Source organism: Papaver somniferum, chromosome 7 (assembly GCF_003573695.1).
Source record: "Papaver somniferum cultivar HN1 chromosome 7, ASM357369v1, whole genome shotgun sequence".
Lineage (NCBI taxonomy): Eukaryota > Viridiplantae > Streptophyta > Magnoliopsida > Ranunculales > Papaveraceae > Papaver > Papaver somniferum.
Genome location: NC_039364.1, coordinates 186358802 through 186430890, shown reverse-complemented (window position 1 = coordinate 186430890; position 72089 = coordinate 186358802). Strand labels below are relative to the sequence as shown.

Sequence of the window (72089 nt, the reverse complement as noted above, 5' to 3'; positions counted from 1 at the left end):
TGAATCGTCTATAGTAACCCGCTAAGCCTAGAAAGCTACGAATCTCAAACACGTTCTTTGGCCTTTCCCATTTGGTAACCGCTTCAACCTTAGCTGGGTCCACTTTGATTCCTTCTCTACATACCACGTGTCCCAAAAACTGAACTTCAGAAAGCCAGAAGTCGCATTTACTCAACTTAGCGTATAACTGATGAGATCTCAACAACTGCAATGTTAATCTCAAGTGTTCCTCGTGCTCTTCTCGTGACCGTGAATAGATAAGAATGTCATCTACAAATACCACTACAAATTTATCTAAGTACGGTCGAAAAATTCGATGCATAAGATCCATGAATGCCGCTGGAGCATTTGTAAGTCCAAATGGCATCACCACAAACTCGAAATGTCCAAATCGAGTTCGGAAAGCGGTTTTTGGAATATCTTCTTCCTTGATTCGGAGTTGATGATAAGCTGATCGCATATCAATTTTTGAGAAAAACTGAGAATCCTTCAACTGATCAAACAAATCCTCGATCCTAGGTAAGGGATACTTATTTTTCACTGTAACTTCGTTGAGTTTTCTATAATCGATGCACAATCTCAGCGAGTTATCCTTCTTCTTCACAAAAAGGACTGGTGCACCCCAAGGTGACGTACTACCTCGAATAAAACCCTTAGCTTCCAACTCGAGTAGTTGCTTATCTAGTTCTTTTAACTCCATAGGTGCCATTCGATAAGGAGCCATCGAAATTGGCGAAGTACCAGGTTGAACTTCAATAGTGAAGTCCATTTCTTCTTGGGGGTAAACCTGGTAATTCCTCAGGGAAAACATCTTCAAACTCCTCTACCACTGGAATACCCATAGTAGAGACAGAATCTTGTTGCTCATCTCCTATCATCACTAAGTGATAAAGAAAACCTCTAGAATGAGTCTGTCGGAAATGTCTTTCCGACAAGATAAGGGGAGACGCAAAACTACGAGTTCCGGTAAAGTGGACAACTGACCCTTCGTCCGAGTGAAGAGTCACACGTTTTTGAAAACAATCAAAAACAGCATGATGAGCAGATAACCAATCCATACCCAGGATTACATCATAACCAGACATATTCATCACAAAAAGGTCAATCAAAAACTCATGCTTAGCTATACGTACTACACACATTCGTGCCACGCGGTCAATACGTGCACTACTGCCTATCGCACTAGCTACGCCTAAGTACCCATCAAGTAATTCAGTTTTCAAACCCAATTACAAAACAAACGAAGAAGCAATAAAAGAATGAGTAGCACTAGTATCAAACAATATCTTAGCCCAAGAATTGTAAACTAAGAATGTACCTTCAACAACTGAGTTATCCGGATCCTGACCAACATGAGCAATGTTGAACGCCTTAGGTTGTTGAGGGGGCTGTCGAGCTTGGTATTGTGGTGGATTGTTCTGAGGACGGTTCTGCTGATAACCTTGACGTTGGTTCTGAGGTATAAAGGGTTGTTGGTTCCTCTGAGAAATAAGTGCAGGACAGTTCCTCTTAAAATGTCCAGGTTGCTTGCAATGATAACACGAAGGTGCAGGAAGCTCCATATTCGGTCCATTTCCTTTCTTATGGTATGGGTGGTTGTTATTTTTATTCTTGTTCTTATCCCCATTGTGACGTTCTCTAATTCGATTTGCCTCCTCAATGTCTCTCTCAGCAATCATCGCTCTTTCCACTATCTCATTATAAGAGGTAATCTTCAAAATAGACAACCTACCCTTAATTGAAGGTCTAAGTCCCTCCTGAAACTTAAAAGCCTTCAGCTCTTCATTCTCCACCAGATGAATAGCAAAACGAGAAAGTTCTTCAAACTTGGCTTGGTACTGTGCTACGGTCATATTTCTCTGAGTCAACTGCATAAACTCGATCATGCGTTGGTTTCGTGCAGTTTGTGGAAAGTACTTATTTAGGAAGGCGAGTCGAAATTCTACCCAGGTAAACAGACCGTCATTCCTAGAACGACGAGTCAAGTCCCACCAGCGAGTGGACTCACCCTCAAGCTTAAAAACAGCAAGATCCAACTTATCCTCGTCATTCACGCCTAAAAGGGTGAATATTTTCTCAATCTTATTTATCCAATCTTCAGCGACCAGTGGATCAGGACTACCTTTAAAGGAATCGGGCTTTTGTTCACTAAACTTCTAACTAACAAAGCTCGTTGATTAGGTGGTGGAGGGGGAGGAGGTGCATTCTGATTAAGATTCACTTGTTGTTGCATTGCTTGAGCAACAGCATTCAAAGCACGAACAACCTCACCGAAACCCTCATCATGTGGGACGGCTAAACCATTCGTACGACGAGACATGTCCTGATTGAAGGACATTAAATTATAAGTAACACCGAGAGAATTATCTATGCAAAAGAAGTGTAACCTATTACGCATTCAAACAACAACAATCAACAGATACACGAACAATTTCACATTCAAGCATATAGACGTACCGACTTATTCAGAAACTAGCCTGCCCAAAGGATCAGACTAGCTCTGATACCAAACTGTAACACCCCGATTTTCGTGCGTGGATCCCATGTCCGAAAACCCGAAGTGCTACTTCGATACCATAGACGAAGCCCGGCTACTAAGCCCAAGATCATTTAATAATTTATCCGGGCTTAGTTAAATTATGTTCAGTTTCGAAATTCTTTCGCAGCGGATATATAAAAATTCTTTTCGGAACATCTAACCGTTAATTTGACGTGATTTTCAATTTACATGAACCCTAAAGAAATATACTTTATCAGAAAAATTAATTTCACCGTTAAAAGTTCCAGATTAAATCCAAAATAATTACGTTTTTAAGAAAGATTCATAAAACAGAAACTGACCCCAGGTCACTCAAATAATTTTACTGAGTCCAATACGAATCCATAAATTATTATAATTATATATTCTGAAACCAAACTTATCGCCTATCCAGTAATAAAATTTCTAGGATTTTTAGTTTATCTTAAATACCTTTTGACCATAGTCAAACGAGTAGTTGACCAGTACTGCAGAAACGTACAACAGTGACGATTCGTTTTAGAAAAATCATATCAATTCACTCACAACTTCAAATCTTCTTTGGTCGATCATTATGAAAATATAAAAGAACCATATTTGAGTTTTCAGTATACTCTAAAGGCTAAAACATGACATAGAATATTTTTAAAAAATAGACAACTTCAGTAAAATTGAATCTGACAGAAAACGTCTGATCCTTGTACAGTGAAAACAATTGATTTAAAAATACTTCTGGAACTCAAAAAATTATGAAATTTTTATATGTACATATTGAGAGATTTTTACATGTAACATAAAAAAAATGAGACAAAAACGTATTATATAATAATTATGATAGACAGTCAAACTGACATGATCCAGAAATTTCCATTATTCAATCAAATAGAGTAGTCTAAACAAAGCATTGTTTTCTTTGGTTATACATTAACCCAATAATATTTAAAGCTTTAATAACCAATAAATAACTAATTAAATCATCTAAAAGAGTTGATGATATTTTATTACAATCCCAATCATAAATCCTATGCAAACTACTAATAATAGCACCAAAACCGATCTCTATGCTTTTCCGCCATTAACTCCTTGTGGTGCCATAAAATCTGGAATTTTTTGTCATTAAACGACGTGAGTTGTGACACCCAGTAGGAAAAGAAGCAACAAAACATTTTATCAAACATTTTCAATTCTTTTTTAAAACAACTAGTATGGTTAATAGCATCACAAATACATGGAAACACCACATCCATAAGAACAATCAAATCAATCACATCAAATACGCTCGCCCCAGGGAGCCCCACGTGGGTTTAGGGAACAAAACCGTTCCCAAGGATATCTCGTATCCCATCATAGTTGTTTTTAAGAATCACAATCTATGGACCGCAGCCCAACATACATAATCATACTCACAACATCGATTATCATTCATATATGAATCAAAACTCACAAAATAAAATTAATTAAAAGAAACTTAAATAAAAGAAGGTTTTGATTGTGTTGTGCCTACCTCAATCGCTAGCAAATAATCCTATAGAGAACAATAGCCAACAAACTAGCAACTCCTCTTGCAAGAACCAAAACCAAAAGCTAAACAGTCACCAAGTTCACAGGTCCTGTTCTCTCCTAAAGAAGACGAGAACCACTCTTCTTCTACCTCTTTGTTTCTTTTTTCTTCTGTTTTTTTTTTCTCTTGGAGGCTAATATTTTCTAGGTTTCGTTTCACCTTTTTTTTTTTTTTTTTTTGATGATACGGTCTCAAAAGCATTATATACTAAAAACCTAGAGGAAACGGGTCTTCTGGTCGACTAACTATATAGATACCACTTGGTAGGCCCATGTAGATCAAATATTAGTTCATTATATGATAGGCCCATTAAAGAAAGAAGTGATGAATACTTATTAGGCCCGTCAGAAAAATCTAAAGTTTTACTAGCTACTCCAACGAATTATCAAAGTAATTAAAACGATATGTTACTACAAACCTGAAATGACTATACTACCCTTATTTCTTGAAATGACAAAACTACCCTTATATACTAAATGACAAAAATGCCCTAGAAATTTGGGACGGGCTTTACAGATTTCTCCCGCCATTTTCAAATTCAAATCGTGAAAAGGTGTCCCCTTAGCAAACAGTGGTGTCCCCTTAGGAATTTGGGCTGAAATAATAATTTTTCTGGTTTCCTCCGGGACATTTCTGGGACGTTTCCGGTACATTTCTTGGACGTTTCCGGTACATTTCTTGGGTGCCTTTAGTACTTTTCTCCGGGGTGTAAATCATCACTTTTTGAGCAACTCTTTCCATACAAGGGTATTTTCTCCAAAAACACCTAAACAAACATAAATACACAATATTAGTACAAAAATAGAGTTCCAACAATACAGGCATTGAGGACAAATTAGACACAAAAATGTGTCTATCAAATACCCCCAAACTTATTATTTGCTAGTCCTCGAGCAAATTTATTCTTGAAAAGTGACCGAGTTAATCTCGTGTGGGTTTATCAGAGGTGTACCGACAAAAACCAATACTCTAGACCCTAACTATCTACGCAAAATCTTGGAAAGCACTAAAGAACCTCCTTCGTTGGCATACTTATTAATTATAGGAGGAAGTACCCTGATGCGAAATTCCAATTACTGTACACGAGTTTTCACTCAAGCATACTAAAATTCATATAAGTGACATAGCTCTACTAAGATAGTTTCACGATGGACATCATACTCGGAGTCAGACTAATCACATGAAAAGATTAAGAAGATGGAAAAAGAAAAATGTAGATGGTTGAAAAGTGAACGATGTTTCCCATATCTGTCTGAAGGACACTGCCAGAATGAACCTATCCTAATGGACTGAGATACCGGTCTGACTAATATCAACACAACTGGCATATACAAGGGAACCAGTGGTCAATAACTTAAATCTAGATCAACAAACTGGCAAATACAAGGGAACCAACAGTTGACTACACATAACAATAACCATTTTTTTTAACGGCATGAATAGATATTTTTGATCCAAGCGCATGCTTCTTGTCAGGAGATTACACGATAGTTCCCACGGGTCCTGCATTCCACGCTTGCTTAGGCGACGGAAACAGGGAGAACACACGCATATTGCTATCCAAGTGTTAATACTTATTCCGATTGGTCTAACTGGTCCAGTCTTTTTTTTTTTTTTTAGTAATCTCAGTCACTCTAATTCACCCTAGCAGTGGTAACAACTTGAATCGTGTGCCACACCAAATCACTTGAAATAAAAGAAAACTGAAAATAGAAAGTGAAAAGGACTCGACGAGATATGGCGAAACTATCATGTTATTTCTAACACCTGAGCTCTGTGCTTTTATGAATAGACTCTATAGATGTTTCCATCTAGTCAGATTGGTTCCTCAACTCCTAAAACAAAAATGTTTCCATCCACTTAGATTGGTTAGTGCTATCCTTAATAGGCGTAAATTTCTAGGCTCTGGAGTTTATTATTGCAACTAAAAGATTTTCCCATACCCCCAAACTTAAATCTAACATTGTCCTCAATGTTCTAAAGATGAAATTAAAAGCATGAAAAAGGAGAAACGGTTACTATTTGAAGCAAAAGAGTTAAGGAAGGATATTACCGTGTTGCATGAGATTGGGTTACCTCCCAAAAAGTGCTAAGTTTAAAGTCTTCAGCCAGACTTAGAAAAGGTTTAGTCAACTCGAACCGTATAACAGTAGCCGGAATAACTGCGGGTCTTTAAAACCAAAAAGAGATGACAACAGGAAATTGCAGTGAACCAAGAAAATGAACAAGACTAGCGTGCCCTTACCTAGTTTCCTGATTAAGATATTTATATCTAATTGTGGTTCAGGTTCAGGTTCTATGAAAGGGTCTAAATAAAATATTTTTCTTGGATGCATTTCCTCATAGATTGAATCTAAATTACTAGGTCCTAGAGTCTGGAAAAACTCAAATACGAACTTAGAATCACGAAGTAATAACCTAAATAATTGCGGATCCTCTAAGTCAATCAGATATGACTTACATAATTGACCACAATGAGAGTAGTGTTCATCCTTAAGCAAATGTGTCGATTCTAATTTCCTAAAGCATTTAGGTTTAGTCTCACAACTTAATATTCGACACATTTGAAATCTATATGTTCCCACATTTGGAAGAAAACTATTTGGTAGGAAAACAAAATCAATCTTGGTATTATTTCCTGGGTTAACCACATCAACCAGAGGATGGGTTTCTAACAGTTGAGACTCTTGTTGGATATCATTAGGTTCTGGAAAACGAGTACGAAGATAGTCTCGTAAGATGGGTGAGGCATTGATGTCAAGTCCCAAGTGAGGGATATTTTTAAGAGTTAAAGAACATGGAGAATGATAATCACCCCCAAACTTAGATTTTTCGGCGTCTCTAGGTAGACTGGTCATAATATCCCTAATTTCTAGGTCATCAGATTCCTGAAAGTGGGCGATTGATTTTTCTAAGTCAGGTTCATCCCCGCTAATCTCTACGAGTTCTTCTAAGACTATTGTTTCTAAATCGTTTGACTCGAAAACAGTACTCTCAAGATAAACTGGTTCCTCTAAACCATCATCGGTTTCGTAATCATCGTCTAAAACGGGGGTATTTCTAGTCAAATCCTCGTCCTTTTGAATAGGTAAATAATTATTAAAATTATTTGGATTTGAACTAGAAATATCATTATAATCATCATCACCATCCTCCTCATCATCATCATCACAATATAATTTTTGATATTCACGAATTCTCAAGCTTTGTTCCCAACTACATGGTCTATGTTTATAATATTTCTCATATATCGTTAGAGGTGATTCCTCAATAAAAGTTGGAGTATCCATATATCGCTTCCCACGCATATATTCACCAAGAGTCATTTCCGAAGACGTCTCTTGATAACGAGAATTTCTAGACATATATTCTCGCAACGTCATCGCAGGTGGCGTCTCCTCAAAAGGATTCATCACCGAAGAAATATAAACTACAGAGGGATTCTATACAATCACAAACAAGGCCGACTCGACTCCACCAAAGCAAACCTAAAGATTTCTATCAAACAAAAACATGATGGCTCCACTTAGATTGTTTCTAGATCAGCTTCTATCTTTCGAAAGGGAATTCGTTGCAATTTGAGCAAACCCCTCTGGAATCAATCCGAGTCAAAGTAAGTTGAATTGAGGCGAGGGAAGCTCAGTGGAGCTTTGATACCCAAGGCCTCACCGCTATCACAAGGCGGCGCAGTCACGCATTCAACTCACAGAAACCATCATGAACTTTGGAGTGTGCTTAAAGAGCAACCAATATTTTTCGAACGAGTTTCCTATTAAGCTCGTTACCCTATCGGTCTCGTTCTATTCCAAATTTTAATCTTGGGTTCGCGTTAGGTTTCGTTTTCCTAAGGCGGACAAGAAGGGAACGGTGATGAAATCCGAACCCTTATCTTGTTTAGGCCAGGCCTTGCCCTTTACTAGGAAAATAAAGACAGTCTGGTTCGTCCTCAAACAATTATCACCTTAAGGCAGACAGTAACCCGCTTGCAGGAGATTCGCGGGTGTTTCGATTGGACTTACCTCCCGTACCATACGGGCGATGAACCGTTGTCGTCGACTCGGGCCACGACTCCTATGCCGTGTGCGAACCCGAGGGGCCGAGACGATATAGTAATCGTCGTCCTTCCCTGCACACAGTTTATATAATAATTTTTTTTTTTAATAATAATACCCTTCCGTAGGGTTAAAAAAAACAAAGTCCAATTGTTTAAAGTCCAAAGTCCAAAATAAAAAAAAAATTACAGTTTTCCTCACGCACTCTAAAAAAATTAAAAATTAAAAATTAAATCCTAAAATTGTCCTTTTTTTCTTCTCTTTTCGCTTTTCGCTTTAAGATTTTTCCTCTCCAAGTCCTTAGTTTTCACTTTGAACCTGCAAAATAAAGACAAAAAGAAACGTAAAAAGGAACAAACAATTCTAAAAAAAAATAATAAACCTAAAAAAAAAAGAAAAATCAATCTATATACAAGTCCGCGTCGGCGGCGCCATTTTGTTGTAGTTTTGAAAGTGGTAGTAAAAGTTCGTTGCTCGGACTTGTAAAGATTTAAAAATAAAAAAATATACACAATATTTGTCACAATGGGCGAGAGGTACTGGGACTAGGATTCCGCCAATTTCATTTCTTAAGGTTCAAATAACAATTCTTTTATCAATAATAGCTCAAAAAATATATTAAATATATCGACTCTAATTTATTGCCAAGATTGATTCTCAAAATATTAGGTGTAAATGTTAAGCATGGGACATCAAATCATCTAAGCTAAGCATGACCCATCAAATCAAATCACAACTAATTAATTTAAATCATAATTTCAATTAAAATTAATGCAAAAGTCATGAAAAGAATTAAATATAATTACCCAAGTGTAAAATAAGGCTTCCTCCATTGCCCCAGTGTTGGGATTTAGCTTCTCATATTAATCATAATCTCAAAATACATGTATGTTGCTCAAAAGTTGATTAAAATGATAAAAATGAGTAAAACAGTGAATGTACGACCCACAGGAGGCGTCACAAAAGGAACGATAAGGGACAGGTGGTGCTGATATTTAGACTGCGCTGCGACCTACAGTTTGCGTCTTAGACACTGGTGATAAACGACTGCCCCCGAGAGTCCGTTCTTCGTGTTCTTGGTCTTCATCAATGGCAGCAGTAGCAGAGAGAAATCATGGTTCTCGACTCTGCAGCGTTCCTTATCTCCTCCCAACTCTCGACACCCTTTCTCCTTGACCTCAGTGAGCTATTTATACCCAACAGCATCGATATCTTCCATCATAACTCCATATAATCTTCTCTTCAATTCTTTGCAGACGCGAGAATAATATTTTTGATTTTTTTCCTGTTTAATCGAAATCGTGTTTACCAAATATTCTCTTGGCTTCTGACGCTCTCTCAATCTTTCCTAGCTTAGATATATTCGAATCCCATGAGATAACGCACGTATATCCTCCAACAGAATCCAATATTTTCCAAAATATTCTCCCGTGAAAACAGCTCCCCTGTTTGGACTTTGATCTTCTCTCCCGGTCATTTCAGCCCAACTTGATCGCTAAAATCACTTGCATTCGGCCTGTTTAGCCTTAACAGGCTTAGCCCAATAATTTCCAGCGATCGAATCTTCCAAAACCACGTCCAAGAATCGAGTAGAAATTTCATGCAGGCGTGATTGATTTCTCCCGCCATTTTCAAATTCAAATCGTGAAAAGGTGTCCCCTTAGCAAACAGTAGTGTCCCCTTAGGAATTTGGGCTGAAATAGTAATTCTTGGGTTGAAATAGTAATTTTTTTGGTTTCCTCCGGGATATTTCTGGGACGTTTCCGATACATTTCTGGGATGCCTTTAGTACTTTTCTCCGGGGTGTAAATCATCGCTTTTTGAGCAACTCTTTCCATACAAGGGTATTTTCTCCAAAAACACCTAAACAAACATAAAAACACAATATTAGTACAAAAATAGAGTTCCAACAATACAGGCATTGAGGACAAATTAGACACAAAAATGTTTCTATCAAGATATTATCCATAAGAAGCTTTGAGAAGTTACGTATGACGCAACAAAACGATTGCGAATAAACATTCATTGAAAGAATAGTTGCAAGATTATTCATATCAAAACAAGATCATGATATGCGAAACTTTCGCAGAGATAATCAGAGAACAATGACAAAAGAGAAAGGGGCGAACCTTTATGGCGTACACCCTAGTTCGTGAATAAAATTTCGCAAGAGGCAAATGTAAGACCTAAAGTACGTCATATAAGGGGTACCTGTTGCATGGCTCAGGGAAAGGCTACACCGCCACCGGAACCTGAGTCATGGAGATTTGGGGTCAATAAAGCCCATCCGGGAGAGGCACCTTGGATTCTCAGCTTAAGCATATGACTTAGGTTGGGCGACTAAGGTAATAAGGACTCTCCTAAGGAGTGCAGAATCTGACCAAGGCGCCGAGGTACACGGTTGAGTCAAGAGTGCCAGGGGCGTCTGGAGCGTACCTTGCCATTCTTGACAAGTCTTGGTTTATACTGCACTCGGCCCGAAGAAAACCACACTTAGGGTGCAGTCTCGTAACCATAAACCCTATAGGTAAAAGGGATAAGAGGGTGCGAAAACAACTGGTTGTTGTTAAGACCGGATGGGAGGAGCCAACCTTGTATGGTAGAGGTACGCCTCCTTGAAGGGGAAACCAGGGGGAGATAAGGGCGGCACCCTCCATTAGGGAGCTGATAAGTGTCTTAAGACGTAAATATCATGAGGCTTTTTACTCGCAAGGGTATTAAGTCTTATCATATTTGTGCGACAATCCTGAAGAGGCAATAATACTAAAGAGAAAGATAAGAAGATATCAATGGGTTTTCGCATGAAAGTGCGAAGACGACCTGCGATTTCGTCGCACGACGACAATGTCATGGGGATTTATTTTCGCAAGAATATTTAGGCCTGTCATACTGTCGCAACAATCCTGAAGAGGAAATAATACAAAAGAAAAAGTTAAGGCAAGATCAATGGGTTTTTGCATGAAAATGCAAAGACGTCCTGCGATTTTGTCGCAGTGATAAGAGGTGGCATAATAAGACCTTTAATTAGGAAGGAAAAATAAGACCACATGACAAAACAAAATATTTATAAGTATTCATAGCAGATCATTTCTCGCAAGAAAGATAATGAGAGGCAAGTATGGGAATCAGTAAACAAGAGGCATTATCTTTCTCGCCAACAAAATACTAAAAGAGAAAATTAATTCCAAAGTTGGTTGAAGAATATTATTCGCAAGAAATAATAAAGATGAAACAGTTCAAGAAGATAGAACTAGATAAGAAACTCTTCACCAATGTTCTCATTATCATCAGCCTTTTCTTCATTTCGATTCTGATCTTCACCAACAGTAACTTCTTCGAGAGGGACTTCTTTTTCGCCGCCATCTTGATTATCGCCAACAATTACTTCTTTAGAAGGGATTTCTTTTCGCTTTCATCTAAATTAGCACCAGCAGTTGCTTCCTTAGAAGGGATCTCTTCTTCATCTTCCAAAAGATTATTCTCTCCACCACTTTCATAATCATAATCACTGTCAGCAGGACGAGGAATTTCATCATCATCTACTTCCAAAGGTTCGATTGATGTAGGAGGAAGAGATTTGGATAATAAAATATCATTCACAAGAACTTCAGCCCGGAGATGAACTTGACGAAGAAGTGCTCTATGATGATTCCTATCTTGAATATCCTTAAAGTAAGCAAGATAATCAAGTCTTCTTTTTGCTCGGTCACGAGAACCAGTAAGGACAAAGACGAGTAGTGCATTTTCTTTGCGAATTTTGTCATATTTATAGCCCCCAAAACAGAAATGGAGGAATGAAGATTTTTCTCAGACTCTGCGAAAAGTAGAATACAAAATTTCAGTAAGATGAAGAACTCAAAAAGATATGACAAAGAAAAGATAGTTAAGGCATTCAAACTATTATGACTACCTTCCTTTTGCGAAATAAGGTGTTGAATCAAGGTCAGACAAATATTCTCCCAACGGTCCATCGCATCATCAAATTTATCTCCAACTAAACCTTTAAGTCGAGACTGAAGATTTTTCTCTTTAAATAAGAAAGGCATTTTTCTTCGCAAGTGAAGAATAAGATTCTTCTAATTTGGAATATTGTTCTTTAAGTTGCTTCGCCTTTACACTTAAAGCTATTCTACCATGAATGAGCGTATCCCTTTCAGTGATAGATGACTCTGTTACTTCTTTAAGTTCATTTCTCAAAGAGCGAAGAGATTGTTCTTGGTCATCACATACTTTCTGAAGGATGCTAAGTTGTTGCGAAGATATTGCCATCTTATTTAAACAAGTTCGCTTCTCTTGAGATAGAGTTTTATTCTCATCCGATAAAGTTTCCATCCCTAGATTAGCTTTAGTTAAAGAATAAGAGAGGCGAGATATTTCATTACTTAATAAATTTTGCCTCTGAACTAATTGGGTATTTTCATTGGTAAGATTATTTATATGATCAACAGAATATGAATAGAGGTTATCTAATTGGTTATATTGATCCGTCAAAATCTCTTTATCAACACGGACTTCTTCAACAACAGATTCAAATTGATATATCTCCATTATTCGTTTCTGGTTTAAGGCTTAACATGCGAAAAAGGGATTTCTAGGACAATTAAATATGGAAAGGATAAAATCATTAGAAAGGCAAGTTGAAGACACAGATAAGGAAATCATACCTCTCAGTTCATCATTCTTCTTGCGAAGATTGTCGCGACCCAGCGAAACATTCTGGAGCTTTTGATTTTCGAGACGAAAAGCATTACACTCTAAAGTCATCATTTGGAGATTCGTATTCAAGGTTTCAACCTCTTTTTCCAAAGATGTTTGCGAAGCAGCTCTGTCAGAGCCAAAATACTTACTCAGAATTTCGCAAACACCAGACTTGACAGGATCAATGGGAGACTTCTTAACATCATCCAGAACCTCAGACAAAACTTTGAAAGCAATATTTAAAGGAAGAGGCTCAGGTAGAGAACTGGAAATCATAGAAGATTGGGAAACATTATCAATAGGAAGAGAAGAAGTTTCATTCACAGAAGGATTAATAAGGGGGGTTTCAATCGTTGAAAGGTCAGTTGAAGGGATGAAATCTGAGGCAACCTTTTCGCGAATTGGAGATAATGGTTTAACTTGCGAAGATGTCGCAAGAGATTTTGAAGGGATAAGTAAGTGAAAGGGAACAGAGGTTTCAACGGTTTTGAGGTGACGAGATTTATTGAGAGGTTTGTTGACATCCTTATCACCCTGCGAATCACAATCTAGATAAGAAACAGAGGCAATAATATTTTTATTAGAAAAGAATAATGTTTCTTACTACCTTATGATCCGCAGACTTTCTTTTGTTTACAACAACCTTATGCTGCAATTTGAGAATATTAGGGTTCTGAACCGTAAATTTGGTATTAGAGGCGTCTTTGCTGAAATGACAACAATATGGGAATCACATAAACAACATCAAATAAGGCAGTAAGCAAGATCAATTTCAGCAAAACCCATAAGAAAGAAAAAGAAAACTAACCTCGATGAATCCATGGAATACACCAGCAGGAAGATTAATTCGTAAAAATTAAAAAAGAAGAAAATTACGAACAGTGAAGATCTACAGAGGGAACAGTATGGGAATGGACGAAGAATTAAGAAGATTGAAGAAGGAAGATAGAAGAAAAATTACAGCAGAGGAATTTACGGAGAAAATGATGAAGTTGCAGAGAAGATGAAAAAGAGAGTAAAAAAGAAGAAAAGGGAGAGTAAGAAGAGTATATATAAAGGAGATTTTCGAGAAGATAAACACAATTAATGCGAAAAGACGTGATCGGTTGAAAAGCAGCGGTTACAGAAGACATGTCAAGAAACAGATGGGAGAAAAGATACGTGTGATAAATACATAATATGAAGTGATGGATAGCTGCGGCATTTCTCACATCGTTCTCTGCTTCGCATAGAAGATATGAGAAGAGGCAAGATGTAGGATCAGAATCTCGCAGCAATAATGTCTCAGCGAAATTATTAACAACATAACACGACAGTGTCGCAGAACAACTTCAGAAACGACATAATAAACGACATCAGCCAAATCATGAGAAAAGTGTGACGATCCTGCGAAAATAAGGGAGTTTGCGAGATTGGTATTTGTAAGGTTGCGAGAATGTCGCAAACCATATCCGAAAATAAAGGACAAATTAGCTGTCATACACTATGTATTTTCCTATAAATAGTCATTCAGTTGTAAAGAAAAGGGAGAGAGATCTTTTTTGAGTAAGAAACAAGTAAATAGGAGAGAGAAAATCTAAAGCAGTGGTTATTTTTGATTCCTTTATCTTTTCTTGTAAGATTGTTCAAAGATTCATCAATAAAATTAAGATTGTTAATCCAAAAATGAGTTGAATGTTAATGAAATCTTGTGAGGGGTGTAGTGTAGGATTTCCTGCAACTACAGACATCCCTAGTGCAGTAAAAAATTCCTGAAAATGGTTCACAATAAATGGATAGAGATCAACTGCATCTATACTAATCCACAAAGAGAGCTGAAAACATTTCCTGAAAGATTGACCCCCTTGGAAGGTCCAGTTCATAACATCGATTTTATGATGTAAAATGGAGTGAAGCTTACCAACCTTGAAGCATTTTGCTGATAGGATTCTACATAGTTTTACATGTACTAAATGATTTTATGAAGTCTGGTTAAGCCAAGCCAATAAAGTCAATAAGAAAATCCTATAAACACATTTCGAGTGAAACAGATCTTAATTGACCAAGCCTTCTGGATGCCCCCTTTATGTATGTACCTTACCATGACATCCCTATCTCAAACTCAAGTGACATACTGTTTTGTTGTTATGTTAAATCACTCACATATAGCAGTAAGCACAATTAGCAATTCGATATATGCCCATCAAAAATAAATAATAACCATCCAATTTTATCTTGAAAAGTTATCAAAGACATTCAAGAAGCAAGAACCCATATCATGTCCCAAACACTCCAAAACCAAAAAAGTTCTCCTAACTAAAATTTAAGAAAAACTGGAAGAAAAAAAAAGAGGAAACTCACTAAGTTATATTCTTCATCGATCCTATATTGAAGGAGGCAAGTGTATTTTGTTGGCAGGGTATCTGTACCTTAGATTTCATCCCCATCAGAGTCTAAACTGTGTTTGGAATCCATATGTCTCTCTTCTCTTACGCACCCTTACAGGTGCAATATTTCCTCTTTCCTCCACTTGTTTTACTGGTATGAACTATTTTCAACAAATCCATCAAACCAAACAACAAATATGTACTTACCAAGTAGTATAAGTCTAAATCGTATATACAATTCACCGATGCAATAAACTCGACTCGTACTTTTGGTATCTCTTTTTCATGATCATATCACTATGCATTCGAGTATTTACCTTTGCTTCATCTATATCCACTCTTGGTTGTCTGGAAACTGCTCATAGTTGCAACCATACTTGAGGCACTTAAAATACATTTGTTTCAAATAAAAATAAAACAAAACTTATTTACAACTAAATGCACATTGAACCGCCATATACACCCCTGCATTTGAGCCAAAAAAATACTGTTCAACTTCTCTTTTTTGTCTTCTCCACCCTAACGCCCTACAAATTAGAACCAAATATATATTATTGTTTCTCCAGGAGTTGGGCCCGATCATTATATCGGCAGAAGTAAATTCTGATCCCGCTCTATAGATGATGCACATGAATCATGAAAAGTGAGCACCAAATACACCCGCATCTTTGGAACTTCACATTAACACTACCACGAAACTTCACTAGAAAAATAAATGAACCAATGTACATGTCATAGCAACAATTTAGATAATTTCCAAAGTTTCCTTTCTGAGAAATTCACGAAAATTTGCCACGGAACCATTGTTTATCAACGCAAAGATATTACCGCAACATGGACAAAGCCCAATCAATAATGAAAACACCAAATACTTCGGCATGCCCTTTTAAGATGCTTCCATATACCTTAAAAGGAGGATATCCCTTGGACGGTTCAAATCCTTAAGTTCAGAATTTTCCGATGCAAGAGTCAATCTTGTTTTCGGTGAATATTAGTCCATATGCGAATATTGTTGATGGCGTTTTTACACCTGCAACTACTAAAGTCGTAGTTGCAGCTTGTTTTTTAGAAAGTACTTGGAAACACAATTTTTTTACCGTGTCAGGTAAGTAATGATTTAGAGCTACGACCTGTTAAATGCCTAACATATTAAAGTTTGGATATAGTGGTTTTAGGTTATAAACAAAAATCATCTAAGGTCACGAAATTGGTAATATGAAGATTCTGTTTGATGAATCCGATGAAAGCTACAACTGACCTGCTCAAATTTTCTTGCCAAAATAAAAGCTTCCACTCTTTCATAAACTAATACTCTTTAGGAGTTATAACCATATCATCATTAGTATTGGTGAAATAAGTGATCGAATTTTAATAGTGGTAAGAAAGGTTGTCGTTCACTAAAAATTGTCGGATTGATTTTAAGTTTTAATAAAAGAAAATACTAAAAATAAGAGAATATATATATACAAAATAAAGTCACAGGATGAAGAGGGACCGGGACTCGGGATTCCACTGCTTTTCATGTTCATGGGATTCATAAATTTATCCTAGACATTTATAGCTCAAAACAAAAGAAACAATGACTCTATTCTTTTCCAAAGTAGATTTCAAAACATCAATTGTAAATTACAAGCATAGTGTATCTAAAGCACCTAAACATACACTATCTAACAAGATAACAATTGATTAATAGAAATCATAAATCATTTAAAATCGGTGCAAAAAGTAAATAAGGAATTAATTAAATTACCCCAAGGATGAAATCCAGCTTCCTCCGTTGTCCCAGTGATGGGTTCTAGCTCCACATGGTGAAAACACACTCAAAAGAATTTTTTATTGCTCAATAGGTGTTTACAAAGAGGAAAATATAACTCAGGCAATTCGCAACACTGAAAAGGCGTTACAGAGATCACCGTTACAATAATTGTTACAAACTGAAGGTAATCGTTAGAAACTGGCAGTTACAAACTGTTAAATATGCGACCCTTAAAACGACAGTTTTATACGGTTTTATGTTCTTCAGGTTCTTCTTCCCTGCAGCAGCAGAAAAATCTGCTCTGCAGCTTCCTATTCCTCTCTGTCGCCTCTCCCAACTCTCGATCCCCTTATCTATGCTCCCACAGGACTTTTTATACTCGGCAGGCACAAGAATAACGTCTCATTAACTCCTCAAATCTTCACCATAACTCGCAGTAAAGAAAAATATTCTCGGGTTGTTTTCCTTCCATTCTTGCCTTCTCACGCTGTCAATCAGCGTTTACACGTTCCAAACTTGTTGCCAGCACATGGAAAATTGAGTCGAATCCTCTCCAAATACTCACCAACCTCAATTATACTCGGGATATGCTCGTGCTTTGTTGTGTCCGACAGACTCCTCTTTTTCGATTCTGAGTGATCTATCAATCCTGTTTTAGCTGAACAGGATATTCCCAACTAATTTTAATGGGGAAACCTGAAAAATACTCCAACAGATCACTCCCAGAACTTCCACAAAAACCCGAGTCCATGTCCTCCCCTGTTTTGCTTGACCCAAGAATTAAACCCTGTTTTATCGAATCTGGAGTGATTACCAACCTTGTTTAGTCGAAACATGGTATATCCAATCCAAAGAGCCCATTGAATCCGGCCAAGGCTCCAGCAAAATCTTTCCTGAAATACCCGTGAAAAGTTCACACCTCTGTTTACTTCTAACTCGAGTTCTAGCCAAACTCAATCGAAAAAATCACTCCTACTATCCCTGTTATGCTCTAACAGATGCTTGCCATCAGTTTCAGCCATTGAGTCTCCTCGGAAAAGCACCAAAACTCGAACCCTAATTCTGTTCTTCCCTTGCCAAGATTTCCCGCCAAAAAAATTAATTCAAACTAAGAAGAAGATGGTCTCCCCTTAACCAGTGATAGGGTGCGGTTAGCAGTTGCTGTCCTGGGGTGCAAATAGTAAAGAAACTTCCCCTTAGTAAATGAGGTGCCCCTTATCCAAAGCAGGGGTCTGTTTAGCAAATGTGCTCCGAGGGTGCCTTTATCAACTTTTCGAGCCGAATTTCCCAAAAATATTTATTGCCCAAAAATACCTACAAACACACAAAACACCAAAATTAGTACAAAATTGAGTGCCAACAATATACAGTATTGAGATCAAATTGGACACAAAAAAGTGTCTATCAAATGCCCCCAAACTTATTATTTTCTAGTCCTCGAGCAAAACTAATAAAAAATAAAACCGAGTTAATCTCGGGAGGGTTTACCAGAGGTGTACCCACAAAAGCATGACTTCTAATTGGTCATAAGTATCCAAAGAGCTATGAGGACATACAAATTCTCAACCTATCTCCAAGTAACTTGAATGCCAGAGAAATTAAAGGTGCCAGATCTAAAGCTGACTAAAGAAAAGGGGAGACACATCCGCAACACTGCTAGATAAGGAGATATCCGCTACACAGCTAGATAAACATTGTAAGGTGCGTCCGCTGATTTACAGCTGGATAAGATTAGGAGAGAGATAAAGATGAGAGGGACATCTGCTACACAACTGGACTAATTATGTGTGATGAGTTGAACCAGTGCTGGAAAGATCTTGTGCCAGATGGAAAGCGGACTAACAAAGCAACCAAATGTATTTTTCTTCGGCTCTCTCATAGTGCTCAGTAGAAACAACGTTTTCTTCAGTCTTCAACTGTTGATGATAAACTATCGAACCTCATAGAACCTTGACAATTAACTCTTCTCTTCGATTTCTTGCTTGACTTAAAAATTTCTACTTCCCTATGGCCTTAATCGAACCAAAAAAAAACTAATTATAGAACGTAATGATGATTTTTTTTTTCATTTTTTTTTTTGACACAAAAATTACAAGACAAAAATTTACATGGCCTTGAGAGAAGGACTTTAAAAACTTGGATCTTCGCAACTTGTGATGTCTTGGTATCATGAATTCCAACAACTTATATCATTTGCTCTCATAACTTCTTGTAACTAAGTCTTCAACTTTGATTTTTGAATTATTTTTTTCTATTATTGCTTCTAAACCTTAAACGTCTTCAACTTTCTTCATAGATTTTGATGTCTCTTTGCTTGTTGATGATGATAAGTTTCTCCTGAGAGAGAGTCGTAATCCAGTAACTAAGACTACATTGTGAGGTTGCTTTGTCTTTCTGGCATTTCCTGACCTACTTGACTTTCCATCATGGATGGTTAGGTCCATCACGGTTACCCTCTAAAAGGAATAAGTTCTCTCCTGAATTTCAAGGATCTCAATGTCTTTTTCTCTAATGTCTCAATAGGTTGTTATCCCTAGCATTCCAATTTTTATCTTTTCGGTGAGAAACAGTATGTAAACTTAGCTAACCGGATACTATGTGACGCTAGAAGTTTCAAAAATGCGACTAAAAAGTTTCTCCCATACCCCCAAACTTAAATCTAACATTGTCCTCAATGTTCTAAAGATGAAATTAAAAGCATGAACAAGGAGAAACTGTTACCAATTGAAGCAAAAGAGATAAGGAAAAATATTACCGTGTCGCATGAATATTGGGGTACCTCCCAAGAAGTGTTAAGTTTAAAGTCTTCAGCCAGACTAAGAAAGGATTAGTCACCTTATAGAATCATAAAGTAATAGCCGGAATAAATGTGGATCACCAAAACCAAAAAGGGCTATCACAAGTAAAAGGAATCTGCAACATGCCAAGAAAATTAACGGATAAAGCACGTCCTTATCTAGTTTCCTGTTTAAGACAACTACATCTAGCTATGGTTTAGGTTCAGGTTCTATAACTGGGTCTAGATAAAATATTTTCATGGACTGCATTTCCTCGTAGCTAAGGTCCGAGTCAGGTATTAGAGTCTGTAAAAACTCAAGTAAAAACTTGGAAGCACATAATAATAACCTAAATAATTGCGGATCCTTTAAGTCAATCATCTTTGACTCACACAATTGACCACGATGAAAGTAGTGGTCTTCCTTAAACAAATGTGTCGACCCTAATCTCCTAAAGTAATTAGGTCTAATCTCAAAACTTAATGATTGACACATCTGAAACTTATACGTTCCCATAATTGGTTGAAAAATATTTGGTGGGAAAACAAAGTTAATTATTATCGCCTGGGTAAACCACATCAACCAGAGGATGGGTTCTAACAACAGAACTTCTTCCTGGACATTATTAAGTTCGGGAGATCTAGTATGAAGGTAATCTGGCACAATGGTTGAGGCACATATATCAAGTCCCAAGTGAGGGACATTTCTAAGAGTTAAAGCACGTGGAGAATGATAATCACCCCCAAACTTAGAGTTTTTAGTGTCTCTAGAAAGACTAGTCACAGCTTCCCTAGTTTCTAGGTCATCAGATTCCTGGAAATGGTCAATTGATTCTTCTAAGTCAGGTTCATCCTCACTCATCTCTACGAGTTCACTTTCTTTCTCTAAAACTATTGTTTCTAAATCGCTAGACTCAAAATAAACTCGTTCCTCTAAACCTTCGTTGGCTTCGTGAAAAGGAAATAGTACATCGTCTAAAACGGGGGTATTTCTAGTCAAATCCTCATCCTTTTGAATAGGTGAATAATTATTAAAATTATTTGGATTTGTACTAGAAACAACACTATCATTATAAAGCTCAATCGGAGTAACAAATTCTTGATCACTATGCCTACATATTTTATGTTCTTCATCAATACTATCCTCATCATAATCATCATTATAATAACATGAAAATGATCGAACCCCATTTAAATAAGTAGTATTACCAATTCTAACCTCGTCATCTTGATTATGTGAATAAAAACTATCCTTATTTTCAAGGGTGGTATTGGGAACACTATATTGGAAATTAAGACTATCCTGAGCAAGTTTTTCCACAATCCTATTTGCACTCTCAGTAAATTGCTTGAGGGACTCTTCTAGAGAAATCTTAGTTGACTGCTCTATGGACTCTTCTGGGAGAAGAATATTATAAGTCTCTTTCATAAATAACTTCCGTGTTGACTCATTGAAACTCTTGAGAGACTCTATTAGAAATAGAAGGATTGTTTTGCTCGTATGACCTGTGGGTATGTGCATAGTAATTGGGCTCACAATGGTATGGGCCATAACCTTCAAAAGTTTCGCGTTCCCAATCTCTATTCACACTATGGTCATAAAAAGGATAATGTCCAAGCTGCTCAGTCGGATATTCATTGTATTGGCTATTATAATACTAATTCGACATCCTAACTGCAAGGGAATTCTAAACAAACACAAAGAAGGCTGACTCGACCACAACAAGCCTATTTTATCTAGCAAACAAAAAACATGAAGGCTCCACTTAGATTGTTTCTAGACCAGCTTCTAATTCTTCGAAAGGGAATTCGTTACAGTTTAAGCAAACCCCTCTAGAATCAATCCGAGTCAAAGTAAGTTGAATAGAGGAGAGGGAAGCTCGGTGGAGCTTTGGTACCCAAGGCCTCACAGGTATTACAAGGCGGCGCAGTCACGCATTCAACTCACCGAAACCATCATGAATTTCGAAGTATGCTTAAAAGAGTAACCAATATTTTTTGAATGACTTTCCTATTAAGCTCGTTACCCTATCGGTCTCGTTCTAGTCAGTATTTTAAGCTTAGGTTCGCGTAGGTTACGTGTTCCTAAGGCGGGCAAGAAGGAAACGCTGATGAAATCCGAGTCCTTATATTGATTTGGCCAGGCCTTTCCCTTTACTAGAAAATTAAATCCGATTTCAGGTCCTCAACATATATGCATACAAAATCATCCAGTAAACTTAAATCCGATTTCAGGTCCTCAACATATATGCATACAAAATCATCCAGTAAACCCGCTGACAGGGGATTCGCGGGTGTTTAGAATTCTTACCTCCCGTTCCAGACGGGGGATGAACCGTTGAAGTCGACTCGGGCCACGACTCCTATGTCATGTACGAACCCGAGGGGACGAGGCGATATCGTAATCGTCGTCCTTCTCTGCACACAGTTTATAATTAAAACTACCCTTCCGTAGGGTTTTTTTAAAAAAAAAGTCCCAAAGTTCAATGTCCGAAAGAAAAGAAAAAATAAATGTCCAAAAATAAAATATTACAAAAATAAAAATGTTAATTACAGTTTGTAAAAAAAATAAAAAAAAAATAATATACAAAATCTTCTTCTTCACTCCTTTTGGATTCCTCTTTTCTTTCTTTCTTTGGCTTCGCTTTTGTTTTCAGCACTTTCTCCCTTTTTCTTTAGCTCAGCTCCAAATCTGAAAACAAATAAGAAATACCAAAAGGCGTAAAAAAGAACAAAAATAATAAAAATAAAAATAAAACCTAAAAACAAATCTATACACAAGTACGCGTCGGCGCCGCCAAAAATTGATCGAAATTAATAGTGGTAAGAAAGTTTGTCGTTCACTCAGACTTGTCGGATTGATTTTAAGTTTTAATAAAAGAAAATACTAAAAATAAGAAAATATATATATACAAAATAAAGTCACAGGATGAAGAGGGACCGGGACTCGGGATTGCACTGCTTTTCATGTTCATGGGATTCATAAATTTATCCTAGACATTTATAGCTCAAAACAAAAGAAACAATGACTCTATTCTTTGCCAAAGTAGATTTCGTAAAACATCAATTGTAAATTACAAGCATAGTGTATCTAAAGCACCTAAGACTAAGCATACACTATCTAACAAGATAACAATTGATTAATAGAAATCATAAATCATTTAAAATCGGTACAAAAAATAAATAAGGAATTAATTAAATTACCCCAAGGATGAAACCCAACTTCCTCCGTTGTCCCAGTGATGGGTTCTAGATCCACATGGTGAAAACACACTCAAAGGAATTTTTTATTGCTCAATAGGTGTTTACAAAGAGGAAAATATAACGCAGGCAATTCGCAACACTGAAAAGGCGTTACAGAGATCACCGTTACAATAATTGTTACAAACTGAAGGTAAGCGTTAGAAACTGGTCGTTACAAACTGTTAAATATGCGACCCTTAGAACGACATTTTTATACGGTTTTATGTTCTTCAGGTTCTCCTTCCCTGCAACAGCAGAAAAATCTGCTCTGCAGCTTCCTATTCCTCTCTGTCGCCTCTCCCAACTCTCGATCTCCTTCTCTATGCTCCCACAAGACTTTTTATACTCGGCAGGAACAAGAATAACGTCTCATTAACTCCTCAAATCTTCATTATAACTCGCAGTAAAGAAAAATATTCTCGGGTTGTTTTCCTTCCATTCTTGCCTTCTCACGCTGTCAATCAGCGTTTACACGTTCCAAACTTGTTGCCAGCACATGGAAAATTGAGTCGAATCCTTTCCAAATACTCACCAACCTCAGTTATACTCGGGATATGCTCGTGCTTTGTTGTGTCCGACAGACTCCTCTTTTTCGATTCTGAGTCATCTATCAATCCTGTTTTAGCTGAACAGGATATTCCCAACTAATTTTAATGGGGAAACCTGAAAAATACTCCAACAGATCACTCCCAGAACTTCCACAGAAACCCGAGTCCATGTCCTCCCCTGTTTTGCTTGACCCAAGAATTAAACCTTGTTTTATCGAATCTGGAGTGATTACCAACCCTGTTTAGTCGAAACAAGGTATATCCAATCCAAAGAGCCCATTGAATCCGACCAAAACTCCAGCAAAATCTTGCCTGGAATATCCGTGAAAAGTTCACACCTCTGTTTACTTCTAACTCGATTTCTAGCCAAATTCAATCGACAAAATCACTCCTACTATCCCTGTTATGCTCTAACAGATGCTTGCCATCAGTTTCAGCCATTGAGTCTCCTTGGAAAAGCACCAAAACTCGAACCCTAATTTTGTTCTTCCCTTGCCAAGATTTCCCGCCAAAACAATTAATTCAAACCGAGAAGAAGATGGTCTCCCCTTAACCAGTGATGGGTGTGGTTAGCGGTTGGTATCCTGGGGTGCAAATAGTAAAGAAGCTGCCCCTTAGTAAATGAGGTGCCCCTTATCCAAAGCCGGGGTCCGTTTAGCAAATGTGCTCCGAGGGTGCGTTTATCAACCTTTCGAGCCGAATTGCCCAAAAATACCTACAAACACACAAAACACCAAAATTAGTACAAAATCGAGTGCCAACAATATACAGTATTGAGATCAAGTTAGACACAAAAAAGCGCCTATCAATAAGCATGTTTTAAGAGATCTACAAACGATTCCTACACAAATGAGCATACTCTATAACAAACAGGGAACAAAGTTTATTTTTTCGGTCATGTGTGAAAAATTGATTTATGCCGCCAAATGCCTTCTAAATTGATGAAAAATTGATAAGTATTGACCAAATGTTTCATTAACTGAATTTTTTCACAGCTTGTTACTGAACAAAACTCATCCGGGCCAGCGTTTCCTTAAGCCTGAAAACCAATAAAATAATCCTGTCATCTCGGTTGGTTAAAATTTCTTGCAATGTAACGTAACTGGGAAAAGAAAAAAAAAACTCAATAAGGATTGGATGTCCTAAAATGTCTTCACACTTGGCTCCAAAATCATTTTGGATATATGATATGGATGGGATCAAATGTTTCAATTTTGAGACCATTTGTCTTGCACTCGACATACAGTGGAAAAGAGATGAACAAAAAGATAAGGGAGGATGAGGAATCACTCGGTATTTAGTTTAGTATATGTAAATCTAATCATTTTGATAGCTCATTTGATACCAAAAACTTGAAAGTGAAGTTAACCTGTTGGATGCTCTTCACACCATGATTCAGATTTTTTTTTTCAAATGACGACTGTCCTATTTTAATCGACTTAATTCCGGACAAACAACTATATTTACTTACAATCTCTAGCATCCAAAGACCGTCTTGTACCTAATTCACACACAAAAAAAAAAAAAAAAAAAAAACTGAAAAAAACCTTCGCAATTATGAAAATCTTAAACTCTGGTTGATGTTCAAAAGACTGTAGGGTAACTTCAACCCATTACGCAAATCAATTGAAGACACCGATGACTCCAATAACTAAAGAAAAACATAGGAAACGATGTGAAAAGTCTAGGATTTTTGCCCGATTGTGCACTTCCATACCTCCAAAACAGCAAAGAATTTAACCATTGGAACAAACATATAGGTTGCGTTTGCACTCGAATTCGTACCAGCTATTTCGAAGTGTCTAACTGGAAAACTCTATCCTGGGTCGTTGTATTTGTGAGACTAAATCCAGTAATATATTCAACATGACACAAAAGGGACGAAACACATCATGAGATACAAAAATAAATTCAACAAATGAATTCTTTCAACTGTTCTTAAAATTTATGCATATATATACCCATTTGGCATTTGCTTGAATTGATAAATACTACCTTCTTCTTTTCTCTCGATTTTTTTTCTCGAATGAAATCAAAACAGAATAGAGTCAAATGAGATTTGGAGAAAAGGAAGCCAACTTGAAGGGCCCTGACCGTTCCCCTTACTTTAAAGAACCTAGTAGCCGTTTCTGCTTGGACAGTGAATCGAAGAGGTACCCTTAGCTCTAAAGAATAACAATTATTGGTCACCCAAACTGGTAAAGTTAGCTTGTAGGAATTTATGTAAAATCCTACCCCTCACTTAAAAAATTTCAGATACCACAAAATTTTCAGATACCACTAATATAGTGTTACTCTAAACCATTGGCTTCATTGCTCATTTTTTTGTGCTTGTACTTTCCTAATAACACTTTAAGCAATATAAAATGTAATCAGAGTAACATATTTGGTCACTAAAATGGAAATGAAGTCGGTAATGACCTTTCTTTCTACAAAACCCTGGTTTCACTCTGGAGTCATCATTGAATCCTTACCGTGTCCAGGCCTGGCTTCCATATCTGTTACATGCATTTTTAAAACGATCTGGGAATGAGTTGTCCAAGTCCTCCTATCACACCAACCATTTCATCAAAATAAGAAGCCTTAACACTATAATCAAAGTTTTTGCTAGAAATAGAGTTTTATCTGGAGATGGCAACCCTGCAGCTTGACCCAATTGAGCAGCTTTGAGCAGTTGGATTTTAGAGCTAACACACAACTCTGATCAATATTAAATTTTCTTCGATTACCTGATCAAGTAGAAAGTCTTTGCCTCCATATAGTTTGATCCGACTGTAACAACATCAACAACAATATTCACTAATTCAAATTTGATCCGAGTGAGCACTTGGTCACCACTATCACCACTATCAAGTTGATAAGAGTAAATATTCTGTTTTGACCCCAAATTCCTCAGTTGGCTATGGATCCAGTGAATTCCCAGAAGCAATAAAAGCACATGCACCTACAGGAAAATGCTGGCACGACTGTGAGAAACCCATTTAGCAGATTTGTACGTATCTGTTTATCTCATTTGTTATCATGCTCCCTTCAGTATCCCATAGGAAGTCACTATTTAATATATTTTTTCATCTTTGTATGCAATATCTTTGCATGGATGCTATACTAACAATTTAAGGGAAACCAATACATATTACTTTTTTAAAACTTTTTTACATTTTTCAAGAGAAAAAAAAAAGTAAATATTTAGAAGCAAATTACCTACAGCTGTGACAGGCACGCGTATATGTTTCGGTTTTCTAACTGAAGCTGAGTTAGTATTTTCATCAATAGTCAGATGACTAATTGCAAGAAGAGTAGAAAAGAAGGCATGTTAGTTCAAGAGATATAACTAAACGTACCTTAGCCAGATAAGGACTCGGCAGACTACGTTGTTTTTTTTCCCTCTGAAATGAGGGTTTAAAATCGATATCAAAGTGCCCATGAGATATAGGTCTTAGAGCATCCACAGTGGGCGAGTATAACCAAAAATTTGGGATGAGATCGTGACGCAGTGGGAAGGAGTAAAGATCAAATCCCAGCCAAAGATCAAATTCTAGACCATATTTGGTCGCGACCAAATACCAAATCCTAATATAGTCGGGCGTAAATTTAAAGTACGCTTGTTGCTGGGCGTAAATTTAAAGTACGCTTGTTAACGGGCGGAGATTTAAATTACGCCCGATGAAAATTCAAATTAAAAAAAAAAAAAAAATGAGGCGTAAACTTAAAGTACGCCTGTTGACAGGCGTAAACTTAAAGTCCGCCTGGTGATTGATTGGGCGGACATTTGAGATACGCCCGATGAAATTTTTTTGGGGCGGATCTTTAAATTACGCGCGACCAAATTTTAATCGCCACCGTTACGTGACAACACGGACTAAACCCAAAATTTGATCTTTTTTTTGATCTTTGATCTTTGGTTTTGATCGCACCATTGCAGTTGCTCTTAGACCCAGTCTTTCCAAGCCTTCGATTTCACGCGAACAAAAGACCATAGTATATCATATATACGAGGGTAGAATAATATTAAATGCATATACAATACTTTACAACTAAAAATATCAACAAACCACTTCCTAATTAAAAAACACACTTGCTTGGACAGGATCATGGAGTAACACCTGAAATGCTGACTGACATTTGGCATACTAATTAATGTACACACTGATTCAAGATGTTGTACCATATCCCCATATCTCTCGAAAACGCATCAGATACCCATGCTACACCAATCAACTCATATAACCTTTCTATAACCATAAATTTTTTACTTCATTCGGAAATGAAAAGGTTTTTATAACCTACTGATGAGCCAGGGGCTTAGAAACCCAATACCGTTAAGAGTAGTGCACGAAGGAGAAAACACCCTAAGCACGCGAAGATGTATGGGATCTTCGCGACTGTCTAGAATTCCCTCACTCTCATCCCTCCTTAAGGGGGGACACTATTTTCAACACAATATTCACAAAAAAGAGACAATTTTGACAACACGCTTCATGTAAAAAGACTTTCAACGAAGACCTTGTGGACAACAAAATGAACGACAACATTAGTAATATAAAAATAACTGTATACCTTCAATTACTTAATAGCTAATGCTAGTACTTAAAGTTGATGCTAGCCGAGTAGCGGTATAAACTGGAATAGTATTTGTTTCCCTAGCTTGAGTTAAGTTAGCATTAATACATCTAACAGATATGTCTCTCAAGTCTCAGTGTAACAAATCTTAGATGTACAAATGCTAACTGAGTTCATTTAGGAGCATCAGTTTCTTCTCTGTAACATGGATAGAATGCAAAAGCATAAACAAATATCCAATAAAACCGATTTTTTCTTTTGGTCTAATAACCAGATTTTCACTTTTAGCCCTATATATTGTTTTTGCTAGATTCAGAGACACCCACCAGCACGACGCTGAGTTTATAACTCATGCATGGATACTGACACACCTCATACACACCAAGTACCAACCATCAACCATTAGAAAAGCTTATAGATAATATACCAGTCCATGCAAAAACAATATCAACTTGGCCCATTCTCATTCCTGAGCTACAACAAAAGATAGTAGAAAATAAACAAAATAATAGAAAATAAACAAAAAAGCTCAGTTTTTCCATGAATAACATTGCTTTGGCTAGATGAATAGATTAGTATCGATCTTCTAATTTCCCCAGATGATTGTGTGAATTGTACCTGAAGAGAAGATATAAAAGCTTGCTAACAACCCCTGAAATCAGAAACGAAACGTAAAACAACATTTATAAGTTTAACCCAAGGAGAAGAAAGTAAGGGGGGAAATATCTAGGCTTAAAGTAGAAATTTACCTAAGTAGTGTTTTTGTTTGGGAGCTGGTTGTACCACCTAAAATCCCTGCAGCAAACAACATGATCTCCAACTTCTCGAGAAATAAATTTGGGAAATATATAACCAATATTTTGCCACTTTTTATGTTTTCGAATTTCCACGTCTTCAATAGCAATGCTTCACGGACTTTTTGAGTTGTTCCGGTCTGGGATATTCCTGCAGGCACGTAAACTATTGAGAGTGTTCATAAATCAAATCACAGAAATAATCTCACGAAGATGACGTGTAAAGATCAAATTAAACGTCAGTTCAATATAACACCAAACAAACATATAACATGCATTTAATTAAAACTTGAATCATTAGAAAACAATTATTTGAATTTGATTAGGCTTACAAACCTTGTTCACGGATATTAGGCTTACAAACCTTGTTCCCGGATCTCCATTGTAATTTGCTCTCCTTCCCTCTCGTTGAATGTTCGAGCTTGGTAGCTAGGAATAACTGAACGCGCAAACCTAGTAACCTTATACCCTTTATTTATATCTCCGTAACTTGGTAACCACAGAATTTCCAAGAGTTGTTTAACAGAATAAGTACTTTTTCTTCACTAAATTTGGCATAAGTTAAACTGCGAAGATTCTATATATTATTGTGAGAAATATTTAGCCAAATTAGCTAATTCTTTTCGCTAAATTTTTTATTCTTAAAATGGTAGTTCCTAGAAATATTTAGCCTAATTTATAGTGTGACGTGATTATATTCTTACCGTAAACCATTTTTAGCGTTAGTATAGATAAAGCAATACGGTTATATTCTTGCCAAAAACATATCAAACCAACTAAAATCAAAATTCCGAATACAAATTCCGGTTCAGAATATCTGTTGCTAACAGCGGCCTTATCACAAATTTGACGGTCTCGATTTTATTAAAAAGTCGTAAACACAATCCCATAAAAACTTATTTGGGTTGATTTTCTTTTGATATGGAAATCGGTTTTTTTCTAAAAATAAAATTGTTTCGACTTTTCCCTTAAGATCTTCCAAGATTCCTTTTCAATTGCCCGTGAATGAATCTCGTAAAAACTTTTTTCTGTTTCTGTGACAATCAAAAATATCCAAAAATTCAAGTGTATGAACATGAATCCACACATATTCATTCAAGTATATTACTGCTGAACTACCGGTATACCATAGTATGGTCTTTAATTCTTCCTAAGAACCTCCTCCCATGGAATCCTCATATTTACTTCAATTCGCACAAACACAAAAACGGTCACATACAGGAACCTCAGGGCTTGCGAAAGAAGTATAAGACATGGTACCTGCAGCTATTCTTTGGGAAATCCGTATCAAACGCAACAAAGGAATTTTTCAAGTAAAATATCAATGACACTTTCAGGTTAGCGTGGAAGTCAAAGCCTCTTCGCTTGCTTGGAGCTCTGCATACAATAAAAACTTTTAACTCTAGGCCTGACTATTGCATTTTCTCATGGGAAAGTCGGTTCCACTAACACACGAACAGAAACATGTAAAGCCTCGTATTTCTTTACTTCCAACTTAGTTGGACTGTATCACATTGCTATTCTTTTTCAGAATTTCTTTGCTCTTACAAGATTCCCCTGGATAATGACCACCATTAGTTAGTTAGTAACTTAGCACTAAATATTCTTTTATTCACCTTGCTAAATTGAGACGTTGGCGTGCATTTTCCCACACCCTCCCTCTTAATTGTACACTTTTCGACCCTCTTTCTGTAGTTTTCCATGTCCAAAAATAGCTCTATATATAAGAAAGCAGAAACTGCGAAAGGATAGTGAAATAAATTTCTCAGTATCTTACATACTCACAATTAGAACTTTACTCCACAAAACATCATAATAAAAACAACAGGTATTTCATTTTTACTATATCAATAGCCTCCTTCCACAGCTTCTTGCAAAACTATCTATTGTAAACTCGCCTTCTCCTTTCAACTTGGGTTACCTTCTCAGGAAAAGAAAAAAGAAAAGAGAGAGAAGTCAATGACCCGTGTTTCATACTTTCATGTATTTGGAAGAACATGTGATGTCTCAGCGCCAATGCAATTTGGCGATCTTGCCATCGCATTTATACCAATTAGTTGCATAAAACTCTAACTAAAATCATGCTAAAACATCCTTATAAAGGGAAATTAAGGAACAGATAAAAATCTGTGGCGTATCCATGAAAAAAGTATTTTTTGTATTGCACTCATGAAACTGCAAATACACAAAGCATTAGCACTATTGCAACGCAAGCAAAATGTTAGTCAAATAAAAGATCTGTAATTAAAATAAAACAAAGAAAGGGAGTAAAACGTAAGGGAAGTTTGGTTCGCATGGAGAAACTAAATAGGAACATGCAGGCGAATTAAAAGAAAATATAAAACAAAACCAACATAAAGAATTGAACGATGACTGATCTCCAACTATATGCACAAACCAAAATAAACATAAAGAATTGAACGATGACTGATCTTCAGCTATATGCACAAACCAAAATAAGAATCAATGATACAATATTACCAACAAAAAAAAGAAGGGAAGAAAAAACGAATTACAGAGAAGCAGCCGACCGGTTACATATTTTCGTCGTGTCGATCTTATAATCAGCGACACCTAAAAATGGAGACACTTAAAATAGGAATCAAGTAGAAGTGCATCTCAAAGGTAGATCTCCACTTCCATTCCTTTTGAGTTGTTTGATCCGGTCCGAGATCAATGAATGTTGTGTAAACTATTCCTGCAAGCGTGTAAACTATTGAGAGTTAATAAAGAACCAACAAAACAATCAAAAATCCTATCATACAAACGATCAAAAATCCAATCATACATAATATGTATGTACAGTCTAAAGTATAAAGAACAAATTAAACGTTAGTTCAAGTAACACCAATCAAACATACAAACATGCCTTCTAATTTGGGATGTACAACCATTAATGGGAAAAAAATACTCACATTATGATCCATAAGATGAAGCCCAAGACTCCATACTTGTTTTCGAATTTCCACACCTTCAAAACCAATGCTTACAACTTTATTAGCTGCCTTGTTTGCTTCAAGATCGATGAACGGTGAATAAACTGCCCCTGCAGTCTTGCTAAACGATCAACTGAATAATCAATAACCAATAAAATCGGATATCATATTGCAGATTCACCAAAAAACTAAAACACAAACTGCTACTAACCTTGCCCCTGAATCTTCATTGGTCATTGATGTTCCTTCTCACACATTGAATGTATGATACTAATAGCCTGATTCTTAAAAACAAAAAAGAGATCGGTTGCTAGATACTCAGCTCTGCGTAGCTTATATATACATCTCCCTAACTCCAACTCCACGAAACTGCCTTTTTTGTTTCCATTGAATAGTCGTGCAATTCCATCGCAGTTTCGATCCAAACTTATTATTAACTGCCGATGATAGAACTTATTTCCATTGAATAGACGTGCAACGATATCATAGATTGGATTTGGAAGTAAACTTAGCATAAACTTCCTATGATAGAATCAACTAAACTTAGATTACACGAAATTTCCATCCTGCTCCATTAATTGCCGATGGAAAAATCCTATAAAAACTTATTTGGGTTAATTATCCTCTTGATATGGAAATTATCAGATTTTTTCCAAAAACAGAATTATTTCGACTCTTACCCCAAATATCTTCAGAGATTGCTTTTCCATTAATTGCCCATGATAGAATCCCGTAAAAGAACATATATTTGCTGATTTTATTCTTATAGGGAATTTCTCGGATTTTTTCCCAAAAAAATAAAATTGTTCGAACTTGTCAGGAAAGATATTCACAGTTTTTTTAAAAGGCTATTATTGGGGCGTCACATTCCATTAGAGGGGCGTCATCTAATAGGACAAAAACGGGTCACCCATAAATAATATCAAAAATCTCTTATCTCAAATAATTTTGTAATGACTAAACAACCCTTATTTAGTTAATTTTAACTTAATTTAATTAGATAAAAAATTAAATTAACGAATTTTGTTGTATACTTGGTGAATTCTGGAGCAAAGTTTTTGTGGGAAGAAAAATTGGTCGTAAAATAAACTTCTACGGTTGGAAATAATCCAAATCTAGACGTAAAATCACTTCTACGGTTGGAAATATTCCAAACCTAGACGTAAAATCACTTATACAGTTGGAATTAAAAGGAACCTGGACGTAAAATGAGTTTCTACGGTTGAAACTAATTCAAACATGGACGTAAAACTACATACATATAAAATTCTATGGTTGGAATTAATCCAAACCTAGACGTAAAATCACTTCTACGGTTGGAAATAATCCAAACCTGGACACAAAATCACTTCTACGGTTGGAATTAAAAGAAAACTGGACGTAAAATCGGATTCTAAGGTTGGAATTAAAAGAAACCTGGACGTAAAATGAGCTTCTACGGTTGGAACTAATCCAAACCTGGACGTAAAATTACATGCAAATAAAATTCTACGGTTGGAATTAATCCAAACCTGAACGTAAAATCACTTCTAGTTAAAGGGTAATCTAGACATTTTGTATATGTGTTAGGATATCCCACAACCACTTTTTGGACATTAAGAATCCAAGTGAAGCCCCTCTATTGGAGTGTGACGCCCCAATAATAGCCTTCTTTTTTTATATGGCATTTTATTTACGGCTAATCCGAAGGCCTGGAGCATCCGATCGAAATGGTCCCATCAAAAATTAACGGCCACGAAATGCAAGGGGCTAACTTGTTTTTCAGCCAATCAAGAGCGAGGGTTCCGTTCACCGGCCAATGAGAGAGTAGGTTACCGCAACTCTCAACGTGGAGTGAGATATGTGATTGGGAGTTTAGGTTGTTGATTGGGGGTATAAAATCCTACTTATCATAAAAAAAATAAAAAGATTCACCCTCTGTTGAAGATGCTCTAACAGAGTCGTAAGACGTGTCCTCGTGTTACCGCCACAAGTGCAGTATATTTTCCTTTTGCCCTTTCCGGATCATACAAGTCAAGTAGCAAATGTTATCCGAACACGCTAGTTAGTTATAGAGCAGATAAGAGTAAGAGGAACGAGGTCAAAGTGTCAAGGCAGCTCTCCTTCTCTGTCTCTGCCAAAGTCATCAATGGGTTTTCCTGCTCTATCGAGGTTTGTTGCCTACTGTTTACATTTCTTCTTCTTCACTAAAAAGATATCAAATTCTTGTTGGTGACTGAAATTCTATCTTGGCATTTCAGTTTCAGCACCAGTAGTAGCTGTTGCTCGATCAGTTGGAGTTCTTCAAGTTTGTTTGATAAACTAGGGTTTTCATCTAAAAATGGAACTCAACTTAGGGTTTGTACAGAAACCAATTTCAGGAAAAACATGCTGCCTAGGGCATCTCTCTCTTCATCCGGTATGCTTCTCAATGTTAAATTCTACCCACCATACCATCTGGTCTTTAATCTTCTGTAACACTGTAATTGCAACATTCATTCATCACATGAATTGCAAGTGATAATTTACTCGCATTTTAGATCCACTATTGGTTAAGGCTGCAAGAGGAGAACAAGTCAGTCGGCCTCCAGCATGGATGATGCGTCAAGCGGGAAGGTATATGGCTGTTTACAGAAAGCTTGCGGAGAAACATCCCTCCTTCAGAGAGAGGTCAGAGAAAACTGATCTCATTGTGGAAATTTCTCTGCAGCCTTGGAAAGCTTTCCGTCCTGATGGAGTTATTATTTTCTCTGATATACTCACTCCTCTGCCTGCTTTCGGTGTCCCATTTGACATAGAAGAAGTAAGAGGCCCTGTCATTCAGTCTCCAATTCGTTCTGAAGAGGGATTGAAAACATTGCATCCAATTGATCTAGACAAACTTCATTTTGTGGGAGAATCTCTGAGAATTTTACGTCAGGAGGTATATTTTCTGTTTCTCCCAGGATTCTTTATTGTAAACAAGCTCAAAATCTGTGTGGTATGCAAGTTTTTAGAAACAAGGTTACGACCTTAAGATGTGGACCCTGTCATATCTGTATTTTGCTACTCCAAACAACATTTGTATAACTGGCGTAGCAGATACAGCACGGGGGTTGAACAAGAAAAAGCTACGGTTTTACTTATTCTGATTTTAGGTTGTTTTAATAACAATGAGTTAAACAACATTTGTGTGGTTTGCAAGTTTGTTTTTACGCCCAATGTCTTTATTTCCTTATATACAGGTCGGCGAACAAGCAGCGGTCCTTGGTTTCGTTGGAGCGCCATGGACAATTGCCACGTATATAGTGGAGGGGGGGACAACCCGTACATATACCAACATAAAAAGCATGTGTCACACTGCACCACACGTGTTGAGAGCTCTTCTCTCCCATCTAACACAGGCTATATCAGATTATGTGATTTTCCAAATAGAATCTGGAGCTCATTGTATACAGATCTTTGATTCATGGGGTGGACAGCTACCACCTGATATGTGGGAGAAGTGGTCAAAGCCATACATTATGGAGGTAATTTATCAGTTAATATGATAAGTAAAAGTTCGCTCAGTGATGTTATGGCTATACCAGCTTCTCAGTCCAAAATCTTGGCTAGTGCGTCTGTGATAAACCTGGATGTAACAAATTTAACAACTTTGCAGAATAAAAAACTAAAATTAGTTACTAGGTTGCCTTTTGTGATGGCTTTCTTTGTATTACATAGACGCGAATGAGCCAAGTAATCACAAATTCAGCTGCAGATTAAAGATTTAAATTTAGTTACTTCGTTACTTTTTGTGATGGTTTTCGTATTACATAGACGTGAATGAACCAAGTTACAACAAGTTTAGCGATTTTGCAGAATAAAGGGTTAAAGTTAGTTACTTTGTTGCTTTTTGTGATAGTTTTCTTGGTACCACATAGACGGGAATCAACTAAGTCACAACAAACTTAGCAATATTGCAGAATAAAGAATTTAATAGTTACTTAGTTGTTTTTGTGATGGTTTTCTTCATATAACATAGACGGGAAGGAATCTTGTTAGAGGATTGCTGGTATTTATCTTCTTCGAATTTCACCATTGAAAATGAATGCCTATGGAGGTTAGGGACTGCGTAGTTAAAATTATTATTTATACTTCTACTGATTGTTGTAACTGATACTTCCGTTCCTGACTGAAATATCGGGTTTATGGATAAAATATACCAATTGGTGTAGTCTATGGTAACTGTACAAATATCTTGACTTTGTAGATTGTCGGAAAAGTGAGGGACAAGTGCCCCCAAACACCATTAGTACTCTACATCAATGGCAACGGTGGCTTCCTCGAACGCATTAAAGGAACGGGAGTTGATGTCATTGGGCTTGACTGGACTGTGGATATGGCAGATGGCAGGTGCCGGCTGGGAAATGATATCAGTATCCAGGGAAACGTAGATCCAGCTTATCTATTTTCTGCACTCCCTGCATTGACAGATGAAATTCAAAGGTTTGTCTCAGCCTTTAGTCTATAATTGAGCATATTTTATTTGTTTAACATATAATTTTCTTAGTCTTTTATATAAGCTAGAGACTTCGATCCTTCCTCTTTTTTAACAGATGTATACTTTTATGGATCCTGACTTCAAAACCTGTTACGGGTTTGACACTTAAATTGGTGATTCTACCTGTTTGGTGTTCTTGTCAGACATGGGAAAAAACCTACTACTACTCCTGTTGAGGTCCCTACCATTATTTTTTTGCCAATTAAACTGGATGCTTTTCAGCAAGAATCTTACTGTGACCTTAACCATTGTTATATTTCCTAGTAAATAATCTTCCTAATATATATAAGAAACGAAGAAAGTTTGAGAGAAATGATGAATTGTTAAGACTTGGGTGGGAGGGAATGAGGATCAAAGAAACAGCTTGTTGGAGCTGGAGTTTCTTCCTTGCCTCAATACCATGATAGAGTTTCTTACATTGTAGTGTCAAGCCTTAAGAGTTATTACAATAAGGGGTAGTATTTATACAACCACACATGGTGTAAACCAAGTGTTAACTGTCATTTTCACCTACATATTCTAATAAGAGTACCAGTCTCAGTTTAATCTACACATTCCGTGATTCATTTTTAAGATCTGTTTGCTTCTTGACTTGTAGCAAACCATTTTCTATCTGTTTGATCACGTGGTGGCTCTCTGTAGTCAGCCTGAACTACGAAGTGTCTCACATACCACTATATCATAGTTGAATCAATAAATTTTCTTATAAAAAGTTCACAAGTGTTTCTTCGCTCTTCATTCACTTGATTTAACTGATTCAATCTTTTTATGCAGGGTCGTGAGATGTGCAGGGCAGAGAGGACACATTCTTAATCTTGGCCATGGCGTGCTTGTAGGAACCCCCGAAGAAGCTGTTGCACATTTCTTTGATGTAGCTAGGAGTTTGAATTATGACAACAATCTCTCTGAAGATCATGTTAGGAACAAAACAGAAGTTGTTGTTTGAAGGCAGCGTGATGCTAAAAAGTTCTGTCACTTTAATGCCACCGGCCTTGTGCTCTTTGAATTCCCTCAAGCAGTGAATGGCAGAACTCTGCATGGTTGTTCAAGGAATTTTCCGACCCAAAGTTCTATAGCATGTACATGATATAGTGAGGCTACCGGTTTTGTTCCATATTCCATTGTATCTCTCGTGCTACTGATTTAAGGTAATAGATCAATGCGATTTTCCGATTTTTTCTTTCCCCTAGATTCTTTGTTTCAATTTTCAGTAAATTGAAATTTTATAAATGTGTTAGTTCCTTGCATCCCTGGATCTAAACCGCATGAACCTGTTTCAACCATCGAACAAGGCGGAGACGTACTTATGGCTACCAAAGCTGCGATGGTGAACTAACACGAAACAGACCCTATACCACAACAACAGGGATGACCTTGTGACTAAAACAAAAGGCAAAGGCCTCCTTGCCAAAAGAAGAATAGCCTAAATTCATGTGGAGTAAATAACAGTTGCTTGCGCTTGATTATCATATCAGCAATTCGTTTATCCCTTCCTCACATTTACGAGAGGAAGCCCAAACAACTGGGATGTGACGTTACAAGGCAAATGAATGGCTTGCTCATCAGTCATCACAGCGGATGAACTATAACGTATGCGTGGTTCTATTTACCTGATTTTCAAAGCTAAACTGAAGCTCGACTTCCTGTTACATCCTGAATGAAGAAAAGAAGAATCTTGATTTCCCGAGTTTATTTGTTGACGTCTGTTCTACCTCTGCTTTATGTGATACTCTCTCATTTTTGTGAAAAATACTATAATCTCCCTACTATATGGGTTCAATATATAGAAGCCCCACAGAATTGGATCCGAAAATTATGCTTTCAATTTTATTGGCAGTTCAGTCTTTTTTTTTTCTTCTTTTCGCCAAACTCCTCTATACAACTAATTTAAATACAAACCTCTACTACGGTGGGGATCGAACCCCTAACTAATTTAAATACAAACCTCTACTACGGTGGGGATCGAACCCCTGACTTCCTCTTTACTGGAGTTGATGGGATACCACTGAGCTATGCTCTTGGACCCATTCTTCTACCTTAGTTTGATTATGTTGGAAGAAACCTTTACTGGAAATGATATTTGTTGGATGCTAGCCATGCTGAGTAGGAGGAGGTGGCGGGGGCGCAGGTGTAGGTGTAGGTTTTAGTGGGGGATTTTGACCTGTTCAGTGGTGGAGAAGTAAGTGGAAGTGTCACATTCAACAATGGTGGTGGAATTGCAGAGTGTTTCAACTGTTCTATTAAGTTTGTGATTCTAGGAGGTGGTGGTGGAGGAGGTGCAGGTTATAGGTCTTTTTTTTCTTGTTGTTCATTGATTGTTTTTAATCCAATCAAAATTTTCTTTAATTGTTTGAGATGCAACAACAGACGCAATATAATTACAAAATATGAAAATATAAGCTGACAAAGTTAATCGAAATTGTTTTAAGTTCTTTAAATTATAATAAGTGCAATTTAGTGACAACCATGGTAAGTTCTTGCATTACTTCTCTTATTATGATGAAGGCATGAAAACTTGTAGTTGTTTGATGACTGATTAGGTCATTTTTCCCACTTGTAGTAGTACGAGGATAAGGTAGTGGTGGAGGTGCATGCAGGTTATGGAGGAGGATTTGGAGTTGGTTGTGGTGGTATTAAAGCTGAAGGTAGTACAAGAATTGTAGCAAGGTACGCTTCAAGAAGGATGTCAAGTGGTGAAAAATAAGAGTGCATATCAATATTTGGTCATTAAATTTATGTTATGTTATTGATATTATACGTTTATCTTGTGGCCGGTTATATACTATTTTACTGGATTTTGAGCTCTTCAACATTGTTTTTTGTAACTAATATCTTATGTTCAATGAAGAGACAAAGAAAAACATCGGGATTGGAGTGATGGGGGTGGCAACGGTGCTGTGAGAAGTTGATGGTGCAAGAAACCTGTGGTATTGAGGGGCAAAAATTGATTGCTGATATTTCTAGATGAGGATATGCTGGGAAAACAGAGCTGTAGTGGGAGTCGTATGAAGCGTTTGGAGGAGATAAGGATGGTGCTCCAGCTGAGTATGAGCTCCAACTTAGGTATATAATCTAGTCTTTTCATTTTTAAATGAATTGTTTATGACCTCAGTTTTTTTGAATGAGAGATGAATATTTCAGTATACAAGCCATAATATTGATGTGTAACTACGGCTTACACATGTCATATGCATGTGTAACTGCCGATTATACATGCCTATGACATGTGTAACTATGACTTACACATGATATATGCATGTGTAACTGCCGATTACATGTAGTAGAGTTTGCTTGTATATGAATTTTTTCCAACTTTTTTTAGTTGTTTTATTTCTTTTAACTGCCTTAGTATTCAAAATGTTCTTTTACACATTGTTATTGTCTACACAAACCAGATCTTTTTAGTAGCTTAGTCTAACACAGTGCACTATGACATTATTTGTTGCTGATATGTTATTTTTATGCATTCGCAGAAGAAGCACTCTCATCTTGAGAATGGTTTGATTGTACACAAATTCACTTTTGGTTATATGTTGTCTTTGTATTTTTTTCTCATTTATTCTTTCATTTGTGTAGGACTTATTAAAGATGTAGATGTGTGCAAGGAGGTGCATTTAGGTGTCAGTGAGAAGTCTTAAACCTTGTGATTTGTACGTGAAGAAAAGTGAACATGCAGTGACACGCCAACCAACCAGCACCATGTCAAGCGGAAGTTCTCAGTCCTTGACCTTGTCCTGCTGTTAGGCCTTGCAAGACTTTATTCACTTTGTGAGGCTAAGCAAACGAGTTATTTGTTATTTCTTTAGATGTTAATTCTTTTGTTGTGCTTCTCTCTTAGATTTTTATTTGGCTCCATATTAGGATAGATTTTTTTTTTGTAAACATGTGTTGTTGCAGCTATCAACAGTTTCTAGACTAAATCAACACTTTATTGAGTTTCTGGAGTACAGTTTGATGGGAAAATCACATGCTAATTTGATGGAACATGCATATGCATGTATAACCATATCCTTTCTTATCAATTTACAGGCATGTATACTCAACATGACAGTTTGCACATTTAACTAGCATTGGTAGACTATGGATGTGTAACTAGTAGTTACACATGCTAATTAAATGTGTAACTTCTAGGTACAACTTGGATTGGATGACAGACTATTGGTAAATCGCTTACTCTTAATCTTTTCTAGTATGTACTTTTTCCAAATTAATTCATATGATTTTACGCGTATTGATTGGACTGTCGCATGGCAGATTGTAGTAATGGCATATTGTGGCATATTGTTGATTGGATAATAGCTCAATTTCGAGTTGATTCCACTGGTTAACGGGGAATCTGCTGAGCGCCAGGTAACTTCATTTTTTTTTGTGTTATCTTGCTATTGTGGTATGTTTAGTTCATTTATTAGGTTAGATTAGACTACTGAGTGGATATAATATATGTGTTCAGACCATGACAAGTAAGCCTAAAATGTATGCAGTGCTGGAATTCGTTATCAAGGGCGAGCTCTTTTACAAAATAATAAGTCTTGTTTGAATTTATCCATCCATCATTACTGGCCATATGCATGTGTAACTCCTAGTTACACAAGTCAGATGCATGTGTATCTCCTTATTACAAATGTTATATGCATGTGTAAATCTCAGTTACACAAGTCAGCTGGTGTAAGCTTACACAATGGTATGTCTATATGATTTTTGGTTCCTTTATGGTCAATGTATGATGGAAAATATTGAATGACGCTGACAATAATTTTGATTGTTTTATTTTGTTCTTGAATTATTTTTTTGTAGTGGATTGACTACCTTAAACTACATAGAGCTTGCTCAATTATATCAAAAGTGCAAGGATCAAGGTTTGTATTTCGAATTTTAAATGCTAGTACCTTTTGTTTTATTTGTCTGAAACTTTTACAAGCAATTCACTGGACTTGACTGATAGACTAGATTTGACCCTTGATATCATAAGATATATTCACTGGACTCACTTGTTATTAGATACATTTCTATGATCTTTGTTATTCGCCTTTAAATTGTTCTATAATTTTGTTTCTTTCTTTTTGTTCATCCAACCTACTCCTACAAATGTTTATTTTGTTGCAGATATGCAAACATTTTGGTATCGAGGAAGGCAAGAATGGATGGGAACAGTTCCATTATAGGATGTGGTGGCTCATTTCTAGGATTTTTGATTTGCATATCAAGTGTTTTAACTCGTATGTTGTTATCAATAACAACTGATTACTATTTTAACTCATGTATTGTTATCAATAACGATTGATTGTTATAATTGATAGACAGAGAAATTATTGTAAATAAATATTAAGGTTAATAAATGTAACTTTTGTATGTTTCTTTTGATGTGCAACTGTTATGACATGTGTAACTGTGGACCACACATGGCATATGCATGTGTAACTTATCATTACACATGCATATAACTAATGAGTACATATCCATATACATGTGTAACTTTGCATTACACATGTCATATGAATGTGTTACTTTTAGATACACATGTCATATGCATGTGTAACTTCTATCTACACATACATATGTTGGTGTGGTCGGCGGCGGCGAAGGGTGGCGGTGGCGGCGGCGCCCGGTGGTGGTGGTGGGCGGTGGTCGGAGGTGTTTGATGGCAGTGGTGGTCGGAGGTGTCTGGCGGTGGTGGCTGGCGTTGGTGGTCGGAGGTGGTTAGTGGCGGTGGTGGTTGGCGGTGGCAGTGATGGTCGGAGGTGGTTGGAACATCATCACACTATATTTTAATAATTTTGGGCCTAAATTTAAATTTTATTTAATCATGGGCTTGACAATATGCATAAGGGTATCAATGTCTTTTAATATTTAGGGGCATAGATTTGAATATCTTTTAGTTAAGGGCCTCATATTATGGGTAACCCATAGGTGGGGACTTAGCCTAATTTTCCCTTCTCATTTTGCTTAGGGGTGAGCAAAAACATCCAAACTCGTGGATTTTATCCAATCTGATCCGCCTTTTGGCGGGTGGACACCCGATCCGTTTTTTGGCGGATTGGATGTGGGTGAATTTTTGAAACCGATCATTTTCAAGGGTTGGACGCGGGTGGACATCACCCATTCGTTGGACACACCACCCTAAGGATAATGTTAATATTATACACATATGAAGGTTATTATATAAAATTGGTAGATAGTATATATAGTTTCCTATTGAGATGCATTGAAGTTCCTCAAAGATATTCCAAAAGTATCAATTTTGGATTGATCGGAGACCCTCATGTCAATAAAAACTGCTACCTCCGTCCCACAATTAGATGACCTACTTAGTTTAAATTTGTGTCCCACTATTAGTTGACCTATCTCTTTAAACAAGAGAATATTTCCAAACTATCCTTTTGATTGATTATCATTAGTATGAGAAATATGTATAATTTGATATCCATGTTTATACTCGTTGCATAGGTGTTTTAAAATACATTTCAATGGTACAAAGTTACGAATATCCACGGTATAGTTTGAGAGATAATTCATTTTAAAATTTAAAAAGTTATTATCCATAAGGGTATTATTGTAAAAAATAATTAAAAAAACTCTTTTCCCTTACTTGCCTTAAAAATTGTGCAAACTCCAACTAGGTCATCTAATAGTGGGACGGAGGGAGTATAATTTGGTTGTTGGAAAGACATTATGTTACTCTAAATTTTAAAATTAAGTTATATTACCCATCTTCCATATTTTCGTTTTTATCTTTTTTGAATCCACAAAATCCATCTGCATCAAATCCGCTGATCCGCGGGTGTCAAATCCTATGGATAATGGTTTAGACGTAGGTGAAAATCTCAAATCCGCCATTTAGACGGATAGGACGCGAGGGATACCAAATCCGCATCCACCCATATGTTGCTTACCCCTAATTTTGCTCATCATTGGGATTTCATGATGGGATTAAAATCTGGAGTGGTGTGTGTTTACATAGGCTTGGCTTGCAGTCAATATCCAATTTGTCCTTCGGCTATAAAGAACTCATTATTTAAGAAAATTTCTCTACCCATTTCTCCTTATGAATAATACAAGAAAATTGTGTGCATATCCTCTCTATCCAAATACGGTCTGGAATCCCTAAGCCTGATTTTAAATTTGTTAGCACGGTATTAGGATTTTATAAGACAAGTGACAATCTATGCCTAGGAATAATCATGATAGTTTTTCTCTTCTGATATAAAACCTTGCATTTTTGAGGGCTGAAAAATATTTTGGAACTATTAATTATACCCGTCCATTAGACTTGGCTATATGATGTCCTAGTAGTGAGTAAATATCTTATATACCCTTCCATAAGTCTCATTCAGACAATCCCATAAGGACAAAAGATATTATTAGCCTCGCTAGAACTGAATAGACTCAAACTCTATAGAGCAAAGTCTCAGCCGGCCCCACCAGCTCTGAGCAATACAATCTCATTTTACGGTTTTGTACAATCATAAGACTTAGGCATAAGCCTCATCTAAGGCACATGCTTCTTTTTCAGCTTCTCAAACACGCTCACGGCTGGTAAAGTGAGTCTGAATCATGCATGTTTATCCAAAAACGTGAATAAGATCCCTGGAGCTCCACACGCCCATATGAGGGACCCATAAGCAAGTATTTGACTTTCACAAATCACATGTGGACCTACCACACAAAGATAGAGCTCAGCCTCAGTTCTTTTCGTGTTCAATACATGATTTTCAAGGCATTCTTTGTCCAACACATGACTCATCCTAGTCATACTCGTAAAACAGGTAATATTCTTCTATCTTGACCCATGTCAGCTACAGAAAATATCCTAGCCTGTCAAACAAGTCATATCAATCACAAACAAATGGGGGGATATCAATTAGGGTTTTTCTCTGGCGGTCTACGGCACGTATGAGAAATATCCAGATATTTCCTCATCATATGAAAGAGAGTAAAGTCGCTTTAAGGAATCTAAGATAAGAACGATAGATTTTTCTGAAAATAAGGATAGAGTGCTCTGCACGACAAGCAAACCTATTTTCACCGACTAGAGATCATAGAATTCAAATATAAATGGATTATTTATTTCTTCAAGCTAACAAAAACTTTCTCTCAACAATTCAGAACAATTCTTCTGCAGAACCTAGTATACTCTGGCTCACTCTGTTTCTTCAGCTTCCCTACCTAAGACCAGTCTTACCTCCTCATATGACTGAAGAATCCTTTGAACGACCACTGTGCATGGTTTAGGAGAAGACTTTTCGTGCTCAACCTCCCGAAACTCACACTTTGAAACCCTAAAATACCACTTCTGTCGTTTCACCATTTTTAGGTAACTACAAATGCATAACGAAGCATTACACCAATTTGGGATACTTTAGAGTTATTGGTAACACGAGAGTGTGAATAATGTTATTGATTGCTTGACTGGGTAACATGCATAGTGATGGGCGACGAATTCCTTAACCAACTTTGTTCTCTGATATTTTCTTAAATATTTATTGCTTAAGTTTTTTCTCGAAATACTTTAAACAATAAAATCCCCCTTGTTTGCATAAGTTCTCAAATATGTAGAACAACCCATATCTCCCTGTGGATCGAATATGTTCTTCTTACTATACAGTTATTTATAATTGTAAACCTAAAGAACTTAAAATAATTTTGCATGGATGACAACCGACCATTTTATGAGACGTATTAATGGTTATATCTAAATTCATTGGATTCGTTTGGGATTGTTATATTTTGGAAGTAGGAAGAGAATTTTTTAAATTAAGTTTGTGATTCCTAATTATTATTTTTTTGAAAAATCCTTGAATCATTCGCACTTGTAGACCCACAAGGTCCTAATTATTCTTGAAAAAACTAACATGAATTACTTGTTGGGTTTCATTTTTTTTAACCACTTGTAAAATCTCTAAAGCAAAAGAATATTCCATCATATTTGTATTGTCTGGAAGAGAATTATAAGAGGAGATGTTTTCAAAAATGTCATCATTTATTAGCATTTTTAGAAGAAGGGAACATGAGGGAGAAATAATTTGTGAGGCTGGTTCATATGCACCTAGTTTATTGCTTAGCTTGCCACTTTTGCATCCATTATGGGCATGGAAAAGTGGCAAAAATAACTGGCTAAGTAGTATATTTACCAATTATCTGGGTGAGATATAAACTATATTGAGCAATAGATATTGCATCGCTCGATGGTCGGTATATCGCCAGCGATATAGAGACTATCACTCGACACTATGGACATCGGAGTGGTTCATCATCCAACGATCAGAAATACACCCCTATAACTACTCAACTTCAAATTCATTTAAAGTCACACCTGAATTTCTAAATCTTCTCTATAATTTCTTAATCTCTCACTCACATTTTTTCTAATCTAAAACAAGATACACTAATCACACTTTCTCTCACTTCATAATTTTCTAATTTTATGTAATATGGCTTCTCAATGTCAACCTCAATCTCAATCTGGCATAAGTACCAAAGTTCGGGGTTCAAAATCCATTGTCGCCGAAAATGAATGTATTTGTTTAAATTATGTTTATTTTACCCAAGATTGTATCAATGGTGCACAACAACAAGGTAACACTATGTGGGAAAACCTATTTCACAAATATGAAGAACAGACCATGAACATCAACTATTGTGATGTAAATGTGTTGTCAGGCCGCTTCGTTGTAATCAATAAGGAAGTAGTCTTATATGCTGTAGCGATAATGCAAGCCAATAGAGGTCGGGAGAATGGTGATTTTGATGTTGATATGGAAAGAGAGTGGTTAATTCGTCCTTAAGGATTCGAAGCTATAGGTGTCTAGCGGATTCCAATGATGAATACCTTCGTATGGGCAAAAAAACTTCATGCAAATATCTTTCATGGTTTTGTGAAGTAATGATTAATCATTTTGGTCCAACGTATTTATGAAAACAACTGAGGAAGATGTTAGAGGAATATTAAAGCATAACAAGGATTGGGAATTCCTAGGAATACTGGGTAGTCTTGACTGTATGTATTGGGTTGGGTTTGGCTGGGATTCACTACTTATTGGGTCGGTCAATATAAGGGTTATTACTCAAAACCAACTGTTATCCTCAAAGTTACTGGTTCTTATGATTGTTGGATATGGAAAGAAAAAAAATGGTCTTCCGGGTTCACACAATGATACTAATGTTTTGGACAAATCCTCTCCGTATGGAGATCAAATGTATGAAATTTGTCCTCAAGTCGATTTCGCAATCAATGACCATCAATACACTCACGGGTATCATCTAGCGGATGTGATCTATCCAAAATGGTCAACCTTAGTTCAATGTTACCGACAGCCGCCTAACGGCGAATTAGATTGTTCATGCCGGTATTTTAAAACAGAAGTTCATTGTCATTTCGGCCATATCATGGTTTAAGTGCTCGTGAAATGCACAAGAATATGCTCACTTGCATAATATACATAACGTGGTAATTCATGAAACCTATCGTAATAAGGATTGAACCAACCATGATGATGTAGATTTGAGGCTTGAGATTCACCCACAAAAATGGATACATGGAAGGAATTATGCGCAAATGACTAGCAACATTCAGAAACAAAATCTGTATGACATGTTAAGAGAAGCTCTAAAAGTGAATCTTTGGGCAGAGCATGGAAGATCTTTCAGGCGTCTTTTTTCAAGTATTACTTAATTATTAGTTTAAACTTTTAATTGTGTGGATTTGTTATTCAATATTAGTTTTGATAAAACTAATAATTTGTCACTTAAGGGTTTTCATTTAATTGTTATTGTTTGTAGTTTGTTATTCAATATTAATTTTTATAAAACATCCAATATTAATTTTTATAAAACATCCAACTGTCACTTGACGGTTTTCAGTTGATTGAGCGACAAACAGTCTATAACCAACGCCTAGTTTTCCCCGACGTCTATTAATAAATCCCCTAATATATAATCACTCATCCCCGTTTAAAAATCACACCTTCTACAAAAATATTCTACTCTCACTCCATAATCTTTAGAAATACGGTTAATCCTAACTTTACTCTAAACGAAGATTTATCTCTTTGCAGAAACTATGTAATATACTATACAAAGAGGGGTGAAGAACGTCGCCAAAATGGTTTAGTATGTTATGGTAATTGGGTTAAGTTCTGAAACCTTCGTCATTGACACATATAAACTTCATAACATGGATCGTCGATCATTGTTTTGTCGATTTTTGCAATAAGAAAACAAGTTGAAGAATTTATACCTTTAGTTTGTATTGTAAGTCGACATCGACTTAGGGGTGAAACCTATAGTGAAATTGTTGTGTGATCTAGAGAGGAATGATGAAGATGGAAAAGAAAGAATTTCGAATACGAAGCTCAGTTTTATATGAATACTAACCCTTAACCCGTGCCGCAACGGCACGGTCCATGATGTTGGTCCATTTTTAATATATCGTATAATTTGTGTCCCGAATACTTATCAACTCCTTATGATTTAATATGGGTTTGTCATAAAAAAATAGTTGGGATTTTCCTATCTTTTTTTCTTATTTTATCCTTTAATATTTTACCGCCGGAGATTTGCTCAAACGAAAGAAATATAATTTTAACTTCCAGACACTTTTTTATGAACCCCCAATTGGGGGATATGAATTACTTCCCCCAACCAATAGTGTATGTTAAAGGGTGCTTTGGGGGGGCAAAAATACTAAAGTACCCTTCCCTCAAAATAAAAATCAAAAAACAAAATCATATCCCCCATTTCCATCTCCACTTCTTATTAATCTCTTTTAGGGTTAACGCTTTGAAACCCAAATGTTCCCCATTCCCTTTCAAATTCTAAATTTTCTCCACTTCCTTTAAAATTCTCTTCTCCTTCTCTGCCGGCTCCTCACTTTGAAAACCACGCCGGAAATGATGAAGAACATGTCGGATGAAGACCACGCCGGAAGTGATGAAGGCCATGCCAGAAGTGATGAAGAACATGTCGTAAATGATGAATGCCATGCCGGAAGTGATGAAGGCCATGCCGGAAGTGATGAAGAACATGTCGGAAATGATGAAGGCATGCTGGAAATATTTTTTTACATCGCCGGAAGTGATGAAGACCATGCCGGAATTGATGAATTCGATGCCGGAACTAAATGCCGGCATGCTCGATATAAATCTATCAATGCCGGTAGTCAAGTGAAAAAAATCAATTTTCTAGATACTTTTCATCATGTGTCGGCATAGAAATTTAAGCAACATACCATGCCGGTAGTAGTGCTGGCATGCTCGATAATTCTGAAACTGTGCCGGAAGTGGACTGATTAAAACAAAAAAAATAGGTTTTGAAGATCAAAACCAGAAAAATAGGCTACGCCCCCCCGGACCCCCCCAGATAGTGGCAAACATTTATGAAAATTACCACCAAATGCCGGCATGGTTTTTTGGTTGAATACCATGCCGACACCGAGCTTTTTCAGCTGCAAAAATGGTGGATTCAAAGAAAAAAAAAATCAAATTTTCAACCTCTTAGCAGCAATTCTCTCTCAAATATTTTTCCCTCCTTCTACTCTCAGCTCACTCACCCAAACACAAATAAAAATACACACTAATCTATCCCCCAAATACTTAAGATTTTTGCTAATTTTAATTAACCACTAAACCTAAATAGTGAGGGGTAGATTAGGAATTAAAAAATAATTAGATAAGGGGTGACCCTGATTTGATATTTGGATCCAGTTTTTGTCTTTTTCCTCTATCCCCCAATTAGTTTTGATACCCCCCAATTGGGGGTTCTTTTTTTATTTAGGTTCATTGCTTATAATGAGATAATGCTCTACATGAACATGGAAGTTTAAATATTTTTTGGAAATATGTCGACAGCAGCGCTCATCTCGGTGAAATCAACTAATCAATATTGTTCATAAAAGTCTCCCCATGCTTTTATTTCGCTCCAACTGACTCATCTATCATGGTCATGTTGTCGATCCTCCAAATAAGTAGACAATAGTATTTTTTTTTGCATCGAACGGATGATAAAAGATCTCCTTGTGACATGATTTTCCTGTAATTTTTCAACACCCATTAGATGACAATGTTTAAAATTTGTATGCATTACCTTTTCGAAGGGATTGTATATATGCGAACCTCTGTCATTAAATCTTCAACAAAGTATTGTGCCCAGCAGTTTGTCTTAACGAAGGCTTTGGTAACTTCAAAAGTCTTGGACATTTTGTCACTTCCGTATGTTCCTACATTCACTTGGAATACAGTCAGGAGACACACTACCTCATAAAGAACCTTGAACACATATTGTACTCCCTGATCCTATTTCATATTAATAGGTTGTCAATAGATCCTTTACCAAAAGTTGACATCTTCTACGTTGAATATTTATTAAAAAAATTTATAGTATTGTGGATCGTTGCTTTCTAAGATTGTAGTTTTCAAAATTGGTCTCTTCAAGTACCACGGCTTTCTAAGTTTATATATCTTGTTTGTTTTTAACATTTTAGTTAGCCATATTGTGTTTGTTACTAACTTTAAACTTGGTGTCATCTTCTACTGTGAACTTTATGTGATTTCAGAATCGAAATAGTTATACCTCTTTCATTCTTATCAAGTAATCTGTTGTACATCCCAACAATTCTTCTACAACAATTCCTTTCTTTTGCCGTTTCCGGACCATCGGTAGCCATTATTGTCAAACGCAATCTGTCTAATTTTTGTTGATGTTGTGTATTTACAATGTTCATTTTCCTTAAATAAATAGATTTTGGAAAAAAAAAAACATAAGTATTACATCGGATCTAAGTTATTATATCCAAAATACTTCGGACACTGCTTCTGGTGCATTGTTTCCTTAAATTCCTCGTTGCATTCTAGACAATACATGCAACACCAATCATTTGCGAAGTGAGCTATTTGCGTAAGTGTGGTCAATGTATCCCTTGCCTGTAATAATAATAACAACACGTCAATTTTTTTTCAAGGCATCCAGTTGTAAAAGGTATAATCTAATAGATTTGAATTGTACATCAATCTTAGATATCACCTTCTTCTAACATAACATAGCAATTGAGGAAAGAAAAATCTTGACCACTCTTTACATAGGCAGAGTTAACCAAACTATGTTTTGCAATTGTCTTACGTGGAAATTATTATTAATCCATATTTTAGTCGGCTCCTATCGAAGTCGTTCTAAATAGTCCTGTAGAAAGTTAATCTTAAATTTTTGACCTTATTTCTTGACCAAATTATTGAAGTATTCTCAGTCATGTTCTGTTTTGTGTGATCTACCCATCCATGTCTACTCTACCTTTTAATCTAGTGAATGAGACCTATACATATTGATTTGTAATTTGATATTGTTGATTTGTAATCAAGAGGTCGCATGATTTGACAATGTAAAATATAAAAAATATTCTATAAACATCGGAAGTGAAATTTAGATTTATGATTTAGAGATTTTTATGATGATTTTGATGAACAAAAATAATTTTCAAATAAATATTTTAGAATGCAAATACATTTTCCCGATCAATAAGGTTTTATATCAGGAATTGAGTGAAAGTTGTTGTCTTTGTAGGTAGTTGTCGCAAAACAACTCGAGATTATGGTATTTCAGGAAAAAGAATGTAATAGTACTTGAGAGAGCGATAATGTTCTCTTACGCGGGTACACCAATTGCCTTTATATAATACGGATACTGTTTCGCTGATCCAACAGTCATGATCATACTGTCTTATATGTTCCGGTATCATCCTCGGAATATTTGGTTTTTGTCCTTATCAATCGTGCTAAAAACAACCAATTACATCTTTCACAATACAATGTTGCATGTTTTGTGAAGATTATTTTTTTACTTGGTCAATAAAACTCACTAAAAAGCAAAAACTATTATTATCCACTACTATTACCAACACCCACCACCATAAAAACCATCCACCGCCACTATTTCTTCCACCAATAGTAATGTTACTGCCTCCACCATTCACAAATACCCTCCACCGCTATACTAACCCTACTTCCACTACCACCATTTGAATTAATATAGTTTTTAGTAAAATTATTTATTAATAAAATTATGTATTTATGTTAGATTATTAAATGGACATTTATAATAGAAATTTAATTAATCATTATGAACAATCAATGAACAGTAATTAATAAAACATTTAAAAATGGTTAAGTTGAACAAATCCCAGCGGTAAATTTATCTTTGCCAAGGACAAATCTTGACCACTCTTTACATAGACAAATCGATAATAAATAATTTCATATTTTCTGATCTTGATTCGTGTCGTTGTTTTTTACATAACATGGAAATTGATTGTACCAATTTTTTAAAATGGACATGTGTTTTATCGAGTTTATTTTAAAATTAGAATGATCAACCACGTTTTATACTTTATAATATAACGTTACACATTTTGTGGCGTTACGAAATTAGCATAATATGTTTTTGTTCACCAATACCCGCCACCACCATAAAACCATATGAATCTTTTTTTTTTATCCACCACCACCTAGTGACAGAGCCAAGGGTTGACTAACCTGGCTCTAACCCCTTAAAATTTTTAATAACTATATAAATTTTTTAGGTTATGTTATAAATAGTACTTTTTGCATATATATTTATGGTTTAGTCAACTGAAGTTATACATGTTTCTTTAAAAAAAAAGTAGGTCTCCTCAATGTCAATTTTTGACTCCACCACTGCCGCCCATCCCATGTAGGTTGTTGGACGCAATTGTAATTTTCTATCACAAATGCCATGCATGTATGAGGTTTAGATTGAACAAAATGTCACCAATTGATTAGATTCATTATTTTTTTTCCGTGTATATATTCTTTTTTGTAGTGCAATTAACATTAAAAAATCATGATTTATACGATATGGTACCAAAGATAACAGGGGTACCATTTGGGTGATCCAAATACGATCATGAAAATATTTTCTTGTATTTAATATTGTCCATCACTACTCGCCAGCAGTACTTCTTCCACCATAAACCAGAGGCGGAGCAAGGATTTTTAGGAAAGAGGGAGAAAAAATTCTTGGGAAGTTGGATACATGTGAAAAATGGACTTTGTATCCCATTTTACGATAAAATAACAAAAATAAATATAATTGTGCTTGGCTCCGCCCTTAACCACCACTAATCTTTCGGCCTCCACCTCTTCTACTACTCATTGGCGCCAAAAATGTCTACTGATATTATTTATCAAAATTACTTATTAATAGAAATAAATATTATAATTAATTAAGAAAACATTTATAATTAAAACATGGTTAGTCATTTATTATGAGCAATTAGTGAAAAATTAATTAATAAACACTTTATAATGAATAGATTATTTATTATGTGCAATTAGTGAAACATTAATTAATAAAGCAATTATGATATTTAAGTTGAACAAACCACCACCGTTGATTTATCTTTTCTATTAATTCCAACCAAGGTGGAACACTGGTTAGAGGCCACTATTAAGACACAATAGGTCATGAGTTCGAACCTCCCCGTTATAATTTTTTGAAAAAATCCATATCTTGACTATAGTGTTCATTTTTCATAAATAATATTGGAATTAATGCCACGCGTGCGAGTTGTAGAAGGTGGTCAGGAGAACCACAACCTTGATTTATCTTTGTCAGGACAAATCCTGACCACCACTAACACAGACAAACTTATCATAGCTTTGTTTTGTACTAATTTTTGGGAACCAAGTTGGTGTTGATGGGGTTGTTTTTAGTGGCAGATTGATCCTCGATGTATTTTTCAGTTGATCAGTAATAAACTTTCTGTCAAGTTAGGCTAGAATTGTACCTAAATTAAATAGTCGGGATGTTATGTAATAACTAAAGAAAAATTTTCACGAATCCGAAAACACCTAATGATACCTTTAATCCTAAACCTCATAAATGGCATTTGTGATTAAAAATTAGAATTGCGTCCAACAACCTACATGGGGTGGGCGGCAGTGATGGTGGCAGTGGTGGAGTCAAAAATTGACATTGAGGAGGCTTACTTTTTTTTTTTAAAAGAAACATGTAAACTTTGGTGGACTAAATCATAAATATATATGGACAAAACAATGTCTCCCTTACCTGTAATAATAAATCACCGAAAATTATTTAAACTAAATTATTATCGTCAAAACAAAAACAAAAAACTTTCTTGCCAGGATTTGATTCCTCCAAGAAAAAATAAATTAATCAAGACCCTATTGTTATTTAATTTCTTTTCAAGGATTTGGCATAAAATGTAATTCGCTTTATAAAGCTTATGCCTGACTCCGATTTTAAGGGCCATCAAGCCAGGCTTACGAGACCTATGTATTCTCGACTGACTCATCTGAAGCTAAGTTATTACAGGGCTGATTTAAAGATTATCACACAGTGAAAGTCATAAAAAAAACTTCTCAATCCATTTAGATGTGTGACAAATGACTGAATGAGTCAAGGACAAAACGGTACCTGGTCCAAATTGCTTGTGGTGAAATGAATAAGCTGAATGAAATATCTAAAAGAATTAAAAAAATTAAATGACCTAACATCTAATTCAGGATAGTCAGATCCAAACAAACACGGTGTACCGTCGACAAGTAATGAACAATCTCCCATGAAGTGCATGGCAAAACTTGCACTCGGTACACAGTCTTGTGATCTATGGTGCTCTCTATTTTTGTGTGCACTTGAGAATGATTAACAAATGAAATGTTTTTTCCATTCAGTGTTTTGTATGCAGAACTAGCCCTTAACCCGTGCCGTAAGGGCAAGTTCCAGACTTATAAATTCTTTATGATTTAATAAGGGTTTGTCATAAAAAATAATTGGGATTTTTCTTTTCTTTTTTCTTATTTTTTCCTTTAATATTTTACCGCCGGAGATTTGCTCAAACGAAAAAAATATAATCTTAACTTTCATACACTTTTTTATGAACCCCCAATTGGGGGATATGAAAACTAATTGGGGGATATGAACTACTTCCCCCAACCAATAGTGTCTGTTAAGGGGTGTTTTGGGGGGCCAAAAATACTAAAGTACCCTTCCCTCAAAATAAAAATCAAAAAACAAAATCATATCTCCCATTTTCATCTCCACTTCTTATTAATCTCTTTTAGGGTTAACGCTTTGAAACCCAAATGTTCCCCATTCCCTTTCAAATTCTAAATTTTCCCCACTTCCTTTCAAATTCTCTTCTCCTTCTCTGCCGGCTCCTCACTTTGAAAATCACGCCGGAAGTGATGAAAACCAGAAGTGATGAAGAACATGTTGGAAGTGACGAAGACCACGCCGGAAGTGATGAAGACCATGCCAGAAGTGATGAAGAACATGTCGGAAATGATGAATACCATGCCGGAAGTGATGAAGGTCATGCCGGAAGTGATGAAGAACATGTCGGAAATGATGAAGGTCATGCCGGAAATATTTTTTTACGTCGTCGGAAGTGATGAAGACCATGCCGGAACTAAATGCCGGCATGCTCGATACAAATCTATCAATGCCGGTAGTCAAGTGAAAAAAAATCAATTTTCTGGATACTTTTCATCATGTGCCGGCATAGAAATTTAAGCAACATACCATGACGGTAGTGGTGTCGGCATGCTCGATAATTATGAAACTGTGCCGGAAGTGGACTGATTAAAACAAGAAAAATAGGTTTTGAAGATCAAAACCAGAAAAATAGGTTACGCCCCTCCGGACCCCCCCGGAGAGTGGCAAACATTTATGAAAATTTCCACCAAATGCCGACATGGTTTTTTGGTTAAATACCATGCCGGCATCGAGCTTTTTCAGCTGCAAAAATGGTGGATTCAAAGAAAAAAAATCAAATTTTCAACCTCTTAACAACAATTCTCTCTTCAGAATCATCCTCCATTTTCACAAAAAAAAAATTCTTTCTCAAATATTTTTTCCCTCCTTCTACTCTCACCTCACTCACCCAAACACAAATAAAAATACACACTAATCTATTCCCCAAATACTTAAAATTTTTACTAATTTTAATTAACCACTAAGCCTAATAAGTGAGAGGTAGATTAGAAATTAAAAAATAATTAGATAAGGGGTGACACTGACTTGATATTTGGATCCAGTTTTTGTCTTTTTCCTCTATCCTCCAATTAGTTTTGATATCCCCCAATTGGGTGTTCTTTTTTTATTTAGGTTCATTGCTTATAATGAGATAATGATCCACATGAACATGGAAGTTTAAATATTTTTTGGAAATATATCGTCAGCAGCGCTCATTTCGGTGAAATCAACTAATCAATATCGTCCATAAAAGTCTCCCCATGCTTTTATTTCGCTCCAACTGACTCATCTATCATGGTCATGTTGTCGATCATCCAAATAGGTAGAGAATAGTATTTTTTTTTTGCATCGAACGGATGATAAAAACTCTCCAATGTGACATGATTTTCCTATAATTTTTCAACACTCATTAGATGACGATGTTTAAAATGTGTACCCATTACCTTTTCGAAGGGATTGTATATATGCGAACCTCTGTCATTAAATCTTCAACAAAGTATTGTGCCCAGCAGTTTGTCTTAACGAAGGCTTTGGTAACTTCAAAAGTCTTGGGATTTTGTCACTTCCTTATGTTCCTACATTCACTTGGAATACAATCTGGAGACACGCTACCTCATAAAGAACCTTGAACACATATTGTACTCCCTAATCCTATTTCAAATTAATAGGTTGTCAATAGATCCTTTACCAAAAGTTGGCATCTTCTACATTGAATATTTATAAAAAAAATATTATAGTATTGTGGATCGTTGCTTTCTAAGATTGTAGTTTTCAAAATTGGCCTCTTCAATTCCCACGGCTTTCTAAGTTTATATATCTTGTTTGTTTTTAACATTTTAGTTAGCCATATTATGTTTGTTACTAACTTTAAACTTGATGTCATCTCCTACTGTGAACTTTATGTGATTTCAGAATCAAAATAGTTATACCTCTTTCATTCTTATCAAGTAATCCGTTGTACATCCCAACAATTCTTCTACAACAATTCCTTTCTTTTGTCGTTTCCGGACCATCGGTAGCCATTATTGTCAAACGCAATCTGTCTAATTTTTATTGATGTTATGTATTTGCAATGTTCATTTTCTTAAATAAATAGATTTTGGAAAAACTAGAAAAAAAAAACAAAAAAAACATAAGTATTACATCGGATCTAAGTTACTATATCCAAAATACTCCGGACACTACTTATAGTGCCTTGCTTCCTCAAATTCCTCGTTGCATTCTAGACAATACATGCAACACCAATCATTTACGAAGTGAGCTATTTGCGAAGTGAGCTATTTGCGCAAGTGTGGTCAATGTATCCCTTGCCTGTAATAATAACAACAACACGTATAATCTAATAGATTTGAATTTTACATCAATCTTAGATATCACCTTCTTCTCACATAACATAGCACTTGAGGAAAGAAAAATCTGGACCACTCTTTACATAGGCAGAGTTACCCAAACTATGTATTGCAATTGTCTTACGTGGAAATTATTATTAATCCATATTTTAGTCGGCTCCTATCGAAGTCGTTCTAATTAGTCCTGTAGAAAGTTAATCTTAAAATTTTGACCTTATTTCTTGACCAAATTATTGAAGTATTCTCAGTCATGTTCTGCTTTGTGTGATCTACCCATCCATGTCTACTCTACCTTTTAATCTAGTGAATGAGACCTATACATATTGATTTGTAATTTGATATTGTTGATTTGTAATCAAGAGGTCGCATGATTTGATAATGTAAAATATAAAAAATACTCTATAAACATCGGAAGTGAAATTTAGATTTATGATTTAGAGATTTTTATGATGATCTTGATGAACAAAAATAATTTTCAAACAAATATTTTAGAATGCAAATACATTTTCCCGATCAATAAGGTTTTATATCGAGAATTGAGTGAAAGTTGTTGTCTTTGTAGGTAGTTGTCGCGAAACAATTCGACATTGTGGTCTTTCAGGAAAAAGAATGTAATAGTACTTGAGAGAGCGATAATGTTCTCTTACGCGGGTACACCAATTGCCTTTATATAATACGGATATTGTTTCGGTGATCCAACTGTCATGATCATACTGTCTTATATGTTCCGGTATTATCCTCGAATTATTTGGTTTTTGTCCTTATCAATCGTGCTAAAACACAACCAATTACATCTTTCAAAATACAATGTTGCATGTTTTGTGAAGATTATTTTTTTACTTGGTCAATAAAACTCACTAAAAAGTAAAAACTATTATTATCCACTACTATTACCAACACCCACCACCATAAAAACCATCCACCGCCACTATTTCTTCCACCAATAATAATGTTACCGCCTCCACCATTCACAAACACCCGCCACCGCTTATACTAACCCTACTTCCACTACGAATTAATATAATTTTTAGTAAAATTATTTATTAATAAAATTATGTATTTATGTTAGATTATTAAAGGAACATTTATAATAGAAATTTAATTAATCATTATGAACAATCAATGAGACAGTAATTAATAAAACATTTAAAAATGGTTAAGTTGAACAAATCCCAGCGATAAATTTATCTTTGCCAAGGACAAATCTTGACCACTCTTTAGATAGACAGATCGATAATACATAATTTCATATGTTCTGATCTTGATTCGTGTCGTTCGTTTAGTTAATACATAACATGGAAATTGATTGCACCAATTTTTTTAAGGACATGTGTTTTATCGAGTTTATTTTAAAATTAGAATGATCAACCACATTTTATACTTTATAATATAACGTTACACACTTTGTGGTGTTACGAAATTAGCATAATATGTTTTTATTCACCAATATCCGCCACCAAGGGTTGACTAACCTGGCTCTAACCACTTAAAATTTTTAATAACTATATAAATTTTTTAGTTTATTTTATAAATAGTACTTTTTCCATATATATTTATGGTTTAGTCCACCGAAGTTATACATGTTTCTTAAAAAAAAAAATAGGTCTCCTCAATGTTAATTTTTGACTCTACCACTTCCACCATCACTGCCGCCCATCCCATGTAGGTTGTTGGACACAATTGTAATTTTCAATCACAAATGCCATGCATGTATGAGGTTTAGATTGAACAAAATGTCACAAATTGATTAGTTTCATTATTTTTTTTCCGTATATATATTCTTTTTTGTATTGCAATCAATTTTATTTTAACATTAAAAAATCATGATTTATACGATATAGTACCAAAGATAACAGGGGTACCATTTGGGTGATCTAACTACGATCATGAAAATATTGTCTTGTATTTAATATTGTCCATCACTACTCACCAGCACTACTTCTTCCACCACAAACCAGGGGCGGAGCAAGGATTTTGAGGAAAGAGGGAGAAAAAATTCTTGGGAAGTTGGATACATGTGAAAAATGGACTTTGTATCCCATTTTACGATAAAAGAACAAAAATAAAAATAATTTTGCTTGGCTCCGCCCTTAACCACCACTAATATTTCGGCCTCCACCTCTTCTAGTACTCATTGGCGCCAAAAATGTCTATTGATATTATTTATCAAAATTACTTATTAATAGAAATAAATATTATAATTAATTAAGAAAATATTTATAATTAAAATATGATTAGTCATTTATTATGAGCAATTAGTGAAACACTAATTAATAAAACACTTTATAATGAATAGATTATTTATTATGTGCAATTAGTGAAACACTAATTAATAAAGCAATTATGGTATTTAAGTTGAACAAACTACAACCGTTGATTTATCTTTTCTATTAATTCCAACCAAGGTGGAACATTGGTTAGAGGCCACTCTTATGACGCAATAGGTCATGAGTTCGAACCTCCCTGTTATAATTTTTGAAAAAATCCATATCTTGACTTGAGTATTCATTTTTCATTCATAATATTGGAATTAATGCCACGCGTGCGAGTTGTAGAGGGTGGTCAGGAGAACCACAACCTTGATTTATCTTTGTCAGGACAAATCCTGACCACCACTAACGCAGGCAATCTTATCATAGTTTTGTTTTGTACTAATTTTTAGGAACCAAATTGGTGTTGATGGGGTTGTCTTTAGTAGCAGATTGATCCTCGATGTATTTTTCAGTCGATCAGTAATAAACTTTCTTTCAAGTTAGGCTAGAATTGTACCTAAATTAAATAGTCGGGATGTTATGTAATAACTAAAGAAAATTTTTCACGAATCCGAAAACACCTAATGGTACCTTTAACCCTAAACCTCATAAATGGCATTTGTGATTGAAAATTAGAATTGCGTCCAACAACCTATATAGGGTGGGCCGCAGTGATGGTGACAGTGATGGAGTCAAAAATTGACATTGAGGAGGGGTACTTTTTTTTTAAAAAAACATGTAAACTTTGGTGGACTAAACCATAAATATATATGGACAAAACAATGTATCCCTTACCTGTAATAATAAATCACCTAAAATTATTTAAACTAAATTATTATCGTCAAAAAAAAAAAATTCTTGCCAGGATTTGATTCCTCCGAGAAAAAATAAATTAATCAAGACCCTACCGTTATTTAATTTATTTTCAAGGATTTGGCATTGAATGTAATTGGCTTTATAAAGCTTATGCCTGACTCCGATTTTAAGGGCCATCAAGCCAGGCTTGCGAGACCTATATATTCCCGACTGACTCATTTGAAGCTAAGTTATTACAGGGCTGATTTAAAGATTATCACACAGTGAAAGTCATAAAAAAAACTTCTCAATCCATTTAGATGTGTGACAAATGACTGAATGAGTCAAGGACAAAACGGTACCTGGTCCAAATTGCTTATGGTGAAATGAATAAGCTGAATGAAATATCAAAAAGAATGAAAAAAATTAAATGACCTAACATCTAATTCAGGATAGTCAAATGTTGAGTCTGATCCAAACAAGCAGGGTGTAGCGTTGACAAGTAATAAACAATCTCCCATGAAGTGCATGACAAAACTTGCACTCGGTACACAGTATTGTGATCTATGGTGCTCTCTATTTTTGTGTGCACTTGAGAATGATTAACAAATGAAATGTCATGTTCATTCAGTGTTTTGTATGTAGAACTAGCCCTTAACCCGTGTCGTAAGGGCTAGTTCCAGACTTATCAACTCCTTATGATTTAATATGGGTTTGTCATAAAAAATAGTTGGGATTTTCCTATCTTTTTTTCTTATTTTTTCCTTTAATATTTTACCACCGGAGATTTGGTCAAACGAAAGAAATATAATCTTAACTTCCAGACACTTTTTTATGAATCCCCAATTGGGGGATATGAAAACTAATTGGGGGACATGAACTACTTCCCCCAACCAATAGTGTCTGTTAAGGGGTGTTTTGGAGGGCAAAAATACTAAAGTACCCTTCCCTCAAAATAAAAATCAAAAAACATTATCATATTCCCCATTTCCATCTCCACTTCTTATTAATCTCTTTTAGGGTTAACGCTTTGAAACCCAAATGTTCCCCATTCCCTTTCAAATTCTAAATTTTCCCCACTTCCTTTCAAATTCTCTTCTCCTTCTCTGCCGGCTCCTCACTTTTAAAACCACGCCGGAAGTGATGAAAACCACGCCGGAAGTGATGAAGAACACGTGGGAAGTGATGAAGACCACGCCGGAAGAGATGAAGGTCATGCCAGAAGTGATGAAGAACATGTCAGAAATGATGAATGCCATGCCGGAAGTGATGAAGATCATGCCGGAAGTGATGAAGAACATGTCGGAAATTATGAAGGTCATGCCGGAAATATTTTTTTACATCGCCGGAAGTGATGAAGACCATCCCGGAATTGATGAATTTGATGCCGGAACTAAATGCCGGCATGCTCGATATAAATCTATCAGTGCCGATAGTCTAGTGAAAATAAAATCAATTTTCTGGATACTTTTCATCATGTGCCGGCATAGAAATTTAAGCAACATATCATGACGGTAGTAGTGTCGGCATGCTCGATAATTATGAAACTGTGCCGGAAGTGGACTGATTAAAACAAAAAAAAAACAGGTTTTGAAGTTCAAAGTCGGAAAAAATAGGCTACGCCCCCCCGGACCCCCCCAGATAATGGCAAACATTTATGAAAATTTCCACCAAATGCCGGCATGGTTTTTTGGTTGAATACCATGCCGGCACCGAGCTTTTTCAGCTGCAAAAATGGTGGATCCAAAGAAAAAAAAAATCAAATTTTCAACCTCTTAGCAGCAATTCTCTCTTCAAAATCATCTTCCATTTTCACAAAAAAAAAAATTCTCTCTCAAATATTTTTTTCCCTCCTTCTACTCTCACCTCACTCACCCAAACACAAATCAAAATACACACTAATCCATCCCCCAAATACTTATGAATTTTACTAATTTTAATTAACCACTAAACCTAATTAGTGAGGGGTAGATTAGGAATTAAAAAAATAATTAGATAAGGGGTGACCCTGATTTGATATTTGGATCCAGTTTTTGTCTTTTTTAACTATCCCTCAATTGGGGGTTCTTTTTTATTTAGGTTCATTGCTTATAATGAGATAATGCTCTACATGAACATGGAAGTTTAAATATTTTTTGGAAATATGGCGTTAGCAGCGCTCATCTCGGTGAAATCAACTAATCAATATCGTCCATAAAAGTCTCCCCATACTTTTATTTCGCTCTAACTAACTCATCTATCATGGTCATGTTGTCGATCCTCCAAATAGGTAGAGAATAGTTTTTTTCATTGAACGGATCATAAAAGCTCTCCAATGTGACATGATTTTCCTATAATTTTTCAACACCCATTAGATGACAATGTTTAAAATGTGTACCCATTACCTTTTCGAAGGGATTGTATATATGCGAACCTCTGTCATTAAATCTTCAACAAAGTATTGTGCCCAGCAGTTGTCTTGACGAAGGCTTTGGTAACTTCAAAAGTCTTGGACATTTTTTCACTTCCGTATATTCCTACATTCACTAGGAATACAATCTGGAGACACACTACCTCATAAAGAACCTTGAACACATATTGTACTCCCCGATCCTATTTCAAATTAATAGGTTGTCAATAGATCCTTTACCAAAAGTTGACATCTTCTACGTTGAATATTTATACAAAAAAATTATAGTATTGTGGATCGTTGCTTTCTAAGATTGTAGTTTTCAAAATTGGCCTCTTCAAGTCCCACGGCTTTCTAAGTTTATATATCTTGTTTGTTTTTAACATTTTAGTTAGTCATATTGTGTTTGTTACTAACTTTAAATTTGATGTCATCTTCTACTGTGAACTTTATGTGATTTCAGAATCGAAATAGTTATACCTCTTTCATTCTTATCAAGTAATCCGTTGTACATCCCAACAATTCTTCTACAACAATTCCTTTGTTTTGCCGTTTCCGGACCATCGGTAGCTATTATTGTCAAACGCAATCTGTCTAATTTTTGTTGATGTTATGTATTTGCAATGTTCATTTTTCTTAAATAAATAGATTTTGGAAAAACTAAAAAAAAAAAAAAAAAAACATAAGTATTACGTCGGATTTAAGTTACTATATCCAAAACACTCCGGACACTGCTTCTGGTGCCTTGTTTCCTCAAATTCCCCGTTGCATTCTAGACAATACATGCAACACCAATCATTTTCGAAGTGAGTTATTTGCGCAAGTGTGGTCAATGTATCCCTTGCCTGTAATAATAATAACAACACGTCAATTTTTTTCAAGGCATCCAGTTGTAAATGGTATAATCTAATAGATTTGAATTGTACATCAATCTTAGATATCACCTTCTTGACCACTCTTTACATAGGCAGAGTTAGCCAAACTATGTTTTGCAATTATCTTACGTGGAAATTATTATTAATCCATATTTTAGTCGGCTCCTATCGAAGCCGTTCTAATTAGTCCTGTAGAAAGTTAATCTTAAATTTTTGATCTTATTTCTTGACCAAATTATTGAAGTATTCTCAGTCATGTTCTGCTTTGTGTGATCTACCCATCCGTGTCTACTCTACCTTTTAATCCAGTGAATGAGACCTATACATATTGATCTGTAATTTGATATTGTTTATTTGTAATCAAGAGGTCGCATGATTTGAGAATGTAAATATAAAAAATATTCTATAAATATCGGAAGCAAAATTTAGATTTATGATTTAGAGATTTTTATGATGATTTTGATGAACAAAAATAATTTTCAAATAAATATTTTAGAATGCAAATACATTTTCCCGAACAATAAGGTTTTATATCGGGAATTGAGTGAAAGTTGTTTTCTTTGTAGGTAGTTGTCGCGAAACAACTCGACATTATGGTCTTTCAGGAAAAAGAATGTAATAGTACTTGAGAGAGCGATAATGTTCTCTTACGCGGGTACACCAATTGCCTTTATATAATACGGATATTGTTTCGGTGATCATACTGTCTTATATGTTCCGGTATCATCCTCGAAATATTTGGTTTTTGTCCTTATCAATCGTGCTAAAAATAACCCATTACATCTTTCACAATACAATGTTGCATGTTTTGTGAAGACTATTTTTTTACTTGGTCAATAAAACTCACTAAAAAGTAAAAAATATTATTATCCACTACTATTACCAACACCCACCACCATAAAAACCATCCACCGCCACTATTTCTTCCACCGATAGTAATGTTACCGACTCCACCATTCACAAACACCCGCCACCGCTTATACTAACCCTACTTCCACTACCACCATTAGAATTAATATAGTTTTTAGTAAATTATTTATTAATAAAATTATGTATTTATGTTAGATTATTAAAGGAACATTTATAATAGAAATTTAATTAATCATTATGAACATTCAATGAGACAGTAATAATAAAATATTTAACAATGGTTAAGTTGAACAAATCCCAGCGGTAAATTTATATTTGTCAAGGACAAATCTTGACCACTCTTTACATAGACAAATCGATAATAAATAATTTCATATGTTCTGATCCTGATTCGTGTCGTTCGTTTAGTTATTACATAACATGGAAATTGATTGCACCAATTTTTTAAAATGGACATGTGTTTTATCGAGTTTATTTTAAAATTAGAATGATCAACCACGTTTTATACTTTATAATATAACGTTACACATTTTGTGGCGTTACGAAATTAGCATAATATGTTTTTTTTCACCAATACCCGCCACCACCATAAAACCATATGAATCCATTTTTTTTATCCACCATCACCTAGTGGCAGAGCCATGGGTTGACTAACCTGGCTCTAACCCCTTAAAATTTTTAATAACTATATAAATTTTTTAGTTTATGTTATAAATAGTACTTTTTCCATATATATTTATGGTTTAGTCCACCGAAGGTATACATGTTTCTTAAAAAAAAAATAGGTCTCCTCAATGTCAATTTTTGACTCCACCACTTCCATCATCACTGTCGCCCATCCCATGTAGGTTGTTGGACGCAATTGTATTTTTCAATCACAAATGCCATGCATGTATGAGGTTTAGATTGAACAAAATGTCACCAATTGATTAGTTTCATTATTTTTTTTCCGTGTATATATTCTTTTTTGTATTGCAATCAATTTTATTTTAACATTAAAAAAATCATGATTTATACGATATGGTACCAAAGATAACAGGGGTACCATTTGGGTGATCCAACTACGATCATGAAAATATTGTCTTGTATTTAATATTGTCCACCACTACTCACCAGCACTACTTCTTCCACCACAAACCAGGGGCGGAGCAAGGATTTTGAGGAAAGAGGGAGAAAAAATTCTTGGGAAGTTGGATACATGTGAAAAATGGACTTTGTATCCCATTTTACGATAAAAGAACAAAAATAAATATAATTGTGCTTGGCTCCGCCCTTAACCACCACTAATCTTCCGGCCTCCACCTCTTCTACTACTCATTGACGCCAAAAATGTCTATTGATATTATTTATCAAAATTACTTATTAATAGAAATAAATATTATAACTAATTAAGAAAACATTTATAATTAAAACATGATTAGTCATTTATTATGAGCAATAGTGAAACACTAATTAATAAAACACTTTATAATGAATAGATTATTTATTATGTGCAATTAGTGAAACACTAATTAATAAAGCAATTATGGTATTTAAGTTGAACAAACCACCACCGTTGATTTATCTTTTCTATTAATTCCAACCAAGGTGGAACACTGGTTAGAGGTCATTCTTATGACACAATTGGTCATGAGTTCGAACCTCCCCGTTATAATTTTTGAAAAAATCCATATCTTGACTTGAGTATTCATTTTTCATTCATAATATTGGAATTAATGCCACGCGTGCGAGTTGTAGAGGGTGGTCAGGAGAACCACAACCCTTGATTTATCTTTGTCAGGACAAATCCTGACCACCACTAACACATGCAAACTTATCATAGCTTTGTTTTGTACTAATGAAGAAAGAATGATGAAGGAGTTTCTTATTACCCTATAGGATTTGAATACGACGTAATGATGTTGATGTTGTTTTATAGTTGAGTAAAATTAGGTAAAATTAAGAAAAAACTATCATTTCAAATTAAAATTGAGTAGAATGAAACAACATCCTAAAATTCAACTCAATACTTTTATTATCTAAATAAGAGGTTCTATTTCATCGAATTCATCATCGCCATCGCCTTTATCATCAACATCAGCTAGGTTGTTAAATGTTTTTTGTTGTTTCGTCTCTTTTTGTAACTTATTAGGAGTCGGCTTCTATACATGTGAATACTTCTTTTGGATCTGGAACTCTAGGTATTTAGTCGGAATGTATCAGCATCATAGTGTTGTTTAATTCTGTATCTTCATCTGCCTTATTATCAAGTTGTTACAATATCTGAACATGATTTTCTTATTGTGATTAAACCGATCAATACGAGTTTGCATCTCTTCATCATAATAATTATGAAATTAAACTAAGTAAATTGAGAATGCGGTTAAAATAAATAAGTAAATAATGTAAAATTTATGTAAAAATAAAGCAGCGGGCATATATATATAGGAATAAAGTTGGGGGAAATAGCCGTACGACAGAATAAACCATCAAGCGATTGAATCTCCAACGCCAACGATCGATTCTTTTTCACCGGCGTTATCCAAATGACTGCTCGATAAAAAGTCCACTTCTATACACTGGCGCAACTAATTTATAAGGCCACCTGGTATAACAAATCAATATTTTTGCCACTGCGCATATAAACGGGTCCAATAGCTTCTTCTGCTAGAGGTCTGCTTACCGAAGACTATAGTTTATGTTATTCCATTTTTTAGAATGGTAACACGGACACACAATATTTTTGTTCTCCTCATGCTAGAGTTTTCCATAGATTGTTATTTCTACTACGAAAATGCTGGCCTTACCGAGAGCAATTGGGTCCACCTTACCCATCACCTATCCAAAGATAGATAGAAGGCCCAACTGTCATTGGATCTCCATTCGGGATTTTCCTCGGTAAGTCTAGATCTCCATTCGGGATTTTCCTCGGTAAGTCTGGCATCTCCATATCTGTTATTGTCGGTATCTGCAAACTCAGTAGCATATGCCATATTTTGGTACCATTGTCTTAAGTAGATGTGACAAACAACTCCAAGTAACGAGTAATTCTAGGGAAAGCTAAAAGTAACAAGTACAACCTACAGACTAGACTAACAAGGAATGAAAGCCCCTGACAAGGACCAGAAATCTGATAGGTACGATGATTAACCAAAAGGAAAATGCCTGACATTCTCTTAACAAATCCCAAACCAAACCCAAGTGGTCAGACACTGTGTTCATAGGAAAAACTGGGTAGCCTGAAAAAACCCAGGGAAAAATCATGTTGGTTGACTGAAAAGGCAGGTCTGTGAGTTATGATTACCATTTCAGTTTAAATTGTATAAATTTGACAAATGTAATTCAATACATAGAACAAATTGGCACTAAATCCATAAAAATGTTTTTTTAATTGATATTTCCGATATGATACAGAAACTCATTCTCCTTTTTATATGGTTACATCAGTAAGTTGGCATTAACATCGCTCTCCAAGATTGCCCTTCAAGATTACAACCTCAAATGAATTTGGATTTTAACCTGAAAACATAAGATAAACGAATCCAGGGAAGTTTTTAAAGTATCGACGTGACTCGAACTGAATGGTCAGCTGAACCAGTCAAGTAAATGGGCAAGGTTGGATGCCAGTCTACAGTTGTTACAGCTGCAGTATGGGGAAGCGTTCTAAAACCGCTCATGTGACCTTGAACCTGAAAAGAAAGTGCGCAGGATTTTTGCTTTAAGATAAAAGACGAATTAGAGTTTAGAAAACAAATTGTTCGTCAACCACTCTTGTTAAACGAAAACACAAACTCCAATGTGATGTTGTCAAGAAACAGGGAAATTAAATGAACTCTTTTTATCAATGGAAACATACCGAGCTCGTAATATTTAATACCCATCAAATATGATGAAACAAGCCACAAAGATAACGCAAAGAAGGTGACCTGGTATATGGGTGATCTGACCGAATCAGAAGTTACTATCAGTCTCCTTCCATGAGCATCCAATGCTGTTTCATGCATACAGATCTTTGTGCTCTCCTGATTGAAGAACCTATGAAGTATAGGAATAAGAAAAGGATAGTACTAAGTCATTCTCTGCAAGTATGGATGGAAGTCACATAAAATCAGAATGTAATCATGTTATCATTCTGAATTCGGAAAGCATAAAATAGTACTTTGACCTTTCGGCAACACTGACGTAAAGAAAAAGAGATGCAATTTTAGCAAAAGAAAATCTAGAACATACAGATGGCCGATGGATGCACTCGCGAAACATTGAAATTATAGGTAAAATTTTAGGTGGGTAAAGGGAAACTGATTTTGATGGAAATAGGCAACGTGAAGATCGTCCATCTTATTAGGGTTAGAGAGAAAGTGAAAACAGAAGAGATCAAAGGAAGATGGTGTCGGAAGATCAGTACTTGGAGAGATTCTACATTTTCAACAACATCCCAGCAGGAGAAATAACTATTCCCGGTGTTCACTTCGAATTACATTTAGAGTAATTACCTTAATGACCAAAAGCAGCAACTTGGTCTACAACTTGTTCACAAGTATGTGACTTAGTTACAATATTTAAAGCTTAGATATATTGTAATAAGTAATAATAATTAGAAACTGTCGAGTAAAATATAAATTCTGCAAGGACAAATAGAAAAGCTCAACATATGAGGTTGAGGTCAATCTGCACATACTTGCTATTGTCTCTCGACCAAAGAATCTGTCCATGATTCTGTAGGCTCCATTCAAATATCTGGACAAACACAAATCAGTAATATTATCAATGAATAATTGTACGAGCTTCAAATCTCTCGAAGACAGGCTTATGAGAATATGTGAAATTGAACCTTGAAGGGTGATTGGGGGGGTGGGGGTGGGTTATTTAAAACTTCTTTTATAAGATGACCCCCCCCCCCCCCCCCCCCCCCACCCACCCCCCCACCCCCCCACCCCACCATGATGCAACCTTTATGCGACCACCAAGTATCTGACCAACTCAACTGTTGGACACCTATGTGGTGATTAGTATCATATTACTCTCTTGCCCAACTACAAAGTTACAGCCAGAAAGATACTTGCCTTTCCATCAGAACCTAAGCTGAAGATGCTTGTTTCATCAGGTCCGAACAGAACGGAGCTTATGGCAGTGTCATGGGCAGGCCAGCCTGTAATTTGAAGACCCGCAGCCATATCTACAGCAAGTTAAGTATAAGTTCATGTGCCTTAATCCGAAAACAACATAACTAACAAATTTCCAATTATACTGATCTGATCAATAAAAAAAAACATGCCACTGCATAGCAAGATTAAATTAAATTCTTCCCAGATAGATAAAAGGTAAGCAGTCAAGGATACCAAACATGTGAATCAATCCGTCAGTTGCAGAAGCAGCTAAAATTTTCCCATTGTGATTGAAACAAAGAGATGTAATTGCTGGTGGATCTTCGCCGAGAGGAAGGACTGACTTCATGAATAGCAGAACTTAATTACAAAATTGTAACACCAGCTCAAAAATATAACCAATTCGAAAGTGAAAATATGGTACTCATAGAGAACTGAAAATATACCATTGCCTTCCACGTCTTCATGTTCCAAACAGTAAGTGAAGCAAACCCCATCCTGTCAAGATTACTCGAGCCGTGCCTACAAGAATATGCACATCCTAAACAATTTAGGCATGGATAGGAACCATGAAGAGAGAAATACAACAACAACAACAACAACAACAACCAAGCCTTTTGTCTCAAACGAGTTGGGGTAGGCAACCATAAAGAGAGAAATGAATGCTAAAATTAATCAAGCGAAATCAAACTACTTTATTCTTTTGAAAAGGAGAAGTAACATGCCCAGGCGAGTACCCTCTAGATGCGGCTGCAGAAACAAAAATTGGTTCCACAGGGCTGCATTTCAAATCCAAGACACTGCAGGACTGGAACTACGTAAGATATGTGACGAAACAAAATACATGATCAAAAAGAAGATAACTTTTTTTTGGTGAGGACCTAGGAAATGATGCTGTCGTGCTGAGATCGCAGACAACTCTCTTTGCATCAACATTCCAGGCTTTAATTCCCCCATCAGCTGTACCTATGAGAAGCTATTGTCAAGAAGAATAAGTAAACTGGAAAACAAGACAAAAGGCAAAAACCTATAAAGCCTAGCTCTCTCAGACAATATGTTCTGCTTACCAGGCGATCAGATCTGCACTCCCAGTCAAGTGACATGATCTCAGAACCGCAATATATAGTTGCATTTCGAGTTGTCGGGGATGACGAGTCATATGTCCATATCCTTCATTCCGAAACAAATAGCATATATAATTCTAAATTAGAGGCACAAACAGCATGTAGAGCAAGTACAACATTTGGAGAAGTTTATGATGCGAGAAGTTTAATCCAGTACAAGCCATAACCTTGATATTATGTTTTATATATATACTGCCAGCACTAAATTTTCACCAGATTTGTTTTCTCTAAGTTGTTGGAAGTTGGAACTATAATAGGCAGTAGTGACTTAATTTATTAACTATTCCACATAAACCTATGAATTACATGGTCCTGGTTCGGGATAAGAGTTTGACAGGGACAGGGTTCCGTCCGCACCCTCCCCAGGTGCATGAGCCTGTAACCTTGAGATTCATGTGATGTAACGGCATATATTCTGAAGAGCGGACGAAGCCTATCCATATCAAAGTCCTGCCCACCGTTTGGGTTATTAATCGACTGTAAATACTAAAGCAGGTGCACTAAAAGAGGGAACACGGAACAGAAGCCCTATATATATATAATGTGGACTCACGGCAGTGTTTTATTTAACTCTGTAATTAAACAATTTAAATTAACAAAAAAATTACCTGACAGTTCCATCCACTGAAGCACTTGCAATATTGTTTCCAGATGCAGAAAAGCGGCACCTGCTGATTGGACTGGTGTGCCCTAAGAATGTTTCCTGAAAGTCACAAAGATCAGGAAATGATTTGAACTCGCAAACATTTAACCTGGAGTAGAGTTCAGGATATGCAAAGCAGTATGAGATATCATTGAATTACCTGAAATTCTGCTTTTACTTCTGGAAAGTCTTCCTGTCTCTGCATTTCCCCGCTATTCTCTGTTACATTTAAAAGAGCATCAGGTAATAAGACATAATGGCACAGATCACAGACATATTTTGCCCCCTAATCCCCTACACTTGATTACAGGAAAAGCTTCATCCAGACTGATAACTCCTGTATGAGCCTGATTTTAATTTTTATATTTCTCATCTATTTAGCTTCAGAACTCCAGAATACTCAATATTATATTTTATGGCACCAACACACACTTGGTTTCTGATATGAGATTTGCATCACGAATCTTCTCCTCTTTCCAGTTTAATATGGAAGATGTTAGATAACTTCCTCACATTGAAAGATAAACTTAATCAATTGCTAAATAATTTAACTTTATAATCTCCAGATAACTGCGCATTGGAACTCCTGATACCTCATAACAAGTAAAGGGCAGGGATTTGTATATTTTCACAACAAAACCCAAACATAAGAAGACAGTAAATGAACTGCAAAAACAGAATCACCAATTTTACACCCACCATCTCGAGTAGGAAGCTCATGCAAACAGCTTGAATCATTTTCTGATCCAGATTGGGTCAAATTCTCTGATCTCTTTGCACGTTCAGCAGAATCCAGATCTTGAAACCCTGGTTCCTTGTTATCATCCCGAGAGGATGTAGAACGTGAAGTACTTGACTCACTTGTGACCCTTGACGATAAATAATTACTTTGTGTGGCACATTCTCCCGCATCCCCTGATTCACTGTACGTGGGCTTGTTCTTCTGAAGCTTGTTTACTTCTGCTGTAGATGAATTACTGAATCAAAAAGCAACAGTAACTTTAATCATAATATACACCAAACACAGAATTAAGCTACTTACATATGAATCCAAGGAAGATGGTTACCTCTCTAACTGGTATATTCGAGCTTCCTTTTCTTCCAATAAAGCTTGGAGTTGCGATAACTTGAGATTTAACTGCTTATTGTCTCTCTTGAGATGTTTAACTGTATTATTGTCAGCACTGATCTTTAACAGACCAGGGATATGTGTGACGGTTAAGGGATCGCATTGGAATAAACAAAAACTGTGAATTTTTCTTATCAACTTAGCCTGCAAGAGCTAAGTTAACTACTCATTTTTTTATTCACTCACCCGGATATATTCCATCATATGTAGCAAAATAAAATAAAATTCCTTCATTTTCTTTATTCGTATAATTAACTACCAGCAGAAATTT

General features: G+C 35.9%; 2 protein-coding genes, 1 long non-coding RNA gene and 1 pseudogene across 5 annotated transcripts; 1 reads left to right on the top strand and 3 right to left on the bottom strand.

The window, feature by feature from the left end:
* Nucleotides 1–752: 752 nt before the first annotated feature.
* Nucleotides 753–2320, bottom strand: LOC113295693. Its single transcript, XM_026544019.1, has 3 exons — nt 2155–2320; nt 1319–2056; nt 753–1192 (listed from the first exon to the last, which is right to left on the bottom strand). Exons 1-3 carry the CDS (start codon nt 2318–2320, stop codon nt 753–755), a joined length of 1344 nt encoding a protein of 447 aa, XP_026399804.1.
* Nucleotides 2321–31255: 28935 nt separating this feature from the next.
* On the bottom strand, nt 31256–32603 carry LOC113299184. Of its 2 annotated transcripts, XR_003334739.1 has the most exons (4): nt 32489–32603; nt 32020–32403; nt 31788–31929; nt 31256–31570 (listed from the first exon to the last, which is right to left on the bottom strand). It is a non-coding gene; the product is annotated as an uncharacterized LOC113299184 (long non-coding RNA). The 2 variants fall into 2 exon arrangements; XR_003334738.1 differs by having other exon boundaries at nt 32020–32578.
* A 1224-nt stretch (nt 32604–33827) lies between these two features.
* Nucleotides 33828–37665, top strand: LOC113299183 (uroporphyrinogen decarboxylase 1, chloroplastic-like). 2 transcript variants are annotated; one of them, XR_003334737.1, is made up of 7 exons: nt 33828–33959; nt 34049–34206; nt 34328–34710; nt 35012–35296; nt 36019–36254; nt 37084–37457; nt 37548–37665. XR_003334737.1 is itself a non-coding variant. In XM_026548146.1 (6 exons), the coding sequence occupies exons 1-6, from the start codon at nt 33937–33939 to the stop codon at nt 37253–37255; spliced, it is 1257 nt and encodes a 418-aa protein (XP_026403931.1). In that variant the 5' UTR covers nt 33828–33936; the 3' UTR covers nt 37256–37498. The 2 variants fall into 2 exon arrangements, 1 of the variants encoding a protein (XP_026403931.1); XM_026548146.1 differs by lacking the exon at nt 37548–37665 and having other exon boundaries at nt 37084–37498.
* A 29519-nt stretch (nt 37666–67184) lies between these two features.
* The window catches only part of LOC113299182, a 7402-nt pseudogene continuing 2497 nt past the window's right edge, over nt 67185–72089 (bottom strand).

What these genes read in the sequence shown, in the direction of transcription:
- LOC113299183 (XM_026548146.1), top strand. Translation starts at nt 33,937, where the DNA reads ATGGGTTTTCCTGCTCTATCGAG. An exon ending in GGTTTTCCTGCTCTATCGAG is followed by an intron (nt 33,960 to 34,048) that starts GTTTGTTGCCTA and finishes TTGGCATTTCAG; the next exon opens with TTTCAGCACCAGTAGTAGCT. An exon ending in GGCATCTCTCTCTTCATCCG is followed by an intron (nt 34,207 to 34,327) that starts GTATGCTTCTCA and finishes CTCGCATTTTAG; the next exon opens with ATCCACTATTGGTTAAGGCT.
- LOC113295693 (XM_026544019.1), bottom strand. Translation starts at nt 2,320, where the DNA reads ATGTCTCGTCGTACGAATGGTTTAGCCGTCCCACATGATGAGGGTTTC. An exon ending in ACGAGCTTTGTTAGTTAGAA is followed by an intron (nt 2,057 to 2,154) that starts GTTTAGTGAACA and finishes TCACCCTTTTAG; the next exon opens with GCGTGAATGACGAGGATAAG. An exon ending in GGATAACTCAGTTGTTGAAG is followed by an intron (nt 1,193 to 1,318) that starts GTACATTCTTAG and finishes ATGGGTACTTAG; the next exon opens with GCGTAGCTAGTGCGATAGGC.